The following is a 69,596-nucleotide window of genomic DNA, read 5'->3' as shown; positions in this document are numbered from 1 at the left end:
TCCCCTGCCTTACTAGGGGGTCACAGCTCTAAAAATGGAACCTCTCCACTGCAGAATGATGGAGTCACAGAAGGGTTTGGGTTGAAGAGACCTTAAAGATCATCTAGTTCCAATCCTCCATCCAAGGAGATGAAGTGTCTTCTATGCCACACTTTGTGGCCCCAGCATAGGCAGAGCAAGGGATCCCTCCCTCCTCCTCCTCCTCCCCAGCTCTGAGCAGCAAACTGTGCCTTGCCCTGCTCCAGGAGCCTCAGCCCATCCCTGGCCCACAGAGATCCCCCACTGGGTGTGTTTGTTGGGTTTGGCTTCAGTCCCCCCCAGCCCCCAACCCTGAGCTTGCTGCAGGGGCTCTGTGGTGTGGAGGTGAAGGGCCAGGGTGGGGAACAGGTCTGCTGGGGACAGTGAGTGGGACAGAGCCAGGCCAGCAGGACCACCAGCTGCAGCACTCAGGGAGGGGCAGAAAGAAAAGGAGGGGGGGGAATGAATAAACAACCTTTGGGCAGATTCCTTGTTCCTGTTTTCAATATCTTCTTTAAAGGACTGAAAGAAGAAGTGTCTGCAGCTTCTTCCTGAGGGGCAGCTCCGATCTCTGCTCTGGGGGAGCAGGGACAGCCCCCAGGGAATGGCTGGAGCTGTGTCAGGGCAGGCTCAGCTTGGATCTCAGGGAAAGGTTCTTCCCCCACAGGCTGCTTGGGCACTGAACAGGCTCCCCAGGGCAGTGGGCACAGCCCCAAGGCTGCCAGAGCTGCAGGAGGCTTTGGACAATGCTCTGAGGGACAGGGTGGGATTGTTGGGGTGTCTGTGCAGGGCCAGGAGTTGAACTGGATGCTCCTTGTGGGTCCTTCCAGCTCAGGATATTCTGTGGTTCTGTGATTTTAAGTGAGGGACAGGCAGGTATGGGCAGAGATGGCACATGGGGTGTTTTCTGTCCCCCATCCCTGCCCCAGATCTGAGCCCAGAGTGTCTCACACTGGAGCAGGAGCTGCTCAAGAGACACAAAGTGGGTTTTGGGCACTCTTGGGGTGCAGGAGGGCCATCCCAAATTTTGGTACCCACAGTCCTCACCAACATGAGCACCTCCCAACACCCAGCAGATGTTCATCACCCTCCTGCTGCAGTGTTGAAGTCCTCCTGGTCTGAGCTGGGGTGGAGGTCTGGGAGCATCAAGTATTTAACTTGAAAGGGGCTGAAATGAAAAATAAGCTTTTTTTCCCATCACCCATGAAATTCCCAATCCAAACTTCAACTGCAGTAGCAGAAAAGCCTCAATGCCTCCAAACCACAAGAGGAAAAAAGAAAAGAGCAAATACAGGAACAGAGACTGGGAAAAGCTGGGGCAAAAAGATGTGGCACTTTGTGCTATGGTTTAGTGACATGATGCGATTCAGTTGAAGGTTGGACTTGACAGTCTTGGGGGTCTTTTCCAACCTTAACGATTCTGAGGGACCAAGATCACAGGGATGGAGAGCAAAAGGGGAGTTGGAGTGGAGGCTCAGGGCTTTGGTACCACCCCTTAAGCCTTAACAATGCCCTCAGATGCCTGTTTTGTGGGTGCCCAGCAGGGTTTGGTGCCTCACCCCACACCCTGAGGGTTGTGCCCTGGTGAGGGGTGGAAGGAGAAGAAGGGATGCCCTGGGAAAGTGGGGGATTAGGGGCAAACCTTTCCCATTTATTCCTTTCATGGGCAGGAGGGTGGGGAGGTCACTGTGCCAGGACCTCAGTGCCTCCCACCCTCACACTGGGGCTGGCCATGATGGGAGCAGGGAAATGCCACTCTGGTCCCTCTCTGATGCCTTCCCTGTGCTTTGTACACAGAAAACTGGCATTTCCCAGTGCCAGCCCTGCCCAGCACCCACCCTGAGCCCTTTCCATGCCCAGGGGGCTGTGGCAGGGATTTTGGGTATGTGTTTATCAGCTCACCTTCTCCAGAGAGCCTGTCCCTCCCAGCCCAGAGCTGCCCCTCGTCCTGGCTCCACAGAGCACCGTGTCAGCACACCCCAGATATCACAAGGTGGGATCTCCATCCCATTTTCCTGCACTTCAGTGTTTGCAGGGCACACGAGTTGCCCAATTCCTTACAAGCCACGATGGAGTTGGAGTCCCTTCATCCCAGGGAATGGGGACACAGGAAGCTTAACAGCCTGTTGGACCACCTGGAATTTAGGGCAGGTATTTCCTACTTCCCTTTAGCCTCCTTTCATTCCCCCACTATCTGTTGGCTCGCTCCTCCCCTCCACGGGCTGTGTCTCCTGACAGAATACCTCATGGAGCTGGGAGAAGGTAGAGTGCAAGAGGGACCCTCTTCTCTTGGTCTCAATCCTCTTCTCATCATCTCCCATCCCCCTTCCCTGTGTTGCTTTTCCCTCAAGCATCCCACTCCATCATCCCCTTCCCTCTCCATCATCCCCTTCCCTCTCCATCATCTTCTTCCCTATCCATCATCCCATTCCCTCTCTATCCTCCCTTTCCCTATCCATCATCCCTTTCCCACTTCATCATCCCATTCCCTCTCCATTATCCCCTTCCTTTTCCATCATCCCATTCCCTCTCTATCATCCCTTTCCCTATCCATCATGCCATTCCCTCTCCATCATCTCATTCCCCCTCCACCATCATTTTCCCTATCCATCATCCCATTCTCTCTTTATCATTCCATTCCCTCTCTATCATCCCTTTCCCTCTCCATCATCCCTTTCTCTCTCTCATCTCCCTGGTTGCCTCTTCCCTGCCTGGCTCATCCCACTCCCACCCCACACTCCTCCTCACGGGATGAAGGATGGGGTGTGTGCAGGAGCCTCTGTGTGTGCCAGGGACACGGGAACAGGGGGAGCAGTGGGAACAGTGGGAACAGTGGGGACAGTGGGATAACGGGAACAGTGGGAACAGTGGGAACAGTGGGGACAGTGGGATAATGGGAACAGTGGGAGCAGTGGGAGCAGTGGGAACAGTGGGATGATGGGAACAGTGGGAACAGTGGGAACAGTGGGAACAGTGGGAGCAGTGGAAGCAGTGGGAACAGTGGGAACAGTGGGAACAGTGGGAGCAGTGGGAACAGTGGGAGCAGTGGCAGCAGTGGGAGCAGTGGAAGCAGTGGGAACAGTGGGAACAGTGGGATAATGGGAGCAGTGGGAACAGTGGGAGCAGTGGGAACAGTGGGAGCAACATCAGAGAGCTGGCGCTGGGGGAGTGAGGAAGAGGCAGAGTTTCAAAGCCTGCCCCCCTGTTTGCTTGCAAGGAGTTAAGTCTGTGATCTGTTGCAGGAGCTCTGATGAGAAGCTGGTTGACATGCAGAGCTGGAATAATGAAACGTAATACACATTAATAGGACCTCCCTCTGCGTGATTGCTTCTGCTCCACTGGCCCCATTGAAGATTTCACTTTTCTTTTAACAGTCAGAATAACAGAATGTGACATTAAGTCTTTTACATGCAGCAATTTATTTTAAAATATTGGGGCACTCAAAACAGTATCCAGAATGTTAAATAAGATATGCATGAGATGGAAATCAGAGCAGCACTGCAGTGAGGAGACAGGAGTCAGGCAGAGCCTTTCACAGGCAAAGGCAGCTCCACTTTTTTTTTTCTTAATTGCTGTTTCAGGCACAAAGAAATCACCAAGTTGGAGAGACCTCTGCAGTACACACTATCTGACCCTTGGAGCTCCCAAATCCGCACAGGAAATCCATAGGCATCATGGAACCCCCATTCCCACACATCCCAAGGTCAAGTGGATGGCACAAGCAACCTTGTGTATTCCAAGGTTGATGACACAGCACCAGAGGTCAAGAAATGCTTGGACAATGCTCTCATGCACATGGCTGGGATCACAGAATCAGAGAATCATGGAGAGCTTTGGGTTGGAAGGGACATTAATGCCAATCTCCTTCCACCCCCTGCCACGGGTAGGGACACCTTCCACCAGCCCAGATTGCTCCAAGCCCCATCCAACCTGGCCTGGGACACTTCCAGGGATGGGGCAGCCACAGCTTCTCTTGGCAACCTGTGCCAGGGCCTGCACCACCACTCACAGCCAACAACTCCTTCCCAATATTCCATCTAAACCTACTCTGTGTCATTCCCCCTTGTCCTGTCACTCCAGGCCCTTGTAAATAGACTCTCTCCATCTTTCTTGCAGTTCCCTTTAGGTACCAAAAGGCCACAGTTAGGTCACCCCAAACCCTTCTCTTCTCTAGGCTGAACAATCCCAATTCTCCCACTCTTTCCTTACAGCAGAGCTGCTCCAGCCCCTCTGATCCTCTTGGTGCCTCCTCTGGACTTGCTCCAGCAGCTCCATGTCCTTCTGCTGATGGACCCCAGAGCTGGAGGCAGCTCTGCAGGGGGTGTCTCACCTGGGGGGGCAGAGGGGCAGAATCCCCCCCTGCCCTGCTGTCTCCCCCTGGACACGGGGGGTTTCTGGGTCAGGGAATGTCCAACCTCTCATCCATCAGCACCCCCAGGTCCTTCTCAGGGCTGCTCTCCATCAGTTCATCCCCCTGAGTTCTTCAGGTAATTCTTGTCCTGTGCAAGGCCAGGAGTTGGACTTCAGAGATCCCTGTGTGCCCCTTCCAGCTCAGGAGATCCTGGAATTCCATGATTCTGTGACCTCAGGAGGTGCCCTGTGAGGTGGCAGCTTCACACACCAGCTCAGGTGCCCAGCGAGCCCCTGGAGGGTCCAGCGCTGCCAGGAGCCAGCATTCCAGCTGGGATTGCCATGGGAGAGGATGGATCCCTTTGGAACTGTAAGACACGTGCCTTTTGCTCCACCTTGGGAACGCAGTGGCTGCTGGAGCACATCCAAGCTCACCCCAGCAGGGTGAGGATGCCAAGGGGGTTCAGTGTCAGTGATGAGCCAGAGCCTTCCCTGCCTTAGGGCCACCCTGATCCCACCCCAAGGGTGAGGCTGGCCCAGCCACCCCCCCGGAGCAGAGTGACATCCTGGGGAATGGTGGCCCCAGCAGAAAGCTCTGGGGTCTCCAGGGTTTGTGCAGGTCACACCCATACCCTGGAGCCCTTTGCAGTTCTCAGTCTCCTCCCTGAGCACTCACAGGGCTGTCCCACAGCACTGCTCTGCCCCTCTGGCAGGAATGAGGCCAAGAGCCACAGGACACACCCTGAGACAGGAGCTGAAGGGATTTCTAGATATGCCATGAGATTTGTGCCCCTGGGGTTTCTGTGGGTGTGATGTCCTGCTGAGGGGGGGTGGGTTCTCAGGTGGAGCCTGGGGATGACCATTGTCCCCACAACAGGCCAGGTGGAAGAGGGAGTGACACTGAGGTGTCACAGCTCTGTTCTGCCCTTGCACAAGACCCACAGTCTTTACAATCCCTGTCTTTGTAACTCTCAACATCCCTCATTTGCATATAAAGTGGCTGCTCCCCCCCCCCCCATTTATGACAGCAGTAACAGAATGTTTGACTACAGTCTCACCTCTGCTTCTCCCAAAAGTAAAAACTGGCATTTGAAATCCTCCATGGCAGAGGATGAGAACACAACCACCTTACATTCAGTGCATGGGCTTGCACCTCCCTCCTCCTGTGAGCAAGGACATCTCTTTGGGAAGATCTGTGCCTCTGACTGTGCCAGAGTATCCCTGGGAACACTTGCACATGGTGCTACACATTTATATTTTGCAGGTCTAGTGACTTTATCACCAGCAATCTAAAAAATCTGTGCTCTGTTGCTCCAATAAACCACATTATTTTTGAATCTGTTGTGAAAGTTCTTGTTGAACTCGACCAGACTTACAGTGTCCAATTAATAACATCAGTTTTGGTGAATCTGTGGCAGGGAATGAGACCAGACTGAGAGTGGTCTGGTTGGGGGAACACCACCAGCTGTCCCACCAGGTGGGACAGAAATCCCAGGAATGGGATGGGGTGAGTGCATCCAAGAACAGGAAAGGAGAGGGAGAGGACCTGGGGGATGTCAGCCCTGGGAAGAGGAGGGCTGGGGTGCTGATCAGGCCCTTGGAGAGCCAGGACTCAACACTCCCAGTGAACTGGGATGTCCATCAGAACCTCCAAGAGGCAGGACTTAGTGCTCCCAGCAGGATGCCCAGGGGCCACAGAGCTGGCTGGATCCAGCTGCTCATTATCCCCTGGACAAGGTCCACAGGGCTGGGAGGGAGGGCCTGGAGGGGACTGATGATGTGTCCTGTGAACTGAGGGGATTCCTTCACTCTCCCCAGGTGGAGATGTTTCTCCTCCTCCTAAGGCTGGAGCATCCCTCCCAGGGGGTGATGGGTGATGGAGGCCCCCACAGAGGAAGAGCTGGGTTTCTGCAGGTGCCAGTGCTGTGGGAAAGGCTCTGGGCAGCTTCTCCAAACACAGCCCAAAGTGGCTCCGTGTGCCCTCGGGGGGAGGGCAGAACCAGGAACTCAGGGATCTCTGCTTTTTCAAGCTGCACAGATGGAGTAAAATCATTTTATAACAGCTTTGAAGGACAATGGCTTTAAGCTGAAGGAGAGCAGGTTTAGATGGGATACTGGGGAGAAATCCTTCCCTGGGAGGGTGGGAGGCCCTGGCACAGGTTGCCCAGAGAAGCTGTGGCTGCCCCAGCCCTGGGAGTGTCCAAGGCCAGGTTGGACCGGACTTGGAGTAACCTGGGCTGGTGGAAGGTGTCCCTGCCCATGGCAGGGGGTGGAATAACCCAAGCCATTCTGTGATTCTATGACCCATGATTTCCACCCCAGTTCTGCACATCCTCTGATTCCCCCCCTCTGTAGAATGCCCCCTGATTTTTGCAAGGATTTCAGAGGAAATCCTGTGCCCCATTACACCAGACACCCAATTTCCCCAATGCAACTGCAGCAAAATGACTCTGTCCCTAAAGCCACCAGGACTGTGCCTGTCAGCAGCTGGCACTGCCCTGGTGACAGGGCTTGGTGTGGCTGTGGCTGAGTGGCAGGTCCCCCCTGAGCTGCTCCATCTGCCCAGAACAGGGAATCCAGGATGGCAGTGCCTGCTCCCAGGGCGGGAACGGCTCCTTGGCTTCACTTCCAACACGGAAACCTTCCTGTGGGGAAAAGTGCCTGCTGAGTTCTGGTTTAATCCAGGGGGAAGATCACAGTGACACTGCCCAGTCCCTGCCCTCAGGGACCCAGCCCCCCTCCTGTGCATGCCGAGCTCTCCCTTCTGCCAGGCTGGAATTTCCCAGAAGTCTTTTCCTGCCAAACCCTGATGTTTTGCATTAGTCCTCACTTGGACTGAGCTGTGCCTCAAAGCCAGGGCACTCCTCCAGCGAGGGCACCGCTGCTCTGCAGCTGCCTCTTGTCACCATCAGAGCTTGGGGGTCCCCGTGGTGCCCCCTCAGTGTGGCAGGACCCTGTAGGGGGGCAGCTGTGAACGCTCAGCTGCTCCTGCAGCACAAACCCTGCACCCTTTTGCTCCTGACCTTTGCAGTCCCTCGGGCACTGTCCAGACCCAGCCTTTGGAGACACAGTGGCATCACCAACACAGCACATTGCAGGTCAGCTGGGGGCTCGTGAGGGGAACCACAGGCACCCCAAACCCTGGGATAGGGTCTGGCTCTGCCCTACTCCCACCCCAGGGCATTGCACTGACACAACCATTGCAGGGCCAGGAGCTGGACTTCCATGATCCCTGTGAGTGCCTTCCAGCTCAGGACATTCTGTGGTTCTATGACCATGGGAGTGGTTGTCCCCAGGCCTCTCTGCCTGCTCCTGCCTGCCCTGTGCCAGACAGAGCAGCAGGACAGGCTGCAGGGCTCTGGTCCATTTAAGCACATTTATTTTGTGCCAATGTGCATCTCCCATGCCACGTGGGCCTGATTTTGGGGCACAGGCCTGGTGGGCACAACCCATCCTGCTGGGGTGTGTGCAGCACCCCAAGAGCCACTGCAGAGAGGCAATGACAGTGTGACAGCCCCCATCCAGCCTTTCTCAGGGCCTCAGGGTGGCTCCAAGCAGGACTCCTGGCACGTGGTAATGAGAATGTCTCTTCCTATCTTTGACCTGGGAGCTGAGAAAAGTTCCTGATGCACCCCTGTCCCTCTGCCTTGCCCTGGGAGCAGACACCACAGGGGCCCTCAGACCTCCTCAAACCACATGCCAGACTGCCTTTCTGCCCAGACTCCTCCACCAAGCCCCGAGGCTGCAGCTCAGAGGCCTGAAGCCAAGCTGAGGGGCTGAGGATGGAGCGGCTGCAGCGTCCCCTTCACAGGCTGGGGGTGAGCTCAGCCCCTCTGACCTGGAGAGACCTCCCTGCTTGGCTCCAAACCCCACAGATGCCGAGGCCAAGCAGCCCCTCCCCGCCCCTGCAGCCCCGTGAAGGGCTGTCCCCACATGCTTTTTGCCGGATTAAAGCACCCCTGAGGATGAGGATTGTGCCCAGGCCAGATTTCACCCCCGGGATGCCCCAGCAGGCAGTGGGACCGCTCCCACGCTCCGCGGGGCTCCCCGCGCGTGTCACGGGGCCCGGGGGGCTTTCGAGGGGTCTCTCCCCGGTGACACCCGCGGTGCCTGGAGGGCTCGGTGCAGTCACATCAGACACATCAGGCCGCGGCACGCTCCGAGCGGGAGAAGGAGCCGTCGGGAGCAGGATTGCTGCTCAGTGCCCGCGGGGAAGAGCCGCTCGGCTGGCGCTGCGCTGCACGCAGGGAGCTGCTGCCCGGGGGCTGCACACCTGGGAGGGGGTGCTGGGCCGGGCAGAAGGGCTCTCAGCCGCCCCCCGGCCCGGTCCCTGCCTCCAGAGCCTCTTCCCGAAGGAGAAAGCCCAACCCATCCCCTGCCAAAGGGCCTGGGAATCTGCTGGTGTCCTTCCTGCCTCCCTCGCAGCGCCAGCCTTGTCCCCGTGCCAGCTCCACTTCAGTATTATTCTAATTTAGGGAACTGATGCAAAAGGCTGTCCTGGCAGTCCGACTTGGCTCGGGCCGGGGTTATTTTGGTTTAACTTCAGTCATCTGAGGACAGGTCACGCTCTAACCCAGCCTGTCTCTGCACGACAGGGGTTTGCAGGGGGTCGCAGCCACCCCTGCAGAGGGATGAGGAGAACTCGCTGCCTGAGCCCGGCGGCTTTGGGGGTGCACAACTCCCCCCCGGGAAAACTGCACGGGGCTTCAGCTGCGGTTTTGGAATATCCTGATGTCCACACGGCCACCCGAGCTCCCCCGGGGCCGCTGCAAAGCGTGTTCCCGAGATGGGAACAGGCTGACACGAGCCCAGCCGGTGACAGCCCCGTCCGGAGCCGCGGTCACGGGCAGCTGCCCACCCGGAACGCCGGGCTTGCGGCCCTCCGTGTTTTATTTCCCTCATCCTTGGCAGGTCCGCGCAGCCCCGCTGGGGGAGGATTGCCTTCCGGAAGGGCTGGATGGACCTCACCCTCCGCCGTCCCCGCGGCTGGGAGCGGCTGGCACCGGTGTGTCTGCCTTCCCCGCCGCTGCCACCCACTCGTCCCGCGGGACACGCGCGGCCCCCGGGCTGAACGGGGCAGCTCCGCGGCGGGAGGAGGGCTGAGGCATCTGGGAGCATCGGCACAGAGGTGGAAACCATCCCCTCTGGCACTCAGCTGCCCAGAAGTGGGGCTGGTGCAGGGGCGTGTGTGGCGCGGCAGGGCGTGCAGGTATTCCGTGGGCTCCCAGATCCCTTCCAGCACATCCTGGCACAGCCCCAGCGCGACAAGCCCAGCCTCGCTGCTGCAGGGTCAGACGTGGGGCTCACCCTCTCAGCTGCGTGGTAAATCCCGACATGCCCGGGGGAGCTGCTGCAAACTGAGGGCAGGGAACGCACAACACAAGTTCCCTTGGTGTCCAGGGAGTTCTCTGTGCTTCAAAGCGGGATGCCAAGTCCAACGTGACACCTGGGAATGGCCCCCGGTCTGCTGTGGCTCCGTGCCCACGCTGTGTCTCCTCCGAGTCCCAGAGCTGGGTGGCTCAGGATGAAGCTGTGTCGGTGACTGAGTGCCTGTGCACAGGATCACAGGAGCACAGGAGCACAGGAGCACAGGCTGCTTTCCCAGCAGAAACAGTCCCTCCTGCAGATCCGGGGCCCCAGCACACACTGGGAATTCCAGTCTCATGCAGGGGAAGCACCTCCACCAGACAGAGAGCTGGGCTGCCCAAACCCCCAGCACGGTGGCTGAACGATCCCGAGTGTGATGTGTCGCAGCTGGGAAACTGGGTGGCTGCAAGGAAATCAGCACTCAGCCCCGGGAAACGTGCTTTTCCTTGGATTTCAGTGCAAGGGTGCTTCCTCCACACACTGACATGCTGTCACGTTGGAGCTGCAGCCTTGCTGAGCCCTGGTTCTTATTTAGCTGAAGCCACAATTCCCTGCTGATCCCGGGATCTCAGGCACGTGTGCTCTGCAGAAAGGGAAAGGAGCCCCAAGGGCTTGGCACCCACACTCTCAGTTTGGATCAGGGAAATCCTCCAGGAGATGTGATGGCAGGACAAGCTCCGTGGCAGAGGAAGGGGATGAAGTGATGCCAACACTGAGCCCAGCACTGCACGGGGCGAGGGGAGGGGATTGTCCCACTCTGCTCTGCCCTGGGGCGGCCTCACCTCGAGTCCTGGGGGCAGTTTTGGGTGCCACAACAAAAAGGGATCCAAAGCTATTAGAGAACATCCAAAGGCGAGACACGAGGATGGTGAAGGGTCTGGAGGGGCCATATGAGGAGCAGCTGAGGGCACTTGGTGTGTGCAGCTGGAGCAGAGCAGACTGAGGGCAGAGCTCAGCAGGGGCTGCAGCTCCTCCCGAGGGGCAGCTCCGATCTCTGCTCTGGGGGAGCAGGGACAGCCCCCAGGGAATGGCTGGAGCTGTGTCAGGGCAGGCTCGGGTGGCATCTCAGGGAAAGGTTCTTCCCCCACAGGCTGCTTGGGCACTGAACAGGCTCCCCAGGGCAGTGGGCACAGCCCCAAGGCTGCCAGAGCTGCAGGAGGGTTTGGACAACGCTCTGAGGGACAGGGTGGGATTGTTGGGGTGTCTGTGCAGGGCCACAAGAGTTGGACTGGATGATCCTTGTGGGTCCTTCCAGCTCAGGATGTTCTAGGTTTCTATGACGTGGAATGAAGCTGCAAAACATCTGGGAGCTGTGCCTGCTGTGGCCTCCAAGTAAAACTGCAGCAACCTCTGCGAGGCTCCAGGCAGAAGCTGATGCTGAGTGGGAGCAGCCCATGGGAAACAAAGGCTGAAGCTGCCTCAGGGGACCAAAACATCCCTCAGTGGCACAGGGTGGTGTCAGGGATCCATCACTCTGTGTCTCCATGGGGCATTCCTGGTGAGCCCCTTTTGGCCGTACCCCCAAAAGCAATTCTGACCCTGAGCAAGCACTGCAGCCCTCACAGCTCTGCTGGGATGGCTGACACCACCCAAACAGACCAAAGAGGTGCTGTGCCCCTCTGCTTGCCCTGCCTGGTGTGGGGAGCTGTGAGCCTGCACGTGGCCAGCAACCCGGGCTGGAATCACACACATCCTCCTGCTCCCTGTGCAGGAACACCTTCCCCAGGACTCAGGTGCTCGGTGGGAGCATCACACTCTGTGTGTGTGTGCCATGACTGCTTTAAATGCCTGCTCCACAGAGTCATTAGATGATATTTATGGTCCTCACTGAACAGCAAGGGGATAAAAAAAAGCCCTGATCCGTGCAGGGAGAAGCTGAACTCACTGGGCTGTGCAGACAGCAGGCGCCATCCCCACACGGACCCTCGAGGCCGGCGCAGCCCTGCGAGGAGGGACGAGCGCTGTGTCTTTCCCAGGAGCAGGCTGGGAATGTTCCTGGCAGGGCTGCCCGGCCCAGCAGTGCAGGGATAAAGCACAGGCTTGTTCAGCTGACGGGGAAAATGCCTCTTTCTGTGCTTATTTACCGCGTCCGGTGTCGGGGTCCGCGGCAGGGGGGGGAGCACGTGTTCCCGTCCTCAGGGGCCCTGCCTGGCTCGGTGCTCGCCCGGGGCCAGCCCTGCGTGCATCGCGCCTCGTGTGCGGGCACTGCCCGCTCCGGCAGCCGGGACACCGAGTCCCAAAGGTGCTGTGGCTCCCCAGGGTCACGGGGAGGGCTGGGGAACAGCCAGGAGCGACGCTCAGTCCCACGGCTCCCAGGAAAACTCCTCTGCGGTCTCTCTGTGCATCCGCACGCGATGCAGCGCACGCTCTGCCGTGCTGGCAGCAGCGCAAGCACCGAGGTGGCACCATCCACAGTGCCCCTGGAGTCCCCCCTGGCAGCGAGGGACAAGCACAGCGTCCCCCCAGGTGCTGGCACCGGCTGCAGCCCCCCCCAGCTCCGGGTCCTGCTCCCCTCGGGTCACGGTGGCCGTGGGAGTGGCAGTGCCAGAGACCTCCCTGCGCGGCTGTGACTTTGGAGCGGTGCGTTTGTAGCCTGGGCTGCTTCCTAGCTCAGCATGGAAGACACTCTACAATTTTTAATTTGCCAAAAAAGCCCTCTTTTTAGTTTACAGGGACAGAAGGGGGACTTTTATGTGCAATCTGTACAGCTCTCCAGAAAGCACTTACATTTATGATGTTCATGAAATTTATAGCCAGTTGGCAGTGCTGCTCTCTCTTCTCCTCTCCACCAGCCACCCTGGCAGGATGGCAGACTATAATAAGCAAGCCACACATTCAAGTGGCATAAAAGGCATTTCTACAAGTTAGCCTCCTGCCCAGCCTTATAAACTCTAACAAGTCTCTAACAAGTAGGCAGGATCTCTTTATACCCAGAGAGAAAAACCCCTTTCAGAAATGGCCTTTTCACAAAGCCCACACCTTTCTTCTAATTAAGGTTAAATAGCTCCGTGTTTTCTGGCCAATTTCATTCTTTCCCCTTATTCCCCTCTTAACAAGGCAGCCTTTAAAAAGACATCACTAATTGGTGTCTGCTTCTCACATACCATGCGTGCTTTGATAGTCAGTTAGAAAGCCTTCCCCATCGATCAAACTTCCACTGAAAGGCTGCTAATGTGCTCCATGTGTCTGCCACCAGACAAAGCCAAGTGGCGGGTCCCCAGCTCCCTTCTCCTCCTGTTCCCATACTCCCTCCCGGGACAGAGGGTCCGCAGCCAGGTCTGCCCCCGGCCCCGGCCTCCCTGGGAATAGCCCGGCCCCGGCATTGAGAGCAGCGCAGGGAAGAAATGACTCCGCGATGTGTGTGGCAATTTGGAAATTAATGGGGAGTGGTTAAATGTTAAGGGTAGGATCTGAAACAGAGCAGGCGAGAGAGCAATTGTCATGCTGATGAGGCTGGAGGAAGGCCAGTGAGCTTCCCTACGAATTCCAGTCTCCCCAGTGCTTCAAATATTCCCGGGGAGAGGGCTGGGGAGGGGGATGCTGCCATGGCCAGGGGCAGTGATTCCTTTCGGCCCCCCAGCCCTGCCGAGGACGGCGGTGGGAAGGAGGCAGAGGGTTCCTGCGTGTGGGAAGGAGGGAGCAGGGTCCCTGGGCGTGCTGTTCCCCTTCCCTGCGCCCTGGCCATCGCTGGGCACGGGCTGCCCCATCTGCAGCCCATCAGCCCTTCTCCAGCCGGCAGGTCCCGACCGCCTCGGGGAGAGGCCACAAGAGATGGTTGTCGTTAGGAGAGCGCTGCGAGCCAGATCCTCCCAGGCCCTGCTCCCCCCGCCAGCCCGGCCTCAGAGAGCCACAGAGTAATTTCGGTCAAAAGGGACGTTTAAATGTCAATAGTCCGACCCCCCTGCCCTGCTCTGGCTGTCCCCTCCACACCTCCCTCCATCCCCAGGAAGATGCTCGGGCTGTCCCTGCCCCACGCTGGCTCTCCCAGCACGGAGCAGAGCAAAGCTGCCGTTCTGGGCTGCTCTGAGGGGTCTCAAAGCACCAACAACTCAGCCAGGAGTGGCTGCAGGAGACAATTTGGAGACACACCAGTGGACTCGGGGCTGGAGTGGAAGAGCCCCGGTGTGTTTTTGGAGGGGATGGCAGCACCATGCCCTGGAAAGGAGCCCTTGTCCAGGCACATCTCCCCAGCCAGGGCACCAAAACAACCACCTGTGAGAGCAGAGGACAGGGGCAGAGCTGCCTGGAGGAGGCTGGGCATGCAGGGTCACACCAGTGTCTGCTCTGATGCTGTTCTGTACATCTCTATCTCTCCCATCTACTAAATACCTTTTGTTTTTTCCTTTTTAAACAACGGTTGCCTTTCCCACTGTAACTGCTGGCTGCCACACCTTCCCCCGGGGGGAACTCATCACACTGCATGTTTAGAGGCCTTCAGTGGGGCTGGTGAGCCTGGAAGGGTTGTCTTCCAGCCTGGCCACAGGGGCTTTCTTCCTGGGGTAAGAGCCAAGGATTCCCAGAGGAGGCTCATGAGGGGAGCAGCCAAAACCAGGCACCTCTTTGGCACCACTGCAGGACAGGCCATGCTTGGCACAAGATGCTCCACAGAGCACAGCCTTCGTCCGTGCCAGGGTGACAAAGGGATGGGGTGTCCCCAGGGGACACAGGCACACACACCAAACCATTTTTTCCTGGTGATTTGCAGCCCTTTGTGCTGCTGGAGCCAAGGAGGGGAGAGATGGTCGGCAGCCAGACACTGGCTCCCTCCCAACCCTCAGTGGGGCTTGTCAACACCACAGGTTGTGCAGAGGGAGACCTGCCAGGAAACGGCGTCCCCAAACCTCCCCAGCAGGCTGGCAGGTGCCTCCCCAGCTCTGCCAGGGACACAGCTGAGACATTTGGGAAAGTCTCCTGCACCCTCTGATCCTGCCACTCCTCCCCAGCCCCCGTGAGCTGGGCAAACTGAGGGATTACCTGGGCTTTTACGGCTTCGTTCACATTTTTTTACTGCAAGACAAGCAGAGGAGCAGGATCTGCTCTCTCCATCAAGCTTGCCTTTGAGTTTGCTCCTCCTGCAGGGAAGGGCACCCAGCACCTCCTGCTGCTGGGCACGGCTGCCTTTTCCCAGGCTGATCTGCCAGGGCTGGGGGCATCTCCCCCACAGCCTTTTCTGTGGGAATCCTGCCAGGGCAGAGATGCCAGGTGTGTGCTTTGGTGCCTCCAGACAATGGGTAAATGCCACACCTGCTCGTGCAAAACTCATTCAAAGAGCGCTCCCGGTGCTCTCACAGCACTCACAGGTGTGGAGCAGTGGCCACGAGCCCACATTTTCTGCTGCACAGCCCTTGGTGCAGCTCCTGCTGCTTCCCTGGCTCCGCTCTGGCTCTAAGCACATAAATCTTTCCATAGAAGAGAAAGGTAAAGTCTTTCCAGCACAGAGACAGAACAATCCAATGGCTCACATGAGCCCTTCTGTGGCACAGAGTGAAGTGAATCAGAGAACCACAGAATATCCTGAGCTGGAAGGGACCACAAGGACCATCCAGTCCAACCCCTGGCCCTGCCCAGGACACCCCAACAATCCCACCCTGTTCCTGGGAGCGTTGTCCAAACTGCTTGAGCTCTGGCAGCCTTGGGGCCGTGCCCACTGCCCTGGGGAATGGGGCTGTTGTTCTGTCCCCTAAAGTTAACAGAGCTCTAAAGCAGAGTCAGCAGCACCCATGGCCTCTGCCTTTACCTCCCTGCACTGCTCCAGCACCAGAGAAGGCAGGAGCAGCCAGGTCCCACGGATGCCCCATCTCTGGAAGTGTTCAAGGTCAGATTGGACAGGACTTGGAGCAGCCTTGTCTAGTGGAAGGTGTCCCTGCCCATGGAATGGGGTTGGAACAAGAAGTCCCTTCCAACCCAAATCATTCCATGTCTCTGTGATGCTTCTGTGATGACCTTCACCCCACCAACCCCATATCACAGCAGTGCCTGACCCACAGGGACCCTGTGGGGCTCAGTCCCCCGAGTAACAGCCAGGGGACAGGGCTACCTGAGCACTGCATCCCCTCATCACACGGCTGAACTGATCCCCGTGTATCAGATGTTCTGCCCGAACCCCTGTGCTGTGAGGGGAAGTGGCCACATGTGCAGTAGCTCAGCACCAGCTCTCCAGAGGCAGGAGGGAGCTTTCCAGGGGCTCTGGATCAGAGCAGTGCTCGTGTTGGGCTGTTGTAATGAAGTGCCTGGGGAGAGGGACATGAAACACGGAGCGGCTGCTGCGGGCGGAGCGGGAGCGGCCGTGCCAATAATTGCTGTGCCGAGAGCAGGCCTTGCAAACCAGGGGGTGGAACTCGGGCCCTCAGCAGAGGCGCCTGGTGCAATCCAAGAAGCTCTGGGGGCACCAGAGACATCTCCACGGGGCTGGCAGATGTGACACAGGATCCACGGGAAACCTGCGCCCTTCTGGCGCGACAGATGGCGGCCAGGTGGGCTACCCTGGGCTGCCTCAGGTGGCACTGGGTGCCAGCAGGGACGTGCTGGGGGACACACCTAAACACAGACACCTGATCTGTGTGTGCAAACACCCAGCCCTGCCGAGCCCAGGGGCTTGGCTCTTCGACATCTGCTCCTCCCTGCCTCAGTTTCCCCATCTGTTATGGGGCCACACTGCCTTGTCATCATCAGCCAGGCCTCACCCTCAGCCCCCCCTGGCCCCTCCTGACCTGGGCTTGGTTCAGCTCCTCTGCCAAGGGGGCCCAGCCTTGGTCTGAGTCATCCCTGGGCACTCCATCCCCTCTCTCTGCCTCCATTAACAACGTGCCTCCTTTCTAAATATAACTCCTGTGGATCTGCTTCCAGCTGCTGGTCCTTGGTCTGTCTTTCACAGCCAGATTAAAGGGCCCTCTAGTACCTGGATTTTATCCCCATGAAGGCACTTACACGTTGCAATCAAAACACTTCTCGGCCTTCCCTTTGAGGAGCTGAGCACACTGGGCACTGTGTGTGACTCTGCAAGGCTTTCTCCTGCCCTCCAGCTGCACGGGGGGCTCATCTCAGGGATCCCTTCTCTCTACTAAGGGTCTGCCCACGTTTTGGAGTGATGACATCCCTTAGCAGCTGATGGACCTCCCTGTCTCACCTCTGTTTCTTCAGCTTTTGGTTCCTTAATCACATAAAAATGCATCTTTCAAAGGGAGCCCAGGGAGTTCCTGGCTCTAGGAAGGGTGCCCTGGCTCCTTTGCAGGCTCAGGGCAAGCTGCTCCCAGCACATCTGCAGTCTGCCAGGGTGGAAGGGGGGTCACCCCACTCGAGGGAAAGCCCCCAGCAGATTCTGGCAGGGAGCACCTGCCCAGCTCGGAGCACAGCAGGGCTGTGGGGCCGGGCTGTGTCCTGGCAATGACCCAGGACAGGCCACATGGCACAGCTGGGAAACAAGAATCCCTCCAGGACAGAGAATGCAGGGGAGAAGGACCCCCCTGCAGCGCAGCATTGGCACCCATGGCAGGTTTGTCCCAGCCTTCAGGCCCCACGGGTGCCTCTCTCAGAGGGCAGGACCTCAGAGCAGGCTGAGGATCCCCCACATGTGGTTCCCAGCTCCCCTTCTTGTGTCCTGCTGATGCAAGACTGCTGGGGAGCTCTGGCCAGGCCCAGCTACCCCCTGCCCCCCTCCTCCCTGCCTCCCCACCATGGGAAGAGGAGCTCAGGGTGCCTTGGGAATTCCAAGGGGATTGTGGGGCTCATCATGGTGGTGGCGCAGCAAAAACCTGCTCTTCCCCTTCCGAGGATGTGCTGAAGTCCCAGAAAATGGGTGAAGGCACAGCAGGCCAGGAGCCATTTGTATCCCCCCCCAGGATGCTGCATCTTTTCTTGGGATGTCTGAGGGTCCCTCTGTGAGGGGCTGCTGGAGGAGGAGGAGATGTTTCCACCAGGATGGGTGGCAATGGGGAAAGCTCTCAGGCTTGCACAGGAGCAGCAGCCAAGCCAGTGAGGTCATGGGGACTCAGAGCTGGGTCAGGGTCATCCTGGGGCTGCAACAGGCTGTGATCTGGAATTCTTGGGGTTGGGAAGGTGCAAATTCGGGGAAGGACAGCCAGGACTTCCCTACTTGTCAGCTTAACTGTGATTCCCTGAAAAGCTCTGGAACAATAATCAAACAAGCTATTGCAAGTGTGTAGTGGATAACGAGGAAATGAGTAACACCCAGCCTGGTTTGTCAGGAGCAAAGTGTGTCACACAGCCCAGCTCCTCAGGCCTGGCAGAGGTGCTGTCACATACCCAGATATGCACAAGGCTCTTGACAGGGTTTCTCCTGATATTCTCCCAGGCAAATTCTGGAAATGTGGATGGGAGGGAAGTCAAAGTACTGGCAACATGAGATGTTCAGAAGCTCAGCAGGACATGCCCTGACTCTTTACCCACCAGCAGGGCTGGGCTGCCCAGGGGGCTGGGGGCTCCTCCTGGCTCTGGGGGATGTTTTCTTCATCAGCAGTCTGGGAATGGGACAGGGAAGGGACAAACCCAGCATGGAAGGCAAACCCAGCAGTGCCACAGGACAGCATGACCAGCTCAGCCAGGCTCTGCTGGGGGAGCTGTCAGCTTTGGGGGCCACATGTCAACAAAACAGGGTCTGACGTGGGCTGAGCCCACAGAAGAAGGGGAAGATGATGGTGTTGTGGGCATCAGATGGACCAGGGGAGCTCAGCCCAGCCTTAGGGACCCTCCTGAGACAGAACCCTCAAGCAGCCACTCTGGGGACCACCTCTGGTCACTCTGCACCCAGGATCAGCACCAGACCTGCCTCCAGGCCTGCTGGACCTCTGAGCCTGGACACTGCAGCTCTTCCTGCTCCAGCAAAGGAGAGGCCACCTTCACCCCTGCAGGGCACGAGCAGAGCAGGTATGGACATGGGTTACAGCAAAGCTCCCATGGACCTCCAGACACCCCTAAAATAGCATTTTTCTCCACCTGAACACCTTCATTTTTGGGGCTGTGGGTGCATGATGAGGAAAGGGGCCTGTCCCTACCCCACCAAAGTGTTGAGAATGTTTGGTTTCCAACACAAGTCATCCAAACAAGATGTTTTTCAGAGACTCAGATTCATGTTCTTATTTTGTCACTGCACACATAAGCAAAATGCTTGAATATGGGTTTTTTGGAGGAGGGAGAGACTCCCCAGGCAGGAAGCAGCTGTGTGTGCCAGCTGCAAGCCCAGGAGAGGGGACAGGCAGTGACAGAGTTGGCTCTGGCTGAAGGAGGGGGTGCTGGGCAGGGCTGGGAGGTGGCACCTCAGCCCTTCCCATGCCAGCAAGGCTGAGGGAGCAAACCCTGTCCCAGCTCCCCCTCCCCTCCCCTGCTGTCCAGAGCTTGCTGGCAGCTCACCCACCCTGTCAGATCCATGTCAGTGCCTCTCTCCCCCCCGTTCCGGTGGATGGGGGGCCTCGCTCGTGGCCTCGTGATTGACTTGAAATACAAGGCAAAACAACCAAAGGCCACCCATAGAAAGGCGAGTGCCAGCTCCTGACAGCTCCCACATCCTCCCCCAGCTCCCCCTGAGCTGACACTTCTCCTTCTCTGTCAGCTGGCAGCCGTCACCCCACGAGGTCCCCAAGGGGAGGGGGACCAAGATGCAAACGAGTCTGTGCTGAGGATGCTGCTTTACAAATGACCATCTCACTGGCTCAGGCCCTGCAGTGTGCTCCAGAATGCCACGGGGATTTGCCTCCTGTGATGGAGCCCTGAGGGTGTGGTGCTGTCAATGGGGGGAAAAGGAACGATGGGGGGTGAGGGGTTCCGGGTCTGTCCTGGATGAGCATCCTGGGAGCTGCCAGGAAGAAATGTAGTGAGGGCAAGGGGCTGGGAGGAGATCTTGTGGGGACTTGGGGGGTTTTGTGAGGGCAAGCAGTGACAGGACAAGGGAGAATAGCTCTAAGCTGAAAGCTTTAGATTAGTTAGCAGGAAGAAATTCTTCCCTGTGAGGGTGGGGAGGCTGCCCCGTCCCTGGAAGTGTCTGAGGACAGATTGTACGGGGCTTGGAGCAACCTGGGCTTGTGGAAGGTGTCCCTGCCCATGGCAGGGGGTGGAAGAAGATGAGGTTTAAGTTCTCTTCTCACCCCAATCACCCTGTGATCCTGTGATTCTCTGGTTTGGTGGAGGTTGAGGGGACAGGGAATGTACTGACAGAGTGAATCCCTGCTCCTGGAAAGGGAGATCATTCCCTTAAACTCCTGGGTAACCTTCACTCTGCCCCTGGGCCCGGGGCACAGGTTATGTGGCTGATTGCCCATAGACCAAGGTCACACCCACAGTGACAGGAGAAATCCACGGCTGGTGGGCACCTCTGAACTCACTCCTGTGACATCAGTGGCCCCTGGTCACCTCCAACCCAAACTATTCTATGATTCTGTGACCTGCCCCTGCTGTCTGCAGAGAGGAGGTCTTGCTTTGGCTGCAGGCGCTTCTGGATGATCACCCTCAGCCATCCCAAATTCTGGCTGGCACGGGGCTCCATGTGCTGTGGTGTGCCATGGGCACAGGTTTGTTATCATCTCTGTTGTGGATTAGAGTATAGAAATAGTGGCAGAGAATTACTGTGAGGGGATAAGGGGACACCTGCCAGGCAGAGACCTGTTTGCAGCCTCAAAGAAACTGGGGCAAACGAAGAAGCAGCTGTTCTCAGTGCTTTTAAAGAAAAGCCTGGATGTGCTGGAACAGGGTCAACAGCTTCTGGGGGAACTTTAAGGCCCCTTCCAACCCAAACCATGCTATGATTCTTTTGTGCATAGTCAAGGACTGAGAAGCAATTGGGGCCCAGCAGCTTCACCTCATTCTGGAAAAACATCCCCAGAACATAACCATGGAGAACCAGTGTCTGTCTGACAAGAGGGGACAGGCCTTGCTGAGGGAGGTGTTCAGGAATCTTCTTTGTCAGACTTCTGTCTGGGAAACTCTTGACAGATCAGCTGGCTTCTCCAGGAGGTTGGAGAGGCCACAGGCTTTAGTGACAGGGAACTGCAGGAGCACAAAGGAGAGCTCCTCAGGGTGGGCTCCCAACCCAAGGACAAGGACCAGGGAAGCAGCCCCTGTCTGCTGGATCCCAGCTTGGTGCTCCACATAGCTGTGTCCTGGTCCAGTTTCTCTTTCTGCTGATGCCTGAGCTCAGAGAGAGGTCAAGACCCAGCAGGCCACTTGAAGGAGGGGGAATGGCCAGGACTGTTGGAGGAGGCATTTCTGAGCTACTCCAACATAGGTGACCATGTGAACACCCTGGGACAGCCCTGACAGGCTCCTTGGCGTCATCTGAGGGGGGGCTACTGCTCCATGGGTGTGTGAATAAAGCAAATGTCAACACAAGCAGGCATTTGGAGATAAAATTGGTGTTAATAATAATGATTATGATAATGCTGCCACCAAGAATAACTGTACAAACACTGACAGAGCGAGGGCAGGGAGATCCTGGGTTCTAACAAATATTGTACAGCCAACAATGGGTTTGGGAGCTGGTGGGGCTCAGCCTGGAGAAAAGGAGACTCAGGGGGGACCTTCTGGCTCTGCAATCCCTGACAGGAGGGGGGAACCAGGGGGAGTCGGGCTCTGCTCCCAGGGAACAGGGCCAGGAGGAGAGGGAACGGCCTCAGGCTGTGCCAGGGGAGGGGCAGGTTGGACATCAGCAGGAATTTCTCCTGGAAAGGGTGGTCAGGCACTGGCAGGGGCTGCCCAGGGAGGTTTGGAGTGCCCAGCCCTGGAGGTGTCCAAGGAAGACCTGGCTGTGGCACTCAGTGCTCTGGGCTGGGGGACAAGGTGGGGATGGGGCACAGAGGGAACTGGGTGGTCCAGGAGGTGTTTTCCAACCTTAATGGTTCCACTTGGGCTGGGAGGGCCTGGGCTGTGCTGCCCAGGAGCTGCAGTGCCGGGGTTCATGCACACACTCACACACACACAGAGCCAGGCACTTTTCACAGCACGAACACGAGCCTGGAAGCAGCCAGAAAATGCATCCCAGAAAATATGTCAGTGCCTCTGGAAACCTCCTGGATTGATTTCAGAGTCCTGAAAAGGAGATCACCACAAAGGCAGGAGTTGTGCTCAGTCACAGGAGGGGCCTATTTTGGGGTCTCTCTGGCAGGGAAGGGTGAGTGTGTGTGTACGTGGGGGCACCCCTGGGGGAAAAAGGGGTCTCGACCCTTTTCTTTTTCCCAGACCCTGTCCTGTTCCTCCCTGTCATGGGTAAGAGCCCTGCAGTTGTTTCCCTGCTAGTTCAGAGAATTATAGAGTCACAGAATCCCAGAATGGTTTGGGTTGGAAGGGACCTTAAAGCTCATCTCATTCCACCAGCCCAGGTCGCTGCAAACCCTGTCCAACCTGGCCTTGAACTCTTTCAGGGATGGGGATTCTACAGTTTTTGTCTTATTATTACCCAGTGCAGGAGAAGGAGGATTTTTGCCAGTGCCTCGGAGCAACTGTGCTCTTAAGTTTCTTCCAAGACTCACACCAGGGCTGCTGCTCTGCATGTGTGGTCTCTTGGACTGTGTAGTGCTCATAAATAAATAAGGAGAAAAGTTCTTAATCTTCATTCGAAAGCTCCTGGTATCACAATGCTGCTGCACAAAAGCCATCTTATTAGCCCCAAGTGCAAAATGCTGCCTTTTCTTGCAGAAGCTCATTAATTGCAGGTCACCATTCAACAAGAAAGATGAGGCACTTGAGTTCTTCAGGCTCTCATTAGCCACCGAGCTGAACAGTATGTGTGAAATTAACAGTCACCTGAGTACCTCTATAATTTCATAATTATTAGGCCTAATGGGTTAGTCTCTGCCAAATGGTTTTAACTCCTTCCCAGCCAAAGCAGGGAATCGCACGAGATGCCGAGGTTGGTGTGTTCCGCCAATTTTATAACCATTTAACAGCTTTCTCGTGGAAATAATAATAAGGAGAGGAAGTTTCCAGGATCATGTACTGTTTGCATTTTTTAACATATGTTTAGCTTTTAATTATTCATATCCAGTGTGCCAAGGAAGCAGATAGCCTGTATCCCAGGGAGTGGGTGAAAGAGCTTTCTCTGCAAAGGGATTTTAATTGGTTTTAAAATGTGTTCTGCGTGTGTGTTTATATTTGCGTGTGTGTGTGAGAGAGTGGAGCCTTTGGTTTCTCCTCTCCTTGATGATTACATTACATTATTTCCCGTCTCTTACATTTTTATTTATCTTAGGCTTAAAAAGCAAAATCAGAGCTGAGATTTCTGTCTCTGCTTTTGAACTCGAGGAGTTTGGAAATGGCTCTGCCTTTTAATGGGGATTTTCTCCTACTTGAAGCCAGCTCAGCCAGGCAGCCAGAGAGGAAGGCTCCCCTCACCTCTAAAGAACTAATTGTTTTTCCTGGGTTTTGTCTCTCAATCCAGAGCGTGGGCACCTCGTGCCAGCTGGGAATGTTCACAGATTGTGCCCCCTCCCCACTTTGGAGTGACCTGGTGGGGTGCTCTGGCCCCTTGGCCATCACATTGCACCCCGTGGGGAACACACAGGGCAGCCCTCCCAGGCTCCACAGCCCGGGAAAACAGCCCTTTCCCTCCTTTCCTCCATTCCAGGCTGGATCCAGGCACAGTGCAGACACCCAGGCCGGTCCCCAACACTCAGTAGATTTGATGCCTGTGATTCAAAGTTACTTCTAAAAGCGTGGCTGCACCCCCTCCAGAATGGGTTACACTGGGAATGCTGTGGTCTCCTCCAAACCCAGGACAGAAATCCCTTTCCCACTGCTTTCAGCCTCGATGAGACCCTTGGCAGTGGTGAGGGGACACAGACTGTGACAGCAGCAGGCCCAGGAGGCAGTTAATGCTTGGACTCGATGTTCTCAGGGGGCCTTTCCAGCCTCAATGATTCTGTGCCTCTCTGGGATGTCTGAGGGCCCCCTCAGTGCCTTGTTTTTGGCAGGTGACTCCTCTCCAGAGGGAGGTGGTGGTGTGGGTGCTCCCAGACGTTGTTTCCCACCCTGTGGCCAGGGCTGAGGACAGGAACAGGGAGGAAGGAGCCCTTTGGATGGCAGAGGGCCCATCCAGCTGAGCTCAGGGCTGGCATGAGGTCTGACACCAGCCCTGGGAGCACTCTCTGGGGACAAGCAGGTCCCTGCAGCTGTGAGGGTGCTGAGGAGCTCCTGCTGCTGCTCCAGCCCTGAGCTCTGCCCTCAGCCCACGGCCTCCCTGCTCTTTAACTCCAGCATATTTTATGGAGTTGGAGCTTTTTCCCTTGGCTGATGCTCTCCTAAACTTTTTTCCATTGTGCAAGAGCTAAGGAAGGGGGGCTTGGGGCCTGAAGTCCCCCTGGGACCACAGTTTATGGGACCTCACTCCTGTGACACAGCAAGTCCCTGCACGTCCCAGGGCTGGGCCAACCCCACCAGGAGCCCCAGGGGTGCTGGTGGCAGCAGCAGGGACATGGAGCACCCCAAGGTGAGAGCAGGGACGGGTTTCTCTGGATGGGAACCAGCTGGGATACCTGCAGGCCATCAGGAAAGCCTGAGGCTGGGATGCAGAGGCTTGGATGGACCCCAGCGTCAGATCCCATGAGCTCATGCTGCGTGATGGTTCCATTCCCTGCGCTGCCTGTGCTGGGAGATCAAGGCTGGGAGGAGGGAGGGTCTCTCCTCACTTAGGTGCTGGAGAAACGTCTCCTTCGATGATATTTCACCTTACCTCTCCTTGCCACATCTGTCAACTTCTGCTAATTACCGAGTTTGCTATCACCCTCTGCACTGATGTGAAGGGTAGGGAAAACAGAAAAAGGAGGTTAAGGGATTCTACAATTATAAATGATGTCTGGCAGGCTAAGGTACCATATAATGCATTATAAGCACTTAAAAAGCTAACCCATTCTGTCTTCTTTCTTTGGCATAAATAATGGCTTTTTTATGAATAAATCATGCAGCCAAGGTCTCTGAAAATAGCAGGAACCTGGAGCAGAATGTCTCCATCCTCATTTTTGCTAGGACAGCAGAGAAGTCAGCAATCCACTCCATCACCGCTGATAAACCGGGGCGAGCACAACTCCCAGTAATGAAATAGGGAGATAAAGTTTCGGGAGGGTGAGCGGGGCACTGGGATATTTCTGCCAAAGCACCGATTGCACCCGGGCTCCAAATGAAACATAATGGACTCCGAGGAGATAAGCATTTTTTTTTTCCTGCCCCATGAATAAAGCAAGACCTCATAACTCATAGACAGGCAAAGCTGCCAGCAACTTAAAAGTGCTTACTTCTGCTTCTGGTTTGTGTTTCCTTTTAATGAAGCTCCTCCGAAGCCGAGGGGGGGCTCAGAAGTGGGGCTGGAAGCGAGCCCTGCCTTTGCGCGTGTGGAGTCCGACTGGCGGCGGGCGGGGGGCGATGGGGAGGGATGGGCGGTGGGACGGTGGGGAGGGCTGGGAGGAAGGATGGGAGGATGAGGAGGGCTGTTTGGGCGGCCGTAGCCACCCAGCCCTGGGCACAAAGGGTTCACAGCTGCGATGTGCCGGGAGAGGCAGAGAGGGAGGTCGTGCTGGGGGAGTGTGCCCGCGGTCTGCGATGGGAGTACGGGCTTTCTGCTCAGCCCTAGCTGCGTATGCGCCCTACTTGCCCCCTCCAGTGGGTCCCTTCTCCCCGGGCAGGTGGACACCCGGCCATTCCCCTTGCCAAGGGTCCTTCCCAGCCCACTGTTGTGGCTGGAGATGTCCTGCTCCGGCCACCCGGAGGGACCACACCGAGGCAGGGCTGCAGGTTTGGAGCTGCCTTGCAGGGCACAGACTCCCCGTTCACAGTGCCCTGCACCCCACCCCAGCCCTGGGGGCTGCCACAGCCCCCCCTGCTCCAGGCACAGCCCACCCTCCTGCTTCTGAGAAGCCAGTGAGGAAAAGCTCATCCTCTTAGGAACACATCCCATGTGGGTGCAGGGGCAGGGCAACCCCCGTCCTTACCCTGCATCACACGGCGAGTTGGGACTCACATCCACCTCGGGCACCCGGGGGATCTCCTGCAGGATGGTGGGTGCAGACCCAAGCATGGGGAGGATTTTAGGGCTGGGCAGGATTCCCACACCTCCCTTCACCCCCTGAGCCACAGCACCGGGTGTCAGAGACCGCACAGGACATGCTCCTGGGCACAGGGACTCTGGCACTGGTCCTGACACAGGGCTGGAGAAAAGCCACACAGTGGGGAGTGGGGACAGCCCTCAGGAGGCTGGAATGGGATGGGGACACTGGGTGCCACCCCATTAGACAGGAGCAGCCCTTATTCCTGTAGGGACACAGTTCCACTGCAGCCTTCCCCTTCCTTGGACCAAGGGATGTGTTTGCAGTCCAGTCCTGTCCACGTGCAGGGCAGGGCAGGCGGCACCAGAAGAGCCAAGAAACTTCCAGCAAAGAGGGACTTTGTACTCGGCAGGGGCTGGGCACCTGCTAGGTGTGTTTGCAGCAGGGCTGAGCTGTGGGATGTCACCAGAGCTGGGACCAAACACCCAGCAGTGCCAGGAGTGAAGGTGTCTGCTGGCACAGACCTCTGTCTTGACCATGTGGTTGTAGCCCCACAGTGCCCCCCACGCATGATTTTTGAGGGCCCAGCCAGAGAGCTGGTGGGTTTGTGTTGCCTTCGCTCAGAGCATTGCCTGCAGTGCTCAGCACAGTCCCAGCCCAGCAGAGCTCCCTGCAGCATCCCAGCCTTCACAGGGCACTGGGGAAGGCCGGGAGCCCACAGACTGATGGACTGTTAATGAGCAGCCACAAACCTTGGATCTCTGCTCTGGGCCTGGGATTAAATCCTGACTTCCTGAGGACCTGCTGCTCCCCAAAGCCAACAGTTCTGCTGGGGCTGGGGCTGTGTGTGGGGTGGGAAAGGCAAAGCTCCAGCCTGTCCTTGGAGGAGGATGAAGGGAAAATGGAACTGGAAAAAAAAAAAAAAAAACAAACAGTTAAACTGACTTTGGGCAAGGGCATAAAGGGACAGGACAAGGGGGAATGGCTTCCCACTGCCAGAGGGCAGAGATGGGATATTGAGAAGAAATTGTTGGCTGTGATGGGGTGAGGCCCTGGCACAGGTTGCCCAGAGAAGCTGTGGCTGCCCCTGCATCCATGGAAGTGTCCAAGGCCAGGTTGGACGGGGCTTGGGGCAACCTGGGCTAGTGGAAGATGTCCCTGCCCATGGCAGGGGGGATGAAAGGAGATGATTCTTAAGGTCCTTTTCCCCCCGGGGAAACCCATGTTTGCACAGCCTGTGCCCCCTGGCCATGCCTGGCATGGCCCAGCCCTCACTCACACAGCGGGTCCTGTGCTGCACCCACAGCCTGGCAGTGGACGATCTTTGCCCTTTCCCAAGGTCTCCATGCTTTCCCAGCAGATTCTTCCCTCTCCCCTCTTGCTTTTGCTGATGGGAAATGAAGGTTTCCTGGGGACAACGCTTTGCTCCTCCTCCTCCTCCTCTCCTGCTCTTCCTCCTCCTCCTCCTCCTCCTCCTCCTTCTGCTCTTCCTCCTCCTCCTCCTCCTCCGGGTGTCCCCAGCCTGCACACGGTGTATCAGCCACGCAGCCCGTGCCGAGGCAGCACCACGGAGGATGCAGGGGAGGATGAGGAGCAGGGAGGAAGCTCTCCCTGCCCTCGTGCTGGCTCATCCTGGCAGCCCCCAGGCCAGGTGGCTGGGTTGCTTCCTTGGGCTTTCATTCAGCACGAGCAGCTTGTGCTGTTCCTCCTCCTCCCTGGGGTGGGCTGCTCATTTCTGCCCCGTAAGACAATGCCCTTTTTCAAAAACAAAGAAATTCTAAAGTACATATGAACATATGGTAACATATATTCCGGGCTGCCTCTGTGGCCAATTCTCTGTATGTTACCATATGGTGCCGCGTATTTAGCAAAAATATAACTTGACTGTTTCTCTTTCCATATGGGGATTCTTTTGCCTTAATTAATAACATTGAGCAAAAACTCTTTCTAAGGTTTCCAAGATTTCTGCAAGGGAGTATCTTATGACAGACACATGCTCCTGAAGGCTTTCCTCCTTATTTGTCTACAGCCTTCTGTCCCCGTCCTCTTCCACGTGCTCCAAGGGTGGCTGTGGGTCCATCTGCCCGTGGGATGGCTGGGAGGGGGGTGCTGCACCCCGGCTTGGCTCCTGGCTCAGGGAACCTCTGCCCCCCTCAGGACCTGACCTTCAGCCCCAGGGATAACACAGCGATGTACCCAAGGGCTGGATCCCTCTGGATTCTCCAGGAGCTTTGAGCAGCCGAGTCAGTGGAGCAGAGGGGAAATGGGGAGGGTGGTGGTGCAGTGGAGAGAGGATTCGTGGCCACGCAGGGACTGCTGCCTTCAAAGGAGCAGAAAGCAGCACACTTTGCAGCTCTCCAATTAAGCCTCTCAAGTGCCAGTTACCTCATAGAATAGTAAAATATGTCAGATGATCCTCTCAGGACGAGCCTGCAGCCAGCACTGCAAGAGGAGCCAGCTCTGGCTGTGTCGAGGCAGGGTGGGGAGGGAAGGGTCAGTGGCACAGCCAGAGCTGCCAGAGACCCTCCCACTCTCCCAGCCAAAGCCTGTCCACGAAGACAAATCTCTGTGTGGCTCCAGATGTGTCCCTTGTCCCTCAGGGATGTTCGCCCAGGCAGAGCAGAGCTGGTGTGGGTGGGAGAGCAGGGACAGAGGGGAGATGCTGGATCTCCATCCCTCCCCATTCCCTGAGTCTGGATGGGGATGCTGAGCTCCCTGTCCTCCTCCTGCACATTCTGGGCATGGGAAGGGACACAGGCAGTGGCTGGGGTGGCTCAGCTTTGTGGGATGAGCCTGTCCCTCCTCCTGCTCAGCAGTAGCACATCTCACCAGGCACTGCTCTCCGAGGGGTTGCCCCACTCCCACCAGCAAGCAGATCCCTCATGGTGCTCTGCTTGAGTGTTCCCAACCTTCCTCAGCCCCACAGTCCTCTTTCCTACCCTGTGCTGCTGGAATGGGCCAGCTCTGCGTGTGGGGATGGGACAGGGAATGGTGCCTTGTAACTGGGCACGAGGATGGAGGTGCTTGGCTTTCTCTGCTCTTCACCCGGGGCACCCAGTGCAGTGCAGGAATGGGAACCAGGGGCTCCTTGCCTGGGCTGCCAGGTCACCAGGAACTCTACCAACACCCTTCTGCCCTACCTGGTGCATTCCCTATCCTGTTTCCCCACAGCACCTCCCCTCATCCCTGCCCTCTGCGTGCATGCTCTGGGGTCCACATGAACCTCCTGCTCTTTCAGAGGCCTCCTCACTGGGATACCTTGGAGGAGAAGGGCTTGGGCAGCCTCTTCCAGTGACATTCCAGTGTCTCCCAGGCTGCACTGAGCCATCTACCCTGCTCAGCCTTGCTGGCTTCTTCCAGCCACCTTTGACAGCTGGGATGGGCAGGAAACGCTCCCATGGACCACGGGCTCTGTGCAGCCTCTCCTTGGGCAGTCAGGGCAGCCCTGTCTCTGACCCCTGTCTGTGACCCCAACAAACCAGCTCTTGATCTCTCAGCCTTGTTCTCTATCCCCAGAGCTTTCCTCTTGGAGACCTGAGCTGAACTGGAGCCCAGGTCTCTGCCCAGCTCTGCCCCCTGGTACCCCCTGCTCTCCAGCTGGTGTCGGTGCTGGCTGAGCAGCTCCACAGCAGGTCCTGGCAGAGTGGGACACGAGGGGAGCTGGCAGAGGGGCAGTCAGCAGCACCTCTGTTGTGATGGGGCCCTGCCAGAGCCTTGTGTGCAGCTGTTCCTGGCTCAGGACCCCACAGCTGCCACGTGGTCCTGCTCCAGCATTTCCTGCTGATCCCCAGAGCAGGACACAGGGTGGGACATGGGACATGTGCAGAGCAGGCCATCCCTACAGCCAGATGGAAATCATCCACGGCCTTAGAATCCTGCTGGGGAGTGTGCCTGCCTGGTGGCTCAGCCGTTTGCAGGGTGGCTTTGGGCTTGTGTCTGGGAAGGCATTTCCAAAGGGCAGGACACCAGGGCTTCACCAGCAGCCTGGATTCCTAACTCTGCACGACAGGCTGGCTGCATCCAGGGTGTCCATGTGCCACGAATGAGGTACTGCTGGGATGCAGCTCTTTTGCAGAATCACAGAATCACAGACTGGTTTGGGTGGGAAGGGACCTCAAAGATCACCTCGTTCCACCCCCCCATGGGCAGGGACACCTTCCACTGGGCCAGGCTGCTCAGAGCCCCACTGCAGGAGAGCACACCCTCCCTGGGAGGGTGTCCCTGAGCCAGTCTGCACTTCAGACCAGCACAGCCCCGGCCCCTCCTGCCCGCCCTTCTGGCACTCCATCAAACCCCACCCTCCCGACAGGCTGCCAGCCGTGCTTGGAGATGGGCTGTGGGTGCTCGGAGAGCGGCGGGGAGGCTGAGCCTGCCGGGCTGCTGGGGACGTGGTGGCATTCGGGGATGGCACTGGGAGAAGGTCAGTGCGTGCAGAGCAGGCTCAGGCTGTCAGCACTCAGCTCTGCTGAGCCCCTGCCAGGAGGGCAACCAACCAGCTCCTCTGCTCAGGAGCTGTCGGGTGATGCCCAGCGCTGGGAGATTGCAGCCCAGGGAGGAAAACCAGGACACAGGGGCTGCAGGACATGCTGGAGAGCTGGTGTGGTGCAGAGCACACGGGAATTTCCAGTTTCCTGGGAGAAAACTGGAGCTTTGGCCTAATATTTTAAAAGGGGAAACAGGGCGACGTGGGTAATTTCAGGTCTGTCAGGCTGACATTGATCCCAGGGAAAATAGTGGAACAGCTGATAGGGAATGCAATGAATAAAGAATCCTAAAGGGTGATATAATTAATGCCAATCAACAGGGATTTATGGAAAAGAGATCCTGTTAATCCAACCTGACACCTTTCTTCCTGTTGGTTTTTTTCCTCTTTTCCTTTAAAAGCAGGACTGCAAGTTGCTCTGTTGGGGTGGGGAGGTTTGCTGAGGACACGGGAGCAGCAAGGGATCACCCGGACACTGTGTGTTTCCTCATAAAAAAATAGAAAAACCCAAAAAGCATATGGGTGAAGGCCTCATTTAGGAGCTCATGAGTAGGCACAGATTGTCCCTGCAGGGTCTGCAGGGGATTGTCCCCCTGGCTGGTCCCACCAGCAATGGGGAGGATGCTCTGGGCTGTGCCCCAGCAGTGCACTGGGAGCAGAGATGTTCTGCTGGGATGTCACAGGGGGTGCTGGAGGGACACATTGCAGGTGATCTGCACAGTGGGGAGCACTGGGCATCCAATTTGCATGGAAAGGCCTAATAATGCTGGTAGGAAGAGTTCAGAAGAGGCCACTGAGCTGGTCCAAGGGTTGGAGCCCCTCTGCTCTGGAGCCAGGCTGGGAGAGCTGGGGGGGTTCCCCTGGAGAAGAGAAGGCTCCAGGGAGACCTCAGAGCTCCTTGCAGGGCCTAAAGGGGCTCCAGGGGAGCTGGAGAGGGACTGGGGACAAGGGATGGAGAGACAGGACACAGGGAATGGCTTCCCAGTGCCAGAGGGCAGGGATAGATGGGATATTGGGAAGAAATTGTTGGTTGTGAGGGTGGGGAGGCCCTGGCACAGGTTGCCCAGAGAAGCTGTGGCTGCCCCTGGATCCCTGGAAGTGTCTAAGGCCAGGTTGGACGGGGGTTGGAGCCCCCTGGGCTGGTGGAAGGTGTCCCTGCCCATGGCAGGGGGTGGAGTGAGGTTGGGCAGGAAATAAATTCAACCACGTAAAGGGGAAGTTTTGGTCCAAACAGCTCCTGCAGCAGATGGAAAGGGGGATTTCCAGGCCAGTGGCTGGGGGCTGTACCCAGGGAGCCTCACAGGGAGGGAGGGGGCTTGGGACAACAGGTTCAGGACATGAGCTGGACACTGTCCCCACCACTGCACCAGACAGCAGTGACCCTGAGGCAGGACATCAGTCTTAGAAAATATTGGTAAATACATTTACTTTTAGACTGTCTAGGCCCATCTGTGTCCAGGTGGGACTGCACCTTCTCACTCTCTGCGACTCCCTGACAGGAGGGGGGAGCCGGCGGGGAATCAGGCTCTGCTTCCAGGAACAGGGACAGGACAAGAGGTGACAGCCTCAAGTTGTGCCAAGGGAGGTTTAGGCTGGATATTAGGGAAAGTTGCTTCATGGAAAGGATTGTCAAGTCAATGGTGGAGTCACCGTCCCTGAAGGTATTTAAAAGGCATGTGGATGTGGCACTTGGGGACAGGTGTTAGTGGTGAGTTTGGAAGTGCTGGGGAGCATTGGACTCAGTGGTCTTAGAGGGCTTTTCTAACCTCAAAGATTCCATGGTTCTGTGGTTCTATGACCTGACAGCCCAACCATCCCCATGCTCTGGGTGCAAGCTCAGTGTCACCAAACATCACATCCTCTCCTTGGTGAGTCTCCCCAGGTTCCCCAGCTTCTCTGGGGGAACCCTGCCCCCATCTCAGCTCAGGCACACAGGCAGCAGCCCCTCCTTGTAATATTTAAAACAATTTTATTCATGAAAATATGCTGTACAATGCACTATACACAGTTCTTTACATTGCCACATACACAAACTCTAATAGCACAACCAAGAAAGTTACCATTGCCTACGATAGATGTGTGGTGAGAGATGACCTCAGACCCTCCCCCCCAGGCTGTACAGTTATAAATACGAGGGAAAGGACGGACCCAAAACCGCTGTATGAGCAAACCGGGGGCATCCCCCCACACCAGCTCCAGGCAGGGCTGGGCAGGAGCAGGGCTGGGAGCAGAGGGAGCTCCGTGTCCCCAGAGGCTGCGCCGTGGGGCGGGGGCACCACAGGGAGAGGGGTGATGGAGCAGGGAGGGTGAAGCTGAGTGAGGTGGGACATGAGGGGGCCTCGCTGTTTCCAGAGAGACAACCCTTGGCCACCCCACAGTGACACAGAGCCCTGGTGTCCCCACACTGGCACTCACAGAGGGCACGGCCATGCCAGCCGCCCCCAGGACCCCCAGGACCTGCCTGCCCCACGGGCACGAAGCACAACCCCGAACCCCCCGTGCCACCACCACCCCCCCGGGCACCACAGCCCTGCATCCCCCGCTCCCTCGGCTCCCCTGCCCCGGGGTCCCAGCCGCTGTGGGGGCTCTGTGCCTGCCCCCTGCCGTCCCTCGCACCGCACGACGACTGAACACACGACGCTGCAAAACCAACACGACTCCACCGCACACACGACAACCCCACGGTCACGAACCACGACGACAGCTGGGCAATGGGACGTGCCCCGGGGGGGCTCCAGGGGCTCCGGCAGCGGGGCAGGGGGGCAGCGGGGGTGGGGCAGGCGCGGGACAAGGGGAGGGTTTTCTCCTGCTGCCGGTGGGGCTCCCCCTCCACACTGATGGTCGGCCCCTGTCTGTGACACCACGGGGGGCTTGGGGGGTCCCTGTGCCAGAGAATCCCATCTGCAAACGCCTGACTGCTGGCCCGGTGTGCTGGTGTGCTGCTGGACCTGTGCCTGGACACTGGATGCCTGGAAGAGCCAGGACCCCTTCTGTTTCTCCCGTTCTTGGGGGCAAAGCCCCCCTTTTTCCTCCAGGGCAGCCCTCCCTGCCCTCCCTGCCTCTGGGTCCCTCACACCCCACGTGCTGAACTGGGGGGGGCCAGGGATTAATTTGCCATTTGCAACCGGCTTCCAAGGATTTGAAATATGCCTGAAACGAGAGGTGATGTACAAAAGGAATGTGGTAATGATCCTGACCAAAGAATAACCCTTTTTAAAAAAGCATTCAAGAAAGATTATATATAATAGAATATATTAAATTCTGTACATGATCAAATAATGTAAACATAATTAATTAACTTGTAAGAATGTCTTCAGAGACTGTGCCTGCTGTGTGCCCCGGATGGTGGCACATGGGGCTCCTCTGTCACACTTTGCCACAGACCTGTGGGTCAGGAGAGGAGCAGGAGGTGCCCACCCACAGGTCCTCCTACCCTGGCTCTGGGCAGCCACACAGCCCCTGCAGCTGGGACCCAGTGCCTGCACTGTGCCAGGGGAGCTGGTCCTGGGGCGAGAAGGGAAGAGCTGGGCTGGGAAAACGTGCTGGTTCAGCAGACTGACCCTGCTGCAAGGCAGGGGCTGGGGCTTAGAGAGAGCCTGGGATGCCCAGGAGGAAGGATGGCTGAGCAGAGACTCCCCAGAACAGAACAGAGCAGCAGCAGCTCCCACCACATCCTGCCAGCCCCTCCAGAGCACAGACCAGCTGCTGCTGCCCACCAGCCTGCCCCTCCAAACCCCCACTGCACCCAGGGCAGAGCTGCCCCACACCTGTGCAGGATGGCTGTGGCACCCTGGCCCACTCCTGCCCCACTGAGGCAGTGAGGCCAGGCTGGGGTCCTGACACACAGCAGGACCACGTGTGAATCATGGTCCCCACCCCCATGGAGCCCCAGCCCCTGGAAGGTGGGTGCACCCCTCTTACTGACAGCCCCCTGGACCAGCTCTCCTGGCACCTTGGGGATGGGCAGTGAGCCCACTGGAGCCCCACAGCCCTGGCTGTGGGCCCTATGACACCTCCCTGAGCAATGTTTGGGGCAGGAAGGACCCCACCCTGCTCCTGGAGGCCTGGCCACCACAACCCTCCCCTTCTCGAGGGTGACCCCCATCACAGCTTTCACCCCATCAAGCAGCACCCAAAGCCATGGCCAAGCCAAGATGAGCCCTGTGATGGGACACAGCCACCAGCACCGCCCACGGCCTCTGTCTCCTCTCCTTAAGCTCGACCCTTTCTTCCTTCCAATGCAAAAAACTCAATGGCAAAAGAGTGCATGAAATCAAATAAATACGCCCCCCTCCCCGACCCTGCGAGCTGCCCCTGAGCCTGCAGCACAGGGGACCCCTTCCAGCAGCACCTCCCTCCCAGCAGGACCGCCCTGGGCCCTGCCCACGCCTGCTCCGGGCAGGGACTGCAGCATTCACCCCTGGCACCCCCAGCCACCAGCGGGCGTGGGGGCTGCCCAGATGCTGTTCCCAGAGCTGCTGCCTGCACACCCTCCCCTCCATCACCACCCCCCTCTCATTGCTCGCTAAGAGAACCCGCCTGGGGCCACACAGGGACACGCCCCGTGGAGGTGTCCTGGGTGTGTGGGCTTGGCAGAGCTCTGATCTCAACCAGGACTGAGGGGTGATGAGACCCCCCCACCCTGGGGCAGGGTCCCCACTCCTGACACTTCTACCCAGAGGACTCATTTCCCAAGGTGGCTCAGAGAACAGTCCCTTCCCATGGGAAATGACCACACCACCAGCCGTTACCACTCCACACCAGCCCGAGGGCAAATCAAACTGGCACCATTGCAATTGGACACTGGGACCGTCTGGAAAGGCCTTCCCTTCCTGCTACCCCCCTGGATCCGTCTGGCTCCAGCTGCCTCTCCCACCCTGCTGCCCCGTGTCCTCTGGAGGATGCCCACGGGAGGACCCAGCAGACCGGGCACACGTGGGGCTGGGGGCCCTCCCCCTCCATCTCAGGGTTTGACCCTCCGGTTTGTGTTCCGTGTTCGACCTCAAGCTCAGACCGACGGCTCTCGCCCATCTTAACAAACAAAGGCAGAAGAGAAAGGAAAAAAAATATGTTAGTCTCAATGTTCCCCTCGTGGCTTCCCGGTGGTCAGCCCCCCCCGGGACGGGCATCACCCAGGCACCCAGCTCTGGTTCGTGGGCTGTGGCCCCCCGGGCAGCGCGGGCACGTTGAGCCCGTTCTGCGGCGGGAGGGCCGAGTCGAAGTTGAAGTCCATCTCGTCGCTGTCCATAAAGTCATTCAGGATGATCGACTCCACGTCGCACTCCAGGCTCCCGTTGAACATGTCCAGGTCCAGGTCTGCTGGGAACCTGTCTTGGCCCAACACGGGGGGGTGGACAGCCCCCGGGTAGGGGCCCTGCAGCGAATCCAGCAAGCTCATGTGTGCCCCTTGGTTATTAGCGTAGGAATGCAGGTGCCCGTGGTGCGGCACGGCTGCCATGCTGCACGAGTCACTGGGCAGGCTCATAAGGCTGACAGGATTGGCTAAGGCACTGGTGTTGACCGCGGGTTGGTGACCGGCTGGTGACGGGTGGTACAACGCGCCGCTCTTCATGAGAGGGCCCGGGTGGGACGGGTAGGAGGCCAGGCCCTGCTCCCCGCCCCCGCACAGCAGCGGGTTGTGTCTGTGGCCACGGGCCGGCACCATGGGGCTGGCCTGCGGCAGGGGCAGGTCCCCGGGGACCATGCTCTCCTTGTGCGCGTAGGAGATGGAGGAGAGCAGGTCCTGCAGCGAGGCGTTCCTGTAGGAGCTGACGGGAGAGAAGGTGGCCTGCTTGTTCTCCTGGATGGTCTGCATGGGCAGGCGGCGCATGAGGCCCATGGCGGGCTGGCTGTAGATGGTCCCGCAGTAGGTGTTGCTGGCAGCCCCCATGCTGGAGCACTTGGAGTTGAAGGTGAAGCTGGAGCTGCGCTGCCGCAGGGCGGCCGGCGGGAGCTGCTGGCTCGGGCTCATGGCGTAGCCGTCCTGCAGGTCCTCCAGCATGCTCTCCCCCAGGCTCTCGTTCAGGCTGATGGTGCCGGTCAGGTCGGTCAGCCGGGGCAGCTCCACGGAGCAGCGGGCGCTGAGGGAAGGAGACATGGTGCTGGAGGGGCTGGGGTACATCAGCGGCGAGGAGGGGGTGCCGTCGTCCTCCTCCAGCTCGTCGGGCTCGTGGTTGGCCATGATGGGCGAGAGGCGCCCGCTCAGCGTGCTGGCCGTGGAGCTGGCGCGCGTCCGGAACTCCGCCCAGGCGTCGTACTCGTCGCTGGCGTGGGACGCGGGGCTCTCCGACCACTTGGCCTGCTGGGAGGAGGGGCTGTCCTCCCCACGCTCCTGCGTCACCTGCAGCTGCTTCTTCTTGCTGGCCTTGCCCTTGATCCGCAGGAACTTGCTGTTGTTGTCCATGGACACCGCCCGCCGCCGCGGCGTCTTGCCCGTCTTGCCGCCCTCGGGGTTCAGCATCCACCAGGAGCTCTTGCCGGTGCCCTCGTTCTGCACGCGGATGAAGCGGGTGTGCAGGGACAGGTTGTGCCGGATGGAGTTCTGCGGGGACAGCAAGGACAGGGGGATGGTCAGCAGCAGCTCCAGCACCCCGCAAGGAAGGGACGCCCAGAGGGCTGGGGGGCACACCAGAATGGAACTGGATGAGCTTTGAGGTCCCTTCCAACCCAGACCGTTCTGGGATCCTGACATCTGCCTCTCCCTGCTGATGTACATCTCCTGGGATGCCACCCCAACTTCCTGTGCCTCAGTTTCCCCAGGGCCAGAGGACAAAGGCAAGATGCAGAGCCCAGGGGAGAGCATCAGTGTAGAGACCCTTCCACCAGCACTGCCCGTGGCTCAGGGCTGGGCAGGGGCTGCTGGAGCGGGGAAGCAGCTCCCTGATCCTGCTCAGCTGCAGGAGGGACAGAGGGACAGGGAAGGGGAGGAACCCACCGTGCTGGGGAGAAAGTTTGGTGCTGTTGTGGTGTACAGTGGAATACTAATGAAGAGGAGAGTGAGCTCCAGCCTCATCTATCATATTATGTAATGGCTTACTTCTCTGCACTTCATTTATTTGGAGATTGCTCCCAGGCTGGCTCCTCGCCAGCAGCCACCAAATCCAAGTCTACAGAAATCAATCTCGCGCTGACTGATTAAGCCGTGTTTAGAACTAATTGCTCCTTCGTGTGTGGGGAGAATAAATTACGGGCTTTAATTTCACATCTTTAAAATGCAACTGCAGGTATGGGCCAGCTGTTAACCCCTTCCTGCATGGCTGGGGAGGGGCTTGGGGGGTGGTTGGGACACTGAACTGCCCAAAGGACCCTCATCACCTTCAAGCAGAGCGAGCCAAGCCCAGGCCAGCCTGCCTGGCAGGGAGAGTGCCCCTGACCCCTCCAGCACCTCTCCCTGAGCCACAGGCTGCCCAGGTTCTCCTGCACGCGACCAGGCTGTCGTGCAAGCAGCAGGGACAGAGGCAGAGCACGTGGCTGTCACTGCCTTGGCAGGGCCAGGGCCACCAGCCAGCTCAGCCCTACAGCGCTGCCCTGCACCCACAGGCACTGGGGGGCTGCTGGGCTTGCTGGGGTGAAGCTGCTGGGCCCCTCACCGAAGGGGGAACTCCCAGGATTGCCGCAGTCCCTCCCTGCCAGCGCTCCCAGAGTCTGCTCAGCCAGGCAGGAGGAGCTGCTGCAGCCCTGTGTGGCTGGGATGGAGCTGCTATGCAGAGCACAGGCAGAGGGGCTGGGGTCTGCAGGGTTTAGGGATGCCACAGCTGGATGGGGGTGACATCCATCAACCTCTGCTACTGCCTCCAGTGCAGGGCTCTCAGGTATCCCACACCCACCCTTGATCCCGGGCTGGTGACAGGGCTACAGGGCTGGCAGGGTCAGACTGCCAAGGGAGAGGAGGGAAGGGGAGACTGCTGTTTCTCCTGCAGCCGAGCTTCATTAGGAGCCAGCAGACAGCAGCAATTAAGTGCAAGGTGCAGCGGGCCCGGCTCTCTCCTCATTAGCACCCCGACATGCTCGGCTGGCCGCGGCTCGGGGCGCACGGAGCGGGGCCCGAGGCTGCACCGGGGCGGGCCGGGAGCTGATTAAAGCGGGCAGGAAGGGACCGGCCTCACCGCCCATCACCCCGGCAGCCCCCGGCTCCCACAGCCCCAGCCTGGGCCGGCAGGGGATGCCCGGGACACGAGGGCTGGCAAAATCCCCCAAGAGCAGCTGCCTTGGCAGGGCTTGTACCGGAGGCAGGCAGAGCACAGGGGGTGCAGGAAAGGCTGGTGCCAGCCCCAGGGTCCCCACGACGCCTCTGACACTGCTCTGCCCCTCTCTGCCCTGCACCACCTCTCAGCAGCCTGCACTGCCGGCCGTGCCCTGCACCCTCGCTGTGCCCCCCTCCCGTCTCCCGTGCCCCCGTGTCGCCCCTGCCTGTCCCCCCCCGGCTCCGATGGCTCAGCCCCTCTCTGGTGTCCCGGCCCCACAGCCCCAGGTACCCAAATGGCACCGGGCGAGGAGCATCGGTCCCAGAGCACACCCAGACCGTGCCGGGGGTCACACCCACCCCCTCGGGCTCCACCGCTCCCCCCCGGCCTTCTGCCGAGGGCACGGGATGCTCTGGGGAGCGGAGGCGGCACCAGGGGCTGCAGGTGGACCAGAGCCCTGCTCAGCCCAGGCTGGCACCAGGGAGGGCCGAGGCTGAGCCCGTGCCAGCCACAGCCACCAGCTGCCAGAGGCTTTGCCAAGCTGGAAGACCCCGGTGCCATCCCGGTGCCCGTCTGCCGAGGGCTGGTCCTGCTGCGGGGACTGAGGGGGGGCTGTGGGCACCCACAGAGCCCCTCACCCCCCCCAGGAGCCCTCCTCCGGCGAGCCTCATTGTCAGGGGAACAGGCAGTGTGAAATCGGTCTGATTAGCAATTAGTCCCATTGTAAAAGGATTAGCCAGACCCATTGTTTGAGAGAGTGACTTGACTGTCAATGGGCATCTGGCAGCGATGATGATGATGATGATGTTGTGGTGGGAGCCGGGAGCCATTCCCCATGTCCTCTGTCCAGACAGAACCTCCAAAATGAGCATCGACCCCCGAGGCAGGCACCGACCCCCGAGATGGGCATCGCTGCCAGACCCAGAGGGGCATTTACAGGGTCCCAGGCGCTTGCCCATCCTCACCCAGCAGCATGCCCAGGTTACATCTCTAGCCTTGGGGTGCCCACGAGTGCTGGGGTGCAGGGAGGGGGGCTGAACATCCCTCTGCATGCCCCGAGGAGAGCACGGTGGGGAGAAACAAGTGCAATTCGAGTGAGAACAGGCGGGGAGCAAACGAGGGGCCCCGTGGACCCACTCCATCCCTGCCACATCCCCTGCACCCCTCTGATGCCCCCACCACTGTCTCTGGGCTGCCACCACTCCCTCCTGTCCCCACAGCACCAAGGGTTTCCAAGCAAACCCACAAAGCAAGCCGGGCTGCTCCCCACACATCCCACACCTCGCAGCCCTGCTCTCAGAGACCTCCAGGCCAGGGCGTGCTGGGGGCTGCCTGTCTGCCCAGGCTGCTGGGCCACGCCGCTAATGAGCCCCTTCATTACCTGGTGGCGATTCGCACACTGTTGACAGGAGGAAGCAGGGACAGGGACAACAAGACTAACAAGAGCTCTGCCGGCTGCTCTCTGGCAGCACAAGGACGGCTCCACGGGTTAATTGATGCTTATTCACTTCTTGCACATAAAAATTGCCACTGTTGGAGGAAACACTCCGGAGGGCAGAGGCTGCCGACAGCCTCGACGGGGCTCCATCCCTGGGGACGCTGCACAGGGCGGGTGGTGGCACGGGACATTTCATGGTGACATCCCCAAAGACATCCTATTCACCCAAGAAACGGCTCTGCCCGCGGGCACCAGCAGCTAAGAGCAGGATGGCCATCCCCGTGTCCTCCTGGCACCCTCCCCTGGAGGGAGGTGCCACCCCCTCACCATCCCGCCCGGAGCAGCCGGTGGCTGAGCGCAGCCCACCCGCCCTGGCACCACCGCCTCCCGAGCGGGGCCCACGCCCGCCTGGCGAGCAGATGGCAGCTGGCACACGTGGCAGCGCAGCCCACACCCCGGGGGATGCCAGGCACCCCAGATGCTCACGGGTGCCCCGTGATGTGACAGCAGCCGGATCCCTGTGCTGTGCCAAGGGTAGGGAGTGGGCGAGACCTCCATCGCCTCCAGTGGCTGCAGGTGCACCAGCCAACCCCACACCAGCCCCACACTACTCACACCAGCCCATTCCACATCAACCTGGCCCACACCAGCCCTCCACACACGGGTGGGTGAACGCAGTGACTGGAAGCACTCCGAGCCAGCCAGAGCCAGGGCAGCCAGGCGGTTGTAAATCCAGCCCACGGTGTGACAGGGCTCCTGCAGCCTCACACCAGGCTCCCCCGGGGACAGGACCCAGCACACTGTGAATCCCCGCCGGCCTCTCTGCTGTGAGCAGCCCCCGTGGTCTCCCTCTCACCCCATTACCCCAGGGCACACAGTGCCTTGTCTGGAAGGAGCAGCCCCCGGCACAGGGCTCGGGGAGGCACTTTGGAGCAGCTGCCGAGCACGTGGGGTAAGCTCTGCTCCCCGGCTGCAGCCTGAGCCCTGCCCTGCCCCACAGCAGCCCCCGTGCTGCCTCTCCCGCCCCGGGCAGCCCTTCACAGTGCCCTGTGGACAGCCCTTAGCTCCGCCCCACACACGAACCCCGAACCAGGTACCTCTGTGGTGCCCTGCAGCATCCCACAGCAAAACCCCTGCGCTGCTCCATCAGCTGACCATCATAGCCAGCCCCCTGCAATGCCCCGTAAGCCCCCCAGCCCCTCGCTGTCTCAGCATCCCGCTGCCCGCTCACTGCACCCCCAGCCCATGCCATCTCCCACTCGGGAGCTGGGGCTGTCCCCCCTCCCCGGCACGTCCTTCCCCGCGGCTGGAGCTGGGCGAGGGGGTGCACGGGCTGCCCGGTGCCCCCGCAAAGGGCACGGCAGGGGCAGGGGGAGGCACCTCCTCCCCGCCGCGGGGGTCTCGCCGGCGGCTGCGAGCGGAGGCAGCGGATTCGGGTCAGCGCGTCGGCTGAGCCGAGCGGGGCTGACGTGCTGCTAATTGAACCAAATGCCCATTAGAGGCGTGAGGGGCCGTGCCCGCCCCGGCCCCGTCGCAGGTGGCTGACACGCGAGGAGCCCAAGGCGGCGGGGCCGGTGGAGCATCCCCGCCCCGAGCCCCCCCAACCCTGCTCCCAGCCCGGCCGCAGCTCATTAGGAACCGCTAATCACCCCCGGGGCCTCGCCGGGGCAGCTGCGTCTTACGGGGTCCCCGTGCTGCAGCCCCCTCCCCGAACACCCCCCTGGCCCCTCTCTGTGCCACCCCTCGTGTCAGCCCCCCTCCGGGACTGGGCAGGGGTCAGGCCTTGCCCTGCCCCACAGATGTGGGGCAAAAGGAGGGCTCCAGATAAGCCCCACGCTCTGGAGGAGAAGGAATGCAGCTGGGACCCTGCTCTGTGGGGCCAGGCTCTGCCACCCCTGCCCACGTCCTTCTGCCATTCCCCGGGGTGGGGTGATGGTGTGTCCAAGGCCAACCTCTCCTGGAGGAGTAGGTTCAGCTGGGAACCATCACCATGACCCTGATGCTATGCCAGGACTCTCCAGCCCCATCCCAACCCCCAAACCCAGACAGAGCCTGGCTGGGGCTGCCTGGGCTCCGGGCAAGTTTCAGGACCAGTAGATGTGCTACAGAACTGGGTGGGTCCCTGGGGTGATGCCCATCCCCTGCCTGGCCCCATGCTGGTCCTGGCCCGGTTCTACCACACTGGGTGGCTCACAGCAGGTCCAACCCTGGTGAAGCCCCCGGTGCAGCCCCCCAGAGCAGCCCCCACATACACCCTGGCACAGCACTGCCCCTCCCTGCCCCTGGGCTCTTGGCACCAGAGGTTGTTCCACAGTGGCCTCAGTCCCTCCCTCCCCCTCCTCCTGACCACGAGCTCTGCAAGCAGTTCCCAAACCCACTGGAGACATGACTGATGCCAGTCAAGCCACCCACCACTCCCCACAGCCCCCAGCAGACCCCTGCCCAACACAGCCCTTGCCCAGGGCTATTGGGGCACCCCCACTCTGCAGTCTCCCCACACCCTGTCTCAGCACAGAGCCCAGGGGGTGCCAAGTGCTTGGCTCAGGCCTTAGGGCTGCACAGAGGGGTGAGACCCCCTGCACTCCTCCTGGCCAGGAGGGAGCGGGCAGGGGGAGATCAGGCACAGCAGGACACTCCTCATGCCCAGGCTGGAACGGGAGTGCCAGTGAGGCAGGGGTGGCAGGCATGGTCCAACATCCCTCTCCCAGCCCTGGGACTGTTGCTGTTGCCATGGCAGCTGCTTTATTTTAGCCAGCCGCCACCACTCCACATCCCCTTCAAAACCAGGAGCACCCTCCCTGCCCCTGGTGGGTGCTGCATTGTCCCCCTCCCCACATGCCTTGCTGAGAGCCCAGGGAGCATCTGCAGTGCCCATCCCTGTGGAATGGCTTTTCCCTGCCGTCCAGAGGGGACAGACATAGCACCAGTGTCTATGTCCCACTCTGGTCAGTGGGGTGCACACTGGGTTCCAGGAGGTGGCTCAGGGGACGGGTCATAGAACCACAGCATGTCTTGAGCTGGAAGGGACTCTCAAGGATCATCAGGTCCTGATCCTGCACAGGATTCCCCCAAAAATCCCACCATGTGCCTGAGAGTGTTGTCCAAATGCTCCTTGAGCTCTGGGTCCCCACAGCCCATGGATGGATGGATGGATGGATGGATGAGAACAGCATCAGGACAAGTGCTGGGAGGACACCTGCATGGTCAATCCAGCTCCCACAGCCTGCACTAAGGTACCCCTTGGGTTTCTCCTGACTCTGCTGGGGTCCTGTGACACTCCCTCCTCCAGTCATGGCCCTGCCCAAGCTGGCTCGGGACAGGAGGGGCCAGCAGAGCTGGTTCCAGTGCAGCTGGAGGGGAGAGGTCCCATCACCCCACAGTGTCTGTCCCAAGCCCTGTCCTGCCCCACCACACAAAGGGGACCACGCTGCCCCCCCAGCTGGGCCTGTCTGTCCCTGAAGGGGTGGCAGGGGCAGAGGAGGAGCCTGGGGGCAGTGGGGAAGGCATTTAATCCCTCTGCACCCCACGTGCAGAGCCACATCTCCATGAGTCCCCCAGCACCCCCCGTGCTGCCCCACGCGCTCCCTGAGGGGCTCATTAGATGAGAGCAGGGCTGTGGATAACGAGCAGGCACACACTGCCCTCCAGGGACACGGGCAGGGCTGGGGAGCTGGGGGCCCCCCGTGGGAGTGGGGGGCGTTCTGGGAGAGCCCAGCCTTTCCTCGCTCCCTGCAGGCGGGCAGGAGCCCCAGGGGTGCAGCTGTGGGCACACAGAACCCCTCTGGGGGGCTGACGGTGGGCTGTGGGGCAGGGGGTGCTGCGCAAGTGGGGATAAATAGTTTGGAATCTGACCCTCCACCCTTTGCAGCAGGAGCTCCAGCCAGCCCCAGCACCCAAGTCTGCAGCCATGTGCTAACAAACCCCCCAGCTCTGCTCCCCAGCCAGGCTGAGCTCAGCACTCCCTTCCCCAAGGGACCCACACATGGGGTGCCATCCCCCCAGAGCCACCCCAGTGCTGGATGGGACCTGGAGCCTCTCCAAGGGTGCTGCCAAGCCACAGAGTGCCAGTACAGCTGGTTAGGCTCTGCGAGGTGCCTTCATCCAGCTGAGAGACATCAACCCCCCCACAACCTTGTCCTTTGGGGGCAAAACCCACCCCCAGCCCACCTGGATGCCTCTCCAACATGTGAGACCCGGTGAGATGCCTTGGGAAGACCCTCTCCACCAGCAGCCACTTATCCTGTAATGCTCTAATGACACCCCAGAGCTGCCCACCAAAATAGCTGCAGTAAATCACCCGGAGCTGCCATGTAATTTTTGCATGAAATTACAGCATTTTTTCCCCTGGGTTCAATTTCCTCCACACCAAGTTCTCACTGCAGCCAAATCATTAAAGCAGCCACACTCCCTTTTCCTTGGGTGCCACCTTATCTCCCTGCTGGCTGCCCCCCCTGCTGCTGGCACTGGGGCTGAGGCTGGCTGGGGACAGCAAGTGCCCCAGTGCCACCAGGCAGCCCTGTCTGTGCCCACGCTGAGTGAACCCAGAGCTGCTCTGGATCCCTGGCAAGGGCACATCAAATCATGCCGAGCACCCAGGGACACCCAGCACCCACCAGGGATGCAGGAGGTGCCCCAAGCAGGATGCTGAGCCCCCACGGGGGGTTCAAAGCCCCCAGGCAGAGGAGCTGGCTGTTCCCAGGAGAGAACCCGCCCGCCTCCTCCTCAAGACCTGCAGGAAGATGAGGGAAGCAGCAGGACTCAGCCTGCACCATCCTGCATCACACAGCAATGCTGAGACACCCTTGGGGGTGACTGTCCTGTGGAGTGCCACGAAACACCATCTCTGGGTCACTTGGCCACCTGGGAGGGACGTTGGTCCCAGCCATGTGTCACCCTTGTGCCCCTGTGCTGTCCCAGTGCACTGAGCACCCGCAGCCACACCCCGAGCAGCAGCAGCAGGAACCCCAGACCCTGCGGGGATTGAGTCCAGCCCCATCCTCCCCCTGTCTGTTCCATCCAGGCTGTCCTGATTTTCAGCCTGAGGCTGCATCAGAGCTGGACTGTTCCCAGCAGAGCGTGGAGAGCTGGGCAGGGAGCCATGGCCGGGGCACTCGCGTTCCCCGAGGGCTCGCTCTGCTCCGGGGCTTCCCCGCCCGCCCCACGGCCCGTGTCACCCTGGGGAGCAGCCCCACAGGAGCCCCTCCGTGCTGTGTCCTCCATATCCAGCTACAGGGCTTTCAAGGAGCCATGGAGCAAAGCCAGACCCTGCCTGACACGCTGTGTCCCACCAGGACTGCCCTCAGCCCTGCTGGCTGCCAGAGCAGGGACAGGCTGCCCCTGCTCTGCAAACCGGTTTGGCTGTGCATGCAAAGGGGCCTTTTGCTTCTCAGATAGAATCCCAGAATCACACACTGGTCTGGGATTGGAAGGAACTTGGAAGCTCATCCAGCTCCACCCCCTGCCATGGGCAGGGACACCTTCCACCAGCCCAGGTTGCTCCAACCTGGCCTTGGACACTTCCAGGGATGGGGCAGCCACAGCTTCTCTGGGCAACCTGTGCCAGGGCCTGCCCACCCTCACAGGGAAGGATTCCTTCCTGCAAGAGGTTTCATCTTGACACCAGCAAGCACAGATGGCAAAGGCTTGGGAGAACCAAGGGCTCTCAGCTCTGAGGGGGATGGGGATGGCCAGGACAGCAGGGACATCCCTGCCACCAAATGCTCTTGGCCAAGAGATTTTTCATGGAACAGTTTTATTCCAAACAAAAAAAAGTAAATCATGGTTGCTCAAGAGAACAAATATTTGTGCCAGTTTGCAGGTTTCAGGCCCCCAGGGTGGGGCAGGGGAAGGTTCAGTTGATGCCTTTGAGGGAGAGAGAAAATCTTCACTGTGGGGACCTACTGCGCAGAAATGTGGCAAGAAGCACTATTTTAAAAACATATCCAAAAATAAGGAGCACTTTCCAGCCAATGCACACACTGAAACCCTCCAGATCATCCCTGGAAGTGCCCCAGCCCTGGAAGTGTCCAAGGCCAGGATGGACGGGGCTTGGAGCAACCTGGGCTGGTGGAAGGTGTCCCTGCCCATGGCAGGGGGTGGCACTGGATGTGTTTGAGATCCCTTCCAACCCAAACCATTCCATGATTCTACCAAAAGCCCAGACAACTCCCTTTTTTCACACTTCCACCTTCACTTCTTGCCCTTGCACAAAGGAGATGGAGGGTACTGAGCCCCCTGTCCTGGGCACAGCTGTCACAGGTGTCACCATGGCCAGAAAGGCTGTGGGAAGTGGCCTCCCAGTGATGTCCCTGCAAAGGGTCCGTTCCACGTGCCACAGCCCCACAAGAGAAGGTGGAATGTCAGCCTGAAGGTGCCATCACAGCTGAGATGCCCCCAAGTGTGGTACCCTCTGTCACGGGGACCCGAGGGACATCAGGCACCCCCAAAGCAGCCCCTGGAAGGCAGCCCTGCCCTCAGGGTCCCACAGGCAGGGGGGCTCGGCTGCCCCACACCCACACAGACCCCGGGGCTCTCCCAGCAGGGCTGAGCCCAACGAGCATTTGGTGTCACTCAGGCAGCTGAAAAGTCTCAGTGTGTGTGCCCAGGGCTGCTCCCCCTCCCCCCAGACCCTGCTGGGACAGACAGAGACACATCGGGGAGGGGCAGGACAGACCCCTGTCCGCCAGCAGCCCGTGTCAAACCCCCACCCCAGAGCCCCCCGAGCACACAGACAAAGTCACACAAGTGGAGCAAGGTCAGCACAGCCCCCCAGGGATGTCTCTGAAGCTCCAGCCCCGTTGGCTGCGGGAAGGAGGGATGCTGAGTGTCCCCCCCAGCCCGAGACTGCCACTGACACAGGCAGGGGGCAAAGGGACACAAGGTGCTGCAGGAGCCAACCCTGCTGTGGCCACTGCTGTGTCCCACAGCCCCATCCTGCACCCCCTGGGCTGGCCCAGCCGCCCCAGACACCCACCCCTCTCACCCACCGAGGGGGTGATGGCACCCTTGGGGTGCCCTGTCCCCAGGGAGGACACTCAGGGGTCACTGACACAGTGTGTGGGGTGAGGGACTCACAGCAAGGGTGGCACCCCCAGGAGAGGGTCCTGGGGGCGAGGAGGGATGGGAATCCATCCCTGCTGTGCCCCAGGGAGCACCATCACAGTGCCCCGGGGTGGCCCCCACTGGATGCTGGGCAGGAGCCAAAGGCAAAGCTGCTCTGGGAGGAGAGACAGAAAACCCTCCCTTTTCCCAGGGGGGTTGAAACAACAGCCCCAGGCCCTATGCCAGCCTGGGTGGGTCACAGCCCTGCCCAGGACGTCCCCAGCCTGCAGTGGGGTGTCACACACAGCCCCAATCACACACTCAGGGGCACAGCCTGTGGCCATCCTTCATCCCCCCTCCTTCAACCACAGCCCACACCACTCCTTACACCACCCTGCTGTCCCCTCCCGGCTGTGCTGTGACCCAGCTGACCCCCACAGCAATAGTTTTTGCTCTGCACCTGCTCATGGTGCCCCCCCCCCGCCACAGCTCTGGGCTGGGGTCCTGCCAGCCTGGGCTTACTCATGGCACAGGGAGACAGGAGGAGGAGGAGGGAGGAGGGAAGGAGGGGGAAGGGAGGAGGGAGGAGGGGAGACCCGCGTTCAGCACCTGCCCAAGGGTGGGCTTGAAGACCCCCCTCTGTGCCCCAGCACCTGCTTGTGCCAGAACTCTCCAGGCATTGCCAGCACCCAGCAGCATCCAGGCACCCCCTGAGCCCTTTTGGGGTCACTGGGTGTCCTGCACAGCTCTGCCCGTGACTCCCACAGCTGAGCAAGGCACGGGGCAGTCACAGACCCCTCCTGTCACCCCACGGACCCCTGGGCTCACCCCACACTGCTCACACACATGAGGCTGCTCCCTGTGGGCACAGCCCCACTGGACAGGGGCTGGCTGCCAGCAAGGCTGTGGCTGCCCAAAAACGCCCCAGAGGAGCCCTGGCTGTGCTCAGCTCCTGCCCAGCACACGGGATCCAGGGGAAATCCCGGCCACCGCCATCGCAGGCTCCGATTTCACCCAAACCCATTCCCTGGGCAGGGCTGAGCTGCCTCAGCAGGGGAATTCCCAGGCACTGGTGGAGAAAGCACCTGGAACTGCCACCATCTCAGGGGGCTCCCAGCCAGCAAGCTGGGGGTCCCGACCTCCCCTGCCATGGGATCCAGCACTGCACCCTCCTGCCACGGGGCTTAAGGGGTATCTGGTCTCCTGGAGATGAGCACTGGGAGCTGGGGGGATTTGACATCTGGGATGGGATGGAGCAGAGCTGTTGGGGACGAGCAGCAAAGCTGTTCACAGAGCATGGAGGGGACACTTCCTGCCCAGTGTTTCACCCCTGGACAGGTTCATGGCATGAAGGGCATCACCTGGAGCCAAACAGCCCAGCACCAGCATCCAGACTGGGATGCTCAACACACCTCACCAGTGCCCTCCCAGAGGTTAACGCCTCAAAGGTGACCAGGAGAAGTGTCCTGGACACTTCCCAACATCCCTTGGCTATTCTTCCCCGGGGAACACCGACTGCCCACAATCCCAGACACAGTCCCCAGCCCTTTGTGCAGGGCCTGGGTAGGACACAGGGTGGGCACTGTGTCCCCAAGCCCTGCTTCTCCTCCCACCCCTGAGCTGCCCATTGCTCCGACACCAGGCAGACCCACGAGGCCCCTGCAGTGAGCAGAGCACGGGCTGGGCTCCATGGTGACAGCCAGGGCTGCCTGCTCCCCCAAACCTGCTGGGCCATGTGCCTCACCTTCCCATCCCTGCCTTGGAAAGAGCATCCCTGGGACCTGTCAGCCTGTCCCCACCACCCAAGGCCACCACGAGCCCCCACACCAGCATAGCCTTTCCCCTGGTGCCGTCAGGCAGCGACTGGCTGGGCACAGCAGGAGGCAGGGGGTGGGCTGGGGACCCCCACTACCTGCCTGCCAGAGCTCCCGGATGCTGGGTTACCCGGGAAACAGGGATGACATCGCAGGGGATGCAGGGAAACTCTGCCCGAGGTGTGCAGGATGCCATCGCCGTTGCCAGGGAAACAGCAGGCGACATCCTGCAGGTAAGGTGGGTGCTGGGGTGGGGGGCTGGCAGTGCACCCCGGCTTCATCTTCATCTGCCTGCCACCCAAAGGGGGTTCCTGCCCTGTGGCACATGCCCCAGGGGCAGTGAGGTTGGCCCTCACGTTGCCATCCCCTGGTGAGATGAGACGGAGGGGACTTGCCCCCTGGGGACATTGTCACCCCTCCAGGGCTGCTCTGCTGGGCTGTGGAGCAGGGAGAGAGGAGCTGCTGTGCCCTGGCTGTGGTTGAGCACCCTGCTCCCTGCTCCCCCACACTGGGTCTGCCCAAAACAATGCCCAGGCAGTTCCCCTGCCCGCAGCCCCCCACCATCAGCCCATGGTGAGGGGGTGGGCAGCGAGCCCACCCCAGAGAGGGGGAGCTTTGCACATCTTTGGCTCAATCACAGTCACTGCTCTTCCCTCCAAGGACTCAGAAGCACCAGGGACACCCCAAGATTTTCCCCAGTGCCCCAAACTTTACCCCCGGGGATGCCCCATTACCCCAGTCGGGGTGTTCCCCTCTCCAAGCACTGTTTGGGCACACGGGGAGGCAGGAAAGCCCCAGCCAAGCCACTGCAGCGGTCCCCGGGCTGCAGCTGCACACACAGTGGCTGCAGGCACGGGCAGGTGGCGGAAGGCAGGGATCCTTCCAACGGGCAGGCAGCAGGATGCAGGGATGCTGCCAGACCAGGCAGAAAACCAGCAGGGCCAGGAGTAACAAAGAGCCAGGGGAGCCACAACGGGGCCGGGGGGGAACACGTGGTGCAGCCTCTGCCCCCCCAGGCACAGCTCCGGGAAGGACTCAGCCGGCACAGGCAGCCCGAGGAGGAGGGGGAGGAGGAGGAGGCAGCCACCCTGGGGAGGCAGAGGGATCCCTGCAGGCTGCTGCAAAGCAACAGGAACACAACAACCCCCTCCTGCCTCTCTCGGGGGAGTTTGCCACTCGAGGTGGAGCAGTTTTACCTGTAATGGCAGGAATTACATCAGCCAGAGCCGCCGGAGCAGCCGGTCCCGGGGAGCTGGAGGAGGGGCTGGATCCACCCCACTCTGCACAGCCCCTCGGGGCCCCTCGGCCCCTGAGATGGGGTCACTGCCCTCCTGCAGAGAGGAGACAGCCGAGGTGCTCCAAGCCAGGCCCTGCAGCATCCTCGGGACTGGTTTTTACTGCTGATGGGTCTCTCTGGAGCCATAGCCCCAGGAACCTTGCCCCCCACAAACCAGCAGTGATGCCTTGGGCAGTGGGATCAGCCATCCCGTGGCCCAAGGACCCTCCCCAGGTCCAGGCTGCCAGCAGGGACTTGTCTGACAGCTGGAGCAATCAGACACTTGGAAATGTAACTACCAAAAAAAGGCACCTGGAGGGAGAGGGTGTCAAAAAACGTCCAAAAAGGGGCAGAAGGAACCAGTGCCCAGAGCACCAGAACAAACCAGCTCTGGACTGCAGGAGACAATGCCCTGAGCCTGGACCCGGGGGTTTGAACCCATCCACAGACCCTCCTGGACATTCCCTTTAGGGTGTTCCTGGGGGGTGAGGGAACGGGGATTGCAGCAGGGGAGAGGGACAGAGGATGACAAGGCACAGGGAGGAGGTGTGGAAGCGATGGGAAGTCACACTTCACCATAAGAAAGCAGCTGCCCCCGACTCCTGCCCTCTGGAAGGCCATCCGGAGGGGTCCCAGTGCCCGGGGGTGACACCTCCAGCAGCTCCATGGGGTGCCCGGGCTGGGGGCACCAGCCTGGGTACAGCCCCGCTGCCCAGGGGTCTCCCCGCAGAGGTGATGGGGACGGGACACCCCCACCCCGCTGATTCCCCAGGGATTCTGGCAGCCCTTCCGACGGTCACCCCCCGCTCCCCGTGGGGCCCCCGCCCGCCCCCACACGCCGCCGGCCTCCCGGCTTCGTGACACGGAGCCCTAATTGAATTAGCCGCTGCTGCCCGGGCAGCGCAGCCTGCAAACCATCCTCGAATTCCTGGGCACGGCGCCCGCTCGCTGTCTGCATCCCGCCCCCCGCCTCCCCCCAGCGCTGACCCACAACCGGGGAGCCCCCGACCCCCCCCGGGGGCTGGGAGCGGGGTCCGGGGGGCTCGGGACCCCGGTTACCCCGAGTGCGGGGTCGGGGCAGTGCCGGGGGAGCCCCCCGTGCCTGTCCCCCGGGTCAGCTGTGCCGCGGCAGCCGAGCCAGCCCGTCCCGCGCCAGCTTCCTCCGCTACAGAATGTACCGAGCCCCGGCGGCCCCAGCCAGGGACACGATGTGCTCCCCGCTCCAGGCCCTGTTTTTCCTGGCCGGGCTCCTGCTCCGCTGGCGGCCGCGCTCTGTCACTCAATGCGGCTTTTGTTCGCTCCCCGCTCGCCTCCCTTCACACCTCCATCCCACCCCTGCGCCCCTCCGGGAGCACTCCGGACCCCGCCGTGACCGTCCCCAGCCCGGCTGTCCCCGGGGTGACCGTCCCCTGGCCTCTCCCGCGGCTCCACCAGCGCCCCGAGGGCTTTTCCCCTCCCCGCGAGGGCGGTCAGTGCTGCTGGCGGTGGCACAGGCTGCTGGCAGGGGAAGAGGCAACGCCATCCCAAAACACTGTGTACCCTCCTGAGCACCAGCTCCCTGTGCCATCGCCCTCCTCCTGCCCACAGCCCCATCCTGCTCCGGGCACAGACTGGCAGCCTGTGCTTGACAGGTCCACCCACAACTCGCCTGTGGCAGTTCAGGAGGCACAGCCCACATGGATGTCCCCCTTTGCCAGGCTCAGCCCCGTGCCAGTCCCATACCTGATGCTGTCCCACCTGCACGGCACTGCTGCCCTCCCAGGACCCCCAGGGACCCCCATCCCCCCAGGGGTGACACCCATCCACGATGGGATCTGGGCAGGGCAGGACACGGAGCTGCCCACGCAGGAGAGCTGAACACATCCTTCAATCCACTGCAAAATGGGAATTTTCCATTTAACTGGCAGAGGGCAGGTTTAAATTGCATGCTAGGAAGAAATCCTTCCCTGTGAGTGTGGGGAGGCCCTGGCACAGGTTGCCCAGAGAAGCTGTGGCTGCCCCATCCCTGGAAGTGTCCAAGGGCCAGGTTGGACAGGGCTTGGAGCAACCTGGGCTAGTGGAAGGTGTCCCTGGCCAGGTGGAATGAGATGATCCTTAAGGTCCCTTCCAACCCAAACCAGCCTGTGATTCTGTGATTTGAGGTCCAGTACAGCAACTGATTTCAGCTTCCCTGTCTTTAAACATTTCCTATGGCAAAAGCAAAGGAATCCCTATAATCCCAAACAGCCAATATCTCATTTATCCCACTGGAGTTGCCTCCTGCCTGTCCATCTCCTGCCTTCCCCTTTCAGCCATTTCATTATCTGAGTTGCTTGACCCAAATTTGCTCTTCCTTTGTGGAAAAAACTCCCCACCAGCAAACATTGCCCAACTGACTTGAAACCAGCTCCCCACACCCCAAACTTTCCCTAGCCCCAAGAGCTATCCCACAGCCCCTGGCTGGGCACAAGAGGTTGGCACAGGACTGGGTATAAACAGACAAAGGGACAACCCCCAACTACCTGAGCACAGCTGGGCACGAGCCCAGTCCTCCTGCCCCAAAACCCGGGCTGTGGGGCTGGATGGGGTGGGGATGAATGGGAACCGTGTCCCCAGGAGCATCCCCCTGACCTCCACATCCCAGCAGGCTGCATCCTGCTCTGGGGAGGCAGGAGGGGCACGATCTGAGCCCTCACCACCCCAAAATCACGGGTGGGTCTGGCTGCCGAGGGTACATCCCCCCACTGAGCACTGGGGCAGTCGGCCACAGGGCAGGGACCCCCCCTCCACCCACCGACAGTGCAAACCCTCCCCACCACACCACCATCCCTCCCTGCCCTGGCATCTTGGCAATCACCCGGCAATGCTCCTTCCATCCCTCCCGGCAGCCCAAGAACAGCCAAACCCACTCCCGCCCCCTGCCCCCCACGGACGAAAGCCGGTGGCATCGCTCCTGTATCCCCCCTATTTTTGCCGCCCCTCGTTTTCCTGCGGCTGCTCCCTTCCCTGGCAGCGGGAGGGGGTCTCCCCTGCATCCGTCTGGCAGCTCAGCCCCTGTCGCCATGGGGGCATTAGCACCAGAGCTGCAGGGAGCTCCCCGGGGAGAAGTAAGTGGATCAAAGGGTTTTAGCAGCAGACGGCTCCCAGACAAATCTGGATCGTCTTCAAGGCAGCCACTTGCGGCTACAAATGCACTTTCTGCCTGCAGCTCCTCCGCCAAAAGTTTCACACCGGCTTTAGCGCGTTTAACCCCTCGCTGCTCCCGGCCCCGCAGCCACCTCCCAGCTGGATGGGGGCTTGACCCCTCCTGGGGCAAATCCAGCTCTGCAGGAACGGCTGGAGGGGCTGGGGGGCTGTGAGTTTGGGCAGAGACCCTCCCCTAAAAGGCGGGGAGTCCCGAGCCAGGCAGCAAAACCACCCACGTGCCGATCCAGCTCCCTCCAGCATCCCCAGCACCGTGACAAGGCGCGGGGTGGAGGCAGTGATGGTCCCGCTCCCCCATCCCCTGCCTACATCACCCCAATCCTGGCAGCAGATCACAGCTGACAGACCTCCCCCCTCTGTCCCACCCCACAGTCCCGGCCAGCCCGGCCCCCCCTTTCCTGGCCCCCCCAGAGCCAGGCGGTGCTGGGGGTTGGCTGGCGGGGGCAGGGCAGGGCGAGGCTCTGCTGGAGTCTGCTCCCATGAATTATTCAGGATAATTGCAGGAGCCCCCGCTTCTGCTCCCTTTCCACAGGCAGGAGCAGGATTGGGGCTGTGGGGAGGGCTGGGGGCAGGGAGGGAGGGTCTCAAGGACCATGGCTGGTCCTGTCTCCCTGGGGCTGTGCCACCATGGGGGTGCCCCAGCGAGGCAGGAGGGGACCCCAGGCATCCTGTCCCCGGCTGAGGAGCCAGCTGAGTGTCTTGGCTGGGGTCCCTGCCTCAGATCCTTGCAGCTGGGCACCTTGCTGGTTAAACTGGGAGCTCTGGGGAGCCAGGCTGGCCCCCCTGCAAGCACTGCCCACCCTGTGTCTCCCCTTGCTGCTTTGTGGCAGCTGCAGGACTCCCCCCACTTCCCAGCCCTGCACCCCACACTGCACAGTCCACACCCCAAACCTCCCAGCACTGCCCCTCAGCCTTCCCACAGCGCTGGACCCAACATCTCCCCACCTCACTCCACAGTCCCCAGCTGTGGGGTCGCCCCTCTGAGCCCCACATGGGCATGGAGAGGTGTCCCTGCCCCTCAGGGATGGGCACAGAGGTACCTGCCCTGACCCCACCGTGCATCCCTGGGGTAACTCCGTGTTCCCCCACACCAGGTCCCCACCTCAAAGCCCTCTGACCTCACCACTGACACGGGGACTGGCAGGAGCCTCCCATTCCTTGGCTGGCTCAGGCTCCAGGACGGAGGGAAAACAAGAGAGGCTCAGCCAAAAAATCTGCACAGGGGGTGAGCGGATCCTGCCGGGATCCCAGCACTGCCAGGCCTGGAATGGGCAGCAGGAAACCTCAGCCAGGAGGTCCTGGCAGGTGGGAGGACACCTGAGGACACACTGCTGGGAAACTGGGGATCCCCATTCCATCCAGGAAGGAACGGCACTGCACCCCCAGACCCACCTGGAGTGCCATCCCAACTGCTGGTGCTGCTGTGCCATGGGGCCAGGGGGGGCAGGGATTCCCTGCAGTGACAGTGAGGCAGAGCTGAGCACACTGGGGCTCGTGGGCATTGACACAGAGTCCCAGCAAGAGCAGGTATCCCAGTGCTCAGAGTGCACTGGGCCAACTGGGAATCCCCTCTGTGGGCAGATGGCAGTGCCCCATCCTGACTCCAAGGTGCAGAGACTCCAAGTTTACTCTGGACACTGCTCAGGGCAGAGGGTGCTGGGCACAGGGGTTCTGGCAGGCACAGAGGGGTTTCTCAGTGTGTGGGTTCAGGGTATGGGGTGCACAGGGAGAGTGGGTGCAGGATGGTGGGGGTCTGGGCAGGTGGGGTGCAGTCTGCAGGCTTTGGGGGGCAGGTTTTGGGGTGCAGGATGCAGAGTACAGTGTGCAAGTTTTGGGGTGCAGAGTGTGAGATGTTGGGTGCAGGGAGCACAGTTTTAGGGGCACAATGCAGGGTAAAAAGGGTGGAGATGCAGGTTCTGGGGTGCACAGTGCAGGGTTTGGGGAGCAGAGGAAGGGGTGCAAGGCATGGGCTGCAGGGTTCAGGCTTTGGGGAGCACAATGAGGGGTGCAGGATGCAAGTTCCGGGGTGCAGAGTGCAGATTTTGGGAAGCAGAATGTGGGGTGCAAGGCGTGGGGTGCCAGGTGCAGGCTTTGAGGTGCAGGATTTGGGGTGCAGGCTTTGGAGAGCAGAGCAAGGAGTGCCAGGTGCGGGTTCTGGGGGGCAGGGTGGTGGCCTGGCACAGCACAGCACTGCAGGGAGGTTCCTGCGTGCCCGGGGCCGACATTCCTGCCGCTCCCACCCATGCCCCCCACACCCCACACCCCACCCTTGGCTCCCCCGGTGCTCCAGGGCCGTGGTGCCCAGGCCTGCCCTGCCATTCCCAGGCAGGCTGTGCTGCCCTGCCAGCCCTGCCAAGCCTGGCACAGCTCCCTGCTGCAGCCCAGGCACGTCTCCAGCTGCCTGGCATCATGTCCCCGTCCCCTGCCCCGTCCCACCTGCCTGGCCCTGCTCCCCAGGGCTGCCCACGGGGCTCTGCCCAGCGCTGTGCCCCATGTTCCACCCAGCAGCTGCCAGGACACAGGGACACAAGGGACACAGGGACACAGGGACACAGGGACACAAGGGACACAGTGGACACAACCACAAGGACAGTGGGTCCCGGGGCTGGGTGGGCACCGGATGGTCCCCATGTAGAGGCAGAGGGTTTAAAATCCACAGCAGGACGGAGGGTGTCACAGGGAGGAAATCAGCGCCCTCCATCCCTCTGTCTGGCGCCCACAGCCCCGGGGCCACACTGCCAAAGACATCAGTTTTTTTCAGGCTGCCGTCCTGCTTCCCGTATTTGCCTGAAAATTACGAAATCCAGGGGGAAGAGGAGCCGACCCCAGCCCCCATCAGCTCCTGCCTTCCACCTGTGAACTCCACTGCCACACACACCTTCAGCACCCAGCACTGACCCGAGGGGACCCTCCGTTAATCCCTGCGACAGAACAGAGCTGATTGTAACAACCAGCACCGTAATTGAGTTACACCTCGGGAAGGGAAGGAGCACAAACCCTGGGAAAGAGACTCCTTGCCTCAGCTTTTTTGTTTTCCCTCCAGCTCGCAGGTAATAGTCAGGAATGGGCAAACCCTCTTTTAATGGACTCTTAATAATGCTGTAATTTCCCTTTGCAGGGAAAGTTTTCCAAACAGTCAAAGATTCAAAACAAAGCAATGATTGTTCCTATTAGCATTAAATTCTACTCTGGGAGAGAGAATAAATCAAGCAAGGGGATTCAATTCAAAACAGAACTATAAAAAATCCAATAATGATTTTTTAATATTAATAAGAAAAATATATTGTTATGCACCCTTAGCATTTAAACTTCTAATCCAATCAGCGCAAAGTGCAGAGATAAATCACAGCCACGGAGGAGAAGGGAACAACCATCAAGCAGGCGGCAATAAAATGCTGTCTTACATCCCTGGGACAGGCATAGGTTTGACAGTCTCGAAAAAAAAAGCTGAAATTTATGAGCCTGTCGCTCGACGAGCTTGTGAATTCCTTCCCTGCATCCCCCACACACGTTCCACCTGGGACAGGAGGTGAGGGCGGCTGCTGGCCGGGCAGGATGCAGGCAGGATGCAGGCAGGATGCGGGCAGGAGGGGACGGCCCTGTCCTGGCTACCTGAACCTGGGTGTGTGTCCGGGCAGAGCTGGGGATTTGCCCACCTTCATCCTGCTGACACCCAGCCCCAGCAGGCGTCAGAGCTCCAGCCGGCTGTGCCGCAGGATGGGATGGCTCCCGGTGCCCCGCAACCACAGCAGGAAGGAGCCGATGGACCCGCTGCTAAAGGAGCTCAAAGCACGGTCCTGTGGTACAAAGCACAGTCCCAATCCCGGTCTGCTCGTCTCTCCCAGCCTTAAAGATCACGGTGGGTGTTTCCAATCCCGTGCTACCAAACACACCTAAGAGCCCGGGCAGGCTCCGGGGATGCTCCAAACCTCGTCACGCCGTGACACGGTGCCCACTCCCCCCAGCATCGACAGATACCAGTACGGAGCCAGTAGTACCCCCCGCTCCGTTCCCTATCCCTGTGCGGGGATGCCAGGCAGCCCTTCCCACCCTCTGGATGCGCACAGCGAAGCACATGGCCGCGTCCCCTCCGCGGGGCTGCCCTGCTGGGCCGGGAAACGCCCCCGGCTTGGCCAGGGTCTCAGTCTGGCAATAACCCGGCTATGCTCCCCGTGGGTCAGGCCGTGCCAGGCTCCCCACAGCTCCTGCCGTGCCATCCCCACTGAGCTCCTTATGGACAACAGCCCCACGGTTCCCCCCGGCTCAGCCAGGCTCCTCTCCATGAGTTATCGGCTCCGGCGGTCGCTGTGCTGCCCCCGGGGTCAGAGACGAGCCCTGGCGAGCAGCGAAAGGCACAAAACGCGGTTAGAAGGTCTCAGCTCCCCGTGGCTCCCCCAAACCCGAAGCCGAGCGCCGCTGCCGAGAGCAGCTCCGTGCACGGGGAGGGAAATGCCGCTCCCGGAGGCAGCGCAGCACCTGCAGCTGCCGGTCCCGAGCACAAAAGCCATCTCAGCCACGCGGGGAGTTCCCGGCCGCCTGGCAAAGCGCTGACGCCAGAACCCGGGCGAGAGGGCGTTTGGGGACAGGGGGCCGGACACGCTGCTCCTGCTCGGGAGCACCCCGGGGCCTCCTGCCCGCCGGCTCCCAGCTGCTGCATCCCGGGGGAGGCTGGTGGGGAGGGAAAGGATTAATCACAGCTATTGCAGGTCCAAACCTGACACGTTTTGGGGCGTTTCTGCTCCACTTTCCCTTCGGATGGTTTGGGCAGAGGGGTGGGGAGCAGGTGCCAGGCTCATCTCCAGCCTCTCCTGCTTGGCACCACATGACACCCTATCCCAGTAGCAAAGCTGCTCCCGGAGGAGCCGAGGGCACCCAGGCCCTCCTGGCACTGTGCAGTATCATTTAAATCAAAAACCAGTGCTGAGCTGGCCATATATCCTCAGCATGGAGCAGTGGAATGGCACTGGAAGCATCAGGCTTGGGGGCTGCTCCAGACAGGCAGGTGGCCCAGAGGCTCAGCCCTCCTGCAGGGACGCCTGGCAAGGCTGAGGAACCCGTGTCCTGCCACCCCCACCCTGCCCTGCCAGCCCGGCTGCTGCAGGAGATGCCAGCGATCCCCAGGGCAGCAGTCACCAGCACATGGGGCCGTGACTGGAAAGAGCTCGGGGGGCCTGGAGAGCGGGCAGTGCCACCACTGAGAGCAGTGCAAGGCTTTCCCAGTGGGCTCCGAGCAGGACCGGGCACCCTCACACAGCACCATCCCCAGCACGTTCCTCGGGGACCTCGGCTGGCACAGCCCCCCAGACACCCGACTCCTCCACCCCCCAGGGCTGGCCTGGCAGCAGCCTCCTCCCAGTCCCACAGGAGATGAGCCAGACTTCCCAGGAGACACCACGGCTGCCATGAGGAGGGCGAGGGTGTTGGCAGTGCCGGGCTGCCCAGCAATGGGGCCGAGGGCACCGGGATGCGCTTCCCGGGGGAACACCCACAGCCCGGCCAGGGGGCCCGCGCAGGGCGGGGGCGAGCAAAGGGGGTTTTGGGGCGGGGTGGGGGTGTTGAACTTTTGAACCCACAGGCAGGAGATCAGTGCATTACCTTAACGCGAGTTAAAAATAACCGTCTCGTCTCCCGAAATGAGCCTGTCTGCAATTACAGCTTGGCATGTCTGCTCCGGAGCGTCCCCGGGCTGGCACCGCGCCAGGCGGCGGCGGCTGAGAACAACCCTCGCCTTTCTTCTCCTCCGTGGTGGTGTTGCCTTTTTTTTTTTTTTATCCCTTTGCTGTGTTGTTTTTTTTTTTTTTTCAGGGGTTTTGGGGTTGGTTTTTTTTTAACTTTTCCCCCTTCCCAAGTAAATCCAAGGTTGGCTGCTCAGCGCCCCTGGCTTGGACTCCCACCCCATCCACCCACCGGCACGTCTTCAAAAGCACCCACCACCCGCAGCGTGGTCACATTGTGTCCCCAAGGTCATGTGGTGTCCCCGAGGACAGGGGGACACTGCCACCAGCCCACGCTCCCGGGAGAGGGGTGCAGTGCTCAGTATGAGCTGGCCCGAGGTGTGTCCGAGGGTCCTTCCCACCCTGCCCTTGCACCCCCGATGCAGATCCAAGCGCAGGACGTGGGCTGGTGTGTGTGGGGAGCCTGGCACAGCCCGGACACACACACAGCAGGGCGAGGGAACACGTGCCAATGGAGATACCTGGGCACAGGTAGTGGTGCCCAGCAGCATCGCTGTGGGCAGGCACAGGCAGGGGTCTGACTGCACCAGGGGATCCGGGGAAGAGCCACCCCACTGCCAGTATCCAGGGCTTTCTGGGCAACCTCCTTGCCCCCCTGGCCCCAGGGGAGCAGCAAGCTGGGCTGCACCACTGCTGCATCCCTGGCTGGGTGCACACAAAGTGCCACCAACCCAGCAGCAAAGCCCAAGAGCCTCCCTGCTGCCAAGCCCTGACTGGCACAGAGGGATGCACGGGATGGCACAGGAGTGGTGGGGAGGGGAAGGATGAGTGCCTTGCTGACAAAGTAGGCACCAGGACACAGAAACCACTATCACCTCATCCTGCTGCCCACCCCTGGGGCAGCCCCCCACTGCTGTTCCACCCCCAGCCCACAGGACAGCAGCAGTCCTGGAGAATGGACACCTGCTAGTGGAAGGTGTCCCTGCCCGTGGCAGGGGCTTGGAACAAGACTATCTTCAATGTCCCTTCCAACCCCAGCCAGTCTGTGACTCTCTGATTCTCTGACACCCCACAGCCAGACAGACCCATAGCAGGCAGCAGCTCAGGATTGCCCCAGGACGCTGGAGTATCCCTGCTGGGAGGGAAGGGACCAGCCTGCTTTGGGGGTCCCCGTGTGCCCCCCAGCGTCGGGTGCCTCCTCCCCGTCCCCGCGGCGCTGAAAGCGAGCTTTGTGCCGGGGCTTTCAGTTCTCCTGGGCTGGCGCCCGGCCAAGGCACCACATAATAATGAACAGATGCTGTCCAAAACGAGCCTGAGCGGCAGACAGGCGAGCCTCCCGTGTCCTTCCATAACCCAAAGTGCCTTTCACCTCGGCTCTAATCAGGCACCTTCGGTGGGAGCCGACAGGAAGTGTCAGGCTAATTAAAAGTAATGGGAGCGGGGAGCAGGGACCCCACCGGGGGGTCAGGGGTAGGCAGCTGCCTCCCCGCAGGCAGGGCCGGGGTGCAGTGGGGTGGCAGGGCAAGGGGAGACCCAGACTCAGCTCCAGAGCATCCCCATGGAACATCCAAGAGCACGGATGTGGGGCTTGGAATGGGCCACACGCAGCCTGGGGATCGGGGTCCAACCGTGCCCAGAACCCTTTGGTGTGCTGGGAAGGGGAGATTCATCCCCTTCCTGTGGGGTCCCCGTGTGAGGACACAGGGCTGACCGGTGTCCAACCACATTCCCTAAGCCCAGGAGACCTCCCACTGCCAGTAGCATTCCCAGTGAGGGTCCCACTGGGATGGGAAGCCTGGCCAAGGAGCTCCAGCTCACTCCCACAACATGTCTGGCCTGACCCACTGGGAGAACAGCCTCCCTAGAAAAAAATTTACAAGGCTTTTTAATTACAAAATTCATTTTCTAGGCCAGGATGCTGGTCCTCTCATCCCAGCACCGGGGAGCAGAGGGAGGGATGCACACAGGGATCTAGGGGGGGATGGATGGAGAGAACGCCGGGCTGTGAGCGCTCTTCTAGTCCACAGGATCTTAACTGTAGTTTATATTCCAGCGGTTATTAAAAATAAAGGGGGAGAGCAGGGAGGGAAGCTAAGAGCAGAGCAAGCTGTTCATTTGGAGCCTTTCCCTGGGGTTTAATAAAGCCCCACTCGCTGCTGTAGTATCATTTTTATGCTATCATAAAGCTGGACCATTTAGCAGGTTTGTGTTACTTCAGCAGTTAGCGCTGCATGAGAAGTGATTCCAGAAGAAGGGAGAGAGGGGGGGAAAAATTAGAAGATGAAAACCCCTGAAAGGAGAGAGAAAAATGAGGTGGGAAGGAGGAAAGGGGATTCCTCCTGGCCACGCCGCCGGCAGCACTGCAGCACATCAGGGCAGCTCAGGGGGATGCCCGTGGGCTCCCCCATCCCTGTGAGAAGCCAGGGACAGGCAGGAGACCCCTGTTCCATCCCTGGGGTGCTGAAGGGTCAGGGACCTCAGCCCAGCACCCAGGGGGACCCAGCCTGTGCTGCAGGAAAGGGTCAAGGGGTCCCCTCACAGGAGGGGATCCCAGGGGTGTTGCACCTGTAGGGACCAGAGAGCCAGGGCAGCTGAGCCAGGAGCTGCTGGGGATGAAGGGGGTCCCCGAGGTGAAGGAGCCGCAGCTCTCCCCGGCCCTGGGTGGTCCCTGGGATGACCGGGCTCTCCCGGCCCCTCTGCTCCCGGCCCTGGGCAGCTCTCCGGGGAGCATCAGGCTCTCCGTGCCGCTGGAAAAATCTCCATATATGGAGAGGATGGGATACGTGACTGAGCTGAGCTGAGCCAAACCGCCCCAACGGGAGCCCCGACCGGGCAGCCCCCACTCAGCCAGGGCCGTGCCCCCGCAGAGCCCGCTGAGCTGGGGGGCACCCACAGGGCTAATCCCAGCACAGACAGGAGCTGTGCACCCCCAGAGACGGGTCACCCTCAGACGGGTCACCCCTCAGACAGGTCACCCCTCGAGACGGGTCACCCCATCCCCCTGTGAGTCCCCCCTTCACCCCTGTGCCACCCCCACGGCAGCACCCGTGCCCTCGTTGGCACCCTGACTGCCCTCCACGAGGGGAAAGTCATCCCCATCGGTCCAGGTGCTGGGTTGGAGCCTCTCCAGCTGCACTGGGCAAGGCTCCAGAGGCACTGTCCCCATCCAAGAGGGCAAGGGCCGGGGCTGGGGCAGGGGGTGGCACCAGTGACAGAGCCACAGAGTCAGGAGCTGCTCCCCTGGAGGATGCCCTGGGGTTGCCCAGACAGGCTCTGCCCCCATGGCCACAGCTCAGGGGTCCCCATGTGCAGCAGGGAGGGGAAGCACCCTGGTCCCCAAACCCTTGAGCAGCAACGGGTACCTGGGCCATGCTCTCACCCAAACACCATTTGCACACCTTTTTCTCCCTAATTCATTTCCATCGTGCCCTGCAAGAGGACGGTGGCACTTGGTGGGGGTGTCTCTGCGTGGCAGCCCCCAGGCCCGAGCACACAGCACTCCCTGGCAGCCCCGGCCCCCCGTGCCAGGCACAGCCGCCGCTCAGCCGACCCGGCAAGAGAAAGGAGGAGGAGGAGGGAGGGCTGGGAAATTAAGGTTTTCAGCACTGTCAGAGCCGCATCAAACAGGCATCCACCAGCTGATGGCTTGATTGTTATATTTTGGATGTCAAACCGGAGCAAGCAGAACCCTTTAAAATGCATCAGTGCCGCTGCCTTTCTGACGGAGGGTGTTGGTTTCCCATTAACAAGAGGGAAGCGTGAGCTGGAGCAGAAAACTTCAAGCGCTTTGGAATTGATAAAATAACAACTCCCTAATTAAGCAGAACTGTCAGTCAGCAGGCACCCGCTGCCCTGCATGGGGAAGCAGCAGCGGCAGCTCCCGGTGCACGAGCCTGACACGCCGGCTCAGCCCCTGGATCACAGGGGGCACAGGGGGACCCACATCCCGGTGGGGCAGCAGCCAGAGCACCCCCCATGCTCCCCATTAAACCCAGCTGGGTCCTGGTCCCGGCACTGGGCACAGCCAGGGTGTTTGGGTGACTGTTTCATGAGTTCACCATGAGTGATGGAGCTGACCGATCCCTGGAAGTGTTAGACAGGGCTTGGAGCAACTTGGGATAGTGGAAGGTGTCCCTGCCCGTGGCAGAGGGTGGAACCAGATGGTCTTTAAGGTCCCTTCCAACCCAAACCATTCCATGAGTCTATGATTCTATGAAACCATGTCATGCAAAGCACAGCCTGGTGGAGAGGCCGGACCCCAAAACACACCCGAGTCATCATCCAGCCCATCTGAGAGACAACAGCCAGCCTGGGGCACACACTCCTGAGGGACACATGGGACACCATGGCCAGCTGTGAGTTCAGCATCCCCACTGCCAGCTGGATGCAGGAAAGGGTCTGGCCATGAAGGTCCTCCCAGTGCCAGAGCAGGGCAGAGAGTTTTGAAGTGTCCAAGGCCAGGTTGGATGGGGCTCTGGGGAACCCGGTCTAGTGGAAGGTGTCCCTGCCCATGGCAGGGGGGTGGAACTGGATGAACTGTGAGGTCCCTTCCAACCCAAACCGTTCCATGATTCAGTCCTGCCAGAGCAGCAGCACAGCCAGTGCCTGGGGGGATGCTGGGCCTGTGCCAGGCCCCCAGACCTCCACCATCCTGCTCTCCCCAGCACAGGGGGCTGGGAGCAGCTCATTGCAGAAGCAGCTGAGACCTCGCTGTGACTCTGCCGTGCTGGGAGATGAACCGCTGTGGCCCTGCCACGCTTCTCCCAGGCCTGGGGCCGGAGGGACACGGCATCTCCAGGGCTTCTTTGAACAGCCACCAGTGCCACTACCACAGAACCAACCACCCAGCACTCTGGGTGCTCCCTGGGCACACAGAGGAAGGGACACCGAGGGGGTTTGGGGCAGGGGACAGCCAGGAGTGATATGGGACTGTCAGAAGGTGTTTAACCCCTGACATGCTGGTGTCTGATGAAACAACTGCACAAAGGGGGCCTCTGCTTCTCACTCCAGGCTATTGTCAGCCCTCACACCACCATCCCCAGTTGAGGACTGAGCACCTGCAGCACCAGGAGAGGCTCCAGGGCACCCTGCTCTGGACAGCCCAGAATGGAGGAAGGATTCTTCTCTGGGCAGTCCTCAGCCCAGCTGGGGGGTTCAAATCCCAGTGCCATTGTGGGGTCAAGGGAGGCTTCTGTGAGGGAACCAGCCCACACCACTGCAGTCCTGGCAGCAGAGCCACCTGCCCACAGCCCAGGCAGAGCCCTGGCAGATGCTCTGACCCGAGATGAGCCAGGAAAGGGGAGAGCATCCCATCACAGGGTGCACACAGGTGAGCCCACCTGAGCAAGCAGCCCCTCCAAATGCCCCTGGATTTGCAGCTGGACCCTGAGCCTGCCCTCCCCTTGCACATCATGCACCACAAAGCCCCCACTGACACATGTGGCTGCCTGGGAAACCCTTTGCTCCTCATCCCAGCCCCCAGTCCAGAGCCTTGACACACCTCCCCGACACATCTCCAGATCCCACCAGTGCATGTCCCCTGCTGTCCCCACCAGGTGTGAGTCCCTTCTCTGTCAGCACATGTCCAGGGCTGTGCAGGTCTCTCCCTGGGTGGAGGTTTGAGAGGCACCACACAACCACCACCTCCTGCCACCTCCACAGCCCCGACACCATTCCCTGGTCAGTCTCCACACTGAGGGGCACCGGCTGCCCTCTGCCCACCCACCACGAGTGGGTGCCCAGCCTCCACATAGCACCAGCCCCCACAGCCTGGATACAGGTGCCACAGATTCCAGCCTTCCTGTCCCAAAAGAGCCCCATTTGCACCCAGGAAGGACCCCCCAAGGTGGGCCGGGTCTGGACCCAGGACTCGCGTGCCAGGGCCGCAGGCTGGTGTGAGAGCCCCCGGAGCCTCGTCACACACTAATCACACTGGAGGTGACAGGGCTTAGGGGAGGACTTAAGAGAAACCGACTCCTTTTTACTGACACCATCTGGACACAGCCGATCTCTTCCCCCTTCCCAGCGCAGCGCCAGCCGGAGGGACAGGGGCCGGGGTGACCCCCAGACCCAGCGCTCCCCGTGCCAGGGATCCCCAGCTCCCACCGAGCGAAACGGGAATACTGTCCCTGCCAGGGAATCCTAACGAGCCCACAGTGCCAGCCGGGATCGGAGCCGGGGAATGCCAGCTTGGAGCTGCGGGGACCGTGTGCTGCCTGCACGGCCCCCCCGGGAGGGGGACGCGGCCCCGGGGAAGGCGGGGGCTGAGACAGGGGGGACGCACTGGGTACAAGCCAGCCTGGAGACACCTGTTTGGGGACAGCCCTCCCTCCGGCTGTGCTCCCGGGCACGCCACCAGCACGCGGGGACCTGGCACGGCAGGGACAGCAGAGCTGTGACGTGGGGTTGTCATTCACCGCACCCCGGTGCTTGGATACCTGGGAGAGCCGGCCACGACCCCGCCGCCTGTCGCCATCCCCGACCCCCGGGAGAGCGGTGGCTCCGCTCCGGCGCTCAGCCCGAGCCCGGCGGGCGACACGGGGACAAGCTCACCCCGCTTCCAACACGCAACACCACGAGGCACCAGCTCTCCCCAAAACTTGTCCGAGCCCTTATCTCCCCAGCCGTGAGGACAGCGGGGATCCCCCAAACCGCCCAACCAGAACCAAGCTCCGGCTGCCCCAGGAGAAGCCTCCAAGCTCCGGCACACCTTCGGGAGAGGGGGCAAAGTTGCACTGGGGTTGGGGTCAGGGGGTGAGGTACCTTCCAGCCGGCGGAGCTGTTGCTGTCTCCTTTATCCTTAAAGTAGGGGACGTATCGCACCATCCAGTCGTAGATCTGCGAGAGGGTGAGGCGCTTCTCCGGCGAGCTCTCGATGGCTTTGGTGATGAGGTCGGCGTAGGAGAGGTTGCCCCAGGCGTTGCGCCGGGAGGTCTTGGCCTTGCGGAGCTGCCCCACATCCGCGCCGGGGGGCGGCGGGGGCGCGGCGGCGACTCTGCGCTCCACCGGGGCCACCGCGTTCTCGGCTCCGTCCCCGCCGGCCGCCAGCGCCGGGGGTCCCCCCGCGCCCCCATCCTCCTCCTCCGCCGCCAAGTCGGGGTGGGGGAGAGGCCAAGTGCAGGAGCGGGGCCGGCTCTGCGGCTCGAAATCCGGGTCGATCTCCACCTGATGCGCCTGGAGCTTTTCTTCCATGGTCCCCTCCCCGCCGTCCCCCCACAGCCCTCCCGGAGTTACGGGCGGTTTCCACCCAAAAAAAAAAAAATAAACACACAACAAAAAACCCAAAATCTCGAGAGGGAGAGGAGTGCGAGGGCGGGCTCCTTGCCCGGCTGGAGGGGAGAGGGGAAGGAGGTGCCGCTCGGTCCTGGCGCGGGGAGCCCCGGGTCCGGCGGCTCTAGGAGGCGGCTGTGCCGGGAGCGCCGAGCCGGGGGACGCGCTGCATGGTCCTCGGCCGCCTCTCCAACCCCGGCCGAAGCGGAGGGGTGTTTTTTGGTTCGGATTTGGTTTTGGTTCGGTTTTTACCAGCCGCGGAGCTCCGGAGCGGTTCCCGGCTCGGCGGCCAGCGGGGCGGCTGCGGGCGGGCAGGGCGCGGGGGCGGCCGCATCCATCGGGCTGGCTCAGGCAGCAACAGATGAACCGGGGCGAGCGGCGGCGGGCGGCATCCTCGGCCGGGCACCGGCGCACTCCGGGGCACCTGGGCGGGCGAGAAGCGGGACGGAGCTGGCGGGGGGAGCCCTCGGCGCGGCGGGCGCAGCCTCCCGCGGGCGGCCCGGCGCTAGGTCCGGCGTTGCGGCGGAGCCATGCTGGCGGGCGGCACGCACCTGACAGCGCCGGCGAGGGCGGCGGCGGGCGGGCTCCCGCCCCTACGCCCCCCCGCTCCGCTTCAGCGGCCGCGCACCTGCCCGCCGCCGCCGCCGCCGCCGCGCTGCCGCCACGGCGCGGGCGGGCCACATGCTGGAGCGGCTGCTCGCTCGTTCGTGCGCTCCTTCGCTCGCTCGCTCCCTCCTTCCCTCCCTCCGCCGTGCCCGTTCCCGAATGCGGGCGCCGCCGTGACACAGGGGAGGGCCCGGAGGGGCGGGGGAGGGCGGGGAGGGAGTGCCCCCGCGCCGCGCGGGGCAGCGGCGGGGCGGGACGGGATGGAGAGGAGCGGAGCCCCCGGCCCCAACCCGGCCGGCCACCCTCCCGGCCCGGGCCGCGACCCCCGCCCGGCCCCGCCGCGGCCCCACGTGCGCCCCGGGCGCCCCCCATTGTAGCCCCGGGGCCGCCGCCGCCGCCCCATTGGCTGGAGGCGCCCGGCGGCCACGCCCCCCCGGGCGCTGATTGGAGCAGAGAGGGCGGGACGCTCCGAGCGCGCGGGGGGGATGAATGGGGAGGGGGGAGAGGCCCCGCCCACACATCGGTGACGTCACGGGCTCTGGCCGCATCCGCGCATCACCCCGGGCAACGCGGGACACGCCTCCTTTACTACTGGACACGCCCCCCGAGAGCCTCGGCCACGCCCCCGCCGGGGGACACCCCGATAGCGGCCACGCCCACCGCGGGCAGACACGCCCCCTCGGAGGAGGTCGCGCCCCTTCAGATGAGGCCACGCCCCCCGCCCACCTTGCGGCGACCCCGAGCACGATCCCAGTCCCGACCCCGATCCCAGTCCCGACCCGGCCCCCACCCCGGCCCTGCCCGCAGCCCGCCGGGCCCAGCAGCCCGGTGAGTGCCCGGTGGTGTCGCCGCAGGGCACGCGGGGATGTTTAGTCAGACACACGAAGCCCACCCGAGGCCTGGCAGGGCAGGAGGGCAGGGGCGTTGCCTCAACCCGCGCACCCCCGGCACCCACGAGGGTGCAAACGCCTCATCCTGCACCCGCACGCGTCTCTCACCCACGGGGAGACACACATGAGCCCTGCCCGTGCCCACCCCGCTGCCCGCGCCTCAACACACTCCTCCTCACAGACACCTTCGCCCCCGACCCACAGCCCAGGGAGGGGGCAGCCACTCTGCCCGGCCCCACTGCAGACCCGCCCCTCCGCACCCGCCGTGCCTGGCTGGCCCTGGGAACACCGTCACTGAGCTCCCTGCATCCCCCCGGCCTTTGTCACCCTAAGTGCCACCAGCTGTGCCTGCAACAGTGTCTTTCCTGCCACAGTCACGTGCAGTCCTGCTCCTGAAGCCCCGTTCCTGGTCCGAGCGGACGGGCTGAGGTCACCCAAGCAACTGAGGAGCTGATGGTTCCAGCCTGGGAGTGCTCGGCCTGACAGCTCTAATAATATAATAAAGTATAATCTAATAGTTATAATATAATATAATAAATATAATACAATACACAGGCGGGACTTGACAAGTGCTCTGTTTCACAACCCACAGCGACAGTGGTGGCTGCAGAGGCTCCAGCTGTCTCTGGAGGCACAGCACAGCACAGCACAGCACAGCACGAGGGCTTGGGGTGTGTTCCCTCATTCCCTACCAGGCAACTGGGGACCTGCTAGCCAAGCCCCACATCTCCTTGGTTCCACAAGTCCCGGAGAGCTGAGCCAGGCTGGCACCAGACATGCCCTGGCCAGCCTGGCTATGGGGGTACCAGAGCACCCTCAGGACAGACCTGACCCCAAAACGCCCCCACAGATCCCAGGGTGCTCATCTCCCTGTGCCTCCCTCCTTCCCAGAGCATTTCTCCAGCGACTATCCCAAATTTCCCTTGCTGTGGTTTGTTTCCTTCCCTTTCCCGAGGACCCGCAGGCAGAACCGTTCCCTCTCCGCAGCCTTTTGCCCATTTGGAGCCACGGATGTTTCTTCCCTCAGTCTTGCCTTTCTTAGTCAAAACACTCCCACATTTCTTACCCGCTCTTCCAGCCTTGTTTTCCCAGCCCAGTTCCCCAGTGCTGAGCTGTGTGGAGGGTCCCAGCCTGCACAGCCCTTCCCGTGCTGCTCCGTGGGTGCCTGGCCCTGCCTGGTGCTGCTCCCTCTCTCCTGCAGCACTTCTCCTCCTGCTCTGCAGCAGGTGCATCTCCCTGAGCGACCTCATCCGTCGGGGACAGCGCTCAGAGCTCCCTGCCCCTGCAGCCGGGTCATCCTGGAGCTTTATCAGTGCCCAGTTCTGCAGGAACACACTGGGCTCACTGCCCTGCTGCCTCAGTTTCCCCACTGCACAGCAGAACTGCCCTGGGCACACGGGGATGGCCCGGGGTGGGGGGAAGGTGACAGAGCTGTTTTGGACAACTTTGTGACTCCTCACACCTAAAAGCAACCCAAGATGCTCCTATCCCCTGCTGCTCCTCTCTCATGGCACTCCCATCCTGTGGTGCTGCCATCCCTGGGATCCCTTGCACACCTGCTGCTCCAGAGCCTGGGATGAGCACAGGCACAGCAGGTCCAGGGGCAAAGGGCAGGGAAGAGCCATCAGGGTAGCGGCAGCAGCAACAGGGAAGGGGGTGATGGGCAGATGGAGCTGCAGGGTCTGGGTACACAAATCTCCAACATCCTGGGGAAACTGGTCATGGCCCCAAACCTGCCAGAACTCAAGGAGCATTCGGACAACACGTGGTGGGATTGTTGAGGTGTCCTGTGTGGGGCCAGAAGTTGGAGTCATTGATCCCTGGGAGTCCCTTCCAGCTCAGGATATTCTGGGATTCTGTGATCTTTCCCATGCCAGTGCAGCCCTTGCCCGATGGAAACCCCCAGTGTGTCCTTTCCCTGATGGCTTCCAGCAGCACCTGGACAAAGGTGTCCCATGGAGTGCCCTGCTTCCCCCTCCCTGCCCATCCTACCAGGAAAGGGTGCTCCTCTGCCCTCCAGCTCTGG

General features: G+C 60.7%; 1 protein-coding gene across 1 annotated transcript; it reads right to left on the bottom strand.

The window, feature by feature from the left end:
• Positions 1-34,971: 34,971 nt before the first annotated feature.
• Positions 34,972-66,680, bottom strand: FOXO6 (forkhead box O6). Its single transcript, XM_050326202.1, has 3 exons — positions 66,626-66,680; positions 65,568-66,498; positions 34,972-36,736 (listed from the first exon to the last, which is right to left on the bottom strand). The coding sequence occupies exons 2-3, from the start codon at positions 65,994-65,996 to the stop codon at positions 35,324-35,326; spliced, it is 1,842 nt and encodes a 613-aa protein (XP_050182159.1). The 5' UTR covers positions 65,997-66,498; positions 66,626-66,680; the 3' UTR covers positions 34,972-35,323.
• Positions 66,681-69,596: the final 2,916 nt, after the last annotated feature.

The sequence above is a fragment of the Myiozetetes cayanensis genome, unplaced genomic scaffold, assembly GCF_022539395.1.
Source record: "Myiozetetes cayanensis isolate MyiCay16 unplaced genomic scaffold, myiCay2020 scf31, whole genome shotgun sequence".
Taxonomy (NCBI): Eukaryota; Metazoa; Chordata; class Aves; order Passeriformes; family Tyrannidae; genus Myiozetetes; species Myiozetetes cayanensis.
This window is presented reverse-complemented; position numbering and strand designations above follow the sequence as displayed.

Bases quoted from the DNA above. Each gene is read 5' to 3' on its own strand.
- FOXO6 (XM_050326202.1), bottom strand. From the start codon at position 65,996: ATGGAAGAAAAGCTCCAGGCGCATCAGGTGGAGATCGACCCGGATTTC. The intron at 36,737-65,567 runs GTACCTCACCCC...CTGTCCCCGCAG, and splicing joins ACAGCTCCGCCGGCTGGAAG to AACTCCATCCGGCACAACCT.